The sequence below is a fragment of the Sesamum indicum genome, linkage group LG3 (genome assembly GCF_026168435.1).
Source record: "Sesamum indicum cultivar Baizhima isolate 11 linkage group LG3, ASM2616843v1, whole genome shotgun sequence".
NCBI classification, from domain to species: Eukaryota; Viridiplantae; Streptophyta; class Magnoliopsida; order Lamiales; family Pedaliaceae; genus Sesamum; species Sesamum indicum.
In genome coordinates this window covers 14,286,768-14,354,085 of record NC_142659.1, presented here as the reverse complement: position 1 = coordinate 14,354,085, position 67,318 = coordinate 14,286,768, and the positions used below count along the sequence as shown (strand labels likewise).

At 35.7% G+C, this 67,318-nt stretch overlaps 3 protein-coding genes across 9 annotated transcripts; 2 read left to right on the top strand and 1 right to left on the bottom strand.

The window, feature by feature from the left end:
• Positions 1 to 19,896: 19,896 nt before the first annotated feature.
• On the bottom strand, positions 19,897 to 28,010 carry LOC105157586 (26S proteasome regulatory subunit 6B homolog). Its single transcript, XM_011073999.3, has 11 exons — positions 27,630 to 28,010; positions 25,269 to 27,476; positions 24,490 to 24,622; positions 23,732 to 23,953; positions 23,373 to 23,598; positions 22,683 to 22,862; positions 21,976 to 22,185; positions 21,617 to 21,842; positions 20,951 to 21,115; positions 20,245 to 20,453; positions 19,897 to 20,111 (listed from the first exon to the last, which is right to left on the bottom strand). Exons 2-4 carry the CDS (start codon positions 25,419 to 25,421, stop codon positions 23,946 to 23,948), a joined length of 294 nt encoding a protein of 97 aa, XP_011072301.2. The 5' UTR covers positions 25,422 to 27,476; positions 27,630 to 28,010; the 3' UTR covers positions 19,897 to 20,111; positions 20,245 to 20,453; positions 20,951 to 21,115; positions 21,617 to 21,842; positions 21,976 to 22,185; positions 22,683 to 22,862; positions 23,373 to 23,598; positions 23,732 to 23,945.
• Positions 28,011 to 34,044: 6,034 nt separating this feature from the next.
• Positions 34,045 to 46,736, top strand: LOC105157515 (uncharacterized). 7 transcript variants are annotated; one of them, XR_016064366.1, is made up of 13 exons: positions 34,045 to 35,085; positions 35,315 to 35,417; positions 35,559 to 35,618; positions 35,855 to 35,949; positions 36,347 to 36,431; positions 37,567 to 40,205; positions 40,700 to 40,791; positions 41,003 to 41,074; positions 43,403 to 43,485; positions 43,592 to 43,735; positions 45,449 to 45,531; positions 45,700 to 45,818; positions 46,576 to 46,736. XR_016064366.1 is itself a non-coding variant. In XM_088878049.1 (6 exons), exons 2-5 carry the CDS (start codon positions 35,365 to 35,367, stop codon positions 36,381 to 36,383), a joined length of 306 nt encoding a protein of 101 aa, XP_088734175.1. In that variant the 5' UTR covers positions 34,730 to 35,085; positions 35,315 to 35,364; the 3' UTR covers positions 36,384 to 36,431; positions 37,567 to 37,998. The 7 variants fall into 7 exon arrangements, 2 of the variants coding, with proteins under 2 accessions (XP_088734175.1, XP_088734174.1); XR_016064365.1 differs by having other exon boundaries at positions 34,045 to 35,417; positions 35,701 to 35,949; XR_016064364.1 differs by having other exon boundaries at positions 34,046 to 35,417.
• Positions 46,737 to 55,064: 8,328 nt separating this feature from the next.
• Positions 55,065 to 57,524, top strand: LOC148788681 (uncharacterized). Its single transcript, XM_088878088.1, has one exon. It carries the CDS (start codon positions 55,065 to 55,067, stop codon positions 57,522 to 57,524), a length of 2,460 nt encoding a protein of 819 aa, XP_088734214.1.
• Positions 57,525 to 67,318: the final 9,794 nt, after the last annotated feature.

Sequence of the window (67,318 nt, the reverse complement as noted above, 5' to 3'; positions counted from 1 at the left end):
GGATGAACTACATGGTGCAAGGTACTTTAACAAGATAGATTTGAGGTCAAGGTACTTCTAGATCAGAATGAGGCAAGAAGACATTTCCAAGACCAGCTTCATCACTCATAGTGGCCACTATGAGTTCTTGGTCATGCCTTTTGGACTATGCAATGCTCCAGCCACATTCCAAGCATTGATGAATCAGGTATTTGAACCATTTCCCAGAAAATTTGTGTTGGTTTTCTTTGATGATATCTTGATTTATAGTAAAAATGAATGACCACTTATTCCACTTAAGGGAGGTTTTGGAATTACTGAGAACCAACAAATTGTATGCCAAGAAAAGTAAGTGGTCTTTTGCTCAATTACAAATAGAATACTTAGGCCACATTATTTCAGAAAAAGGAGTTGCCACTGATCCTCAGAAGGTGCAATGCATGAGGGAATGGCCTGCCCCAACCACTCTCAAAGCCTTGAGGGGATTCTTAGGATTGACAGGGTACTACAGGAAATTTATTAAAGGTTATGGCCTTATAAGTAAGGCATTAACCTCACTTTTGAAGAAGGATGGATTCCTATGGAATGAGGAAGCTGAGAAAGCATTCAAGCAACTCAAGGAGGTAATGTCTACTGCTCCTGTATTAGCTCTACCTGATTTCACTAAGCCCTTTGTGGTGGAAACAGATGCTAGTGGAAAAGGAATTGGTGCAGTGCTTATGCAAGAAGGGAAACCCATAGCCTACTTAAGTAACGCTTTAGCACCAAAAAATCTGGGATTATCCACCTATGAGAAGGAGTTTTTGGCCTTACTGTTGGTTGTCACTAAGTGGAAGCACTATCTTCAAGGGCATCATTTTATTATCAGAATTGATTAGAGGAGTCTCAAGCATATACTTGATCAAAGGGTAGACTTAGTACTCCAACAGAGATGGGTGTCCAAACTATTGGGGTTAAGCTATGAGGTATAATACAAAAAAGGAAATAAAAATAGAGTAGCTGATGCTCTTTCTAGAGTGGAATATGATTCAGTGGAAGTAGGGAACTATGCAATATCTACATAGCTACCCCTATAGATGCTAGAATTACAAGAAAGTTATGAAGGGGACATCTTATTCCAACCCATCATCCAGCTAAGGTCTTGGATACTCAAGCACATCCTGAGTACAGTTATCTCTCTGGGGTTCTGAAGAAAGGAAGCAAGTTATGTGTTGGCAGTCAAGGGAAGTTGAGGGAGAAGATTATCCAAACAATGCATGACTCTGCATTGGGAGGACATTTTGATATCACTGGCACTATACAGAGGCTACAAATGCTATTTTTCTGGCCAACAATTAAGGAAGAAGTTAGCACTTGGGTCAAGGAGTGTGAAGTTTGTCAACGGGAAAAAAGTGAGAACAAGGCTTATCCTGGCTTGCTTCAGCCACTTCCAATACCTGAGCAAGCCTGGTCCTGCATTACCATGGATTTCATAGAGGGGTTGCCTAAGTCTGATGGTAAGAAAATCATCTTTGTTATAGTTGATAGACTGACTAAATACTCGTACTTTATCGCCCTTAAACACCCTTACACAACAACTAGCATTGCAAGGATCTTCTTCAATCATATTTATAAGTTGCATGGTCTGCCAGTCAGTATTGTTACTGACAGGGATAAGGTTTTCACAAGTCAGTTTTGGAAGGAATTGTTTAGCTTAACTGGAGTTTCCTTGGATATGTCATCTACTTACCATCCTCAAACGGATGGTCAGACAGAGAGACTGAATCAATGCTTCGAAACTTATCTCAGGTGCATGTGTCATCAACACCCTAAAAGGTGGTCACAGTGGATTTCTCTTGTTGAGTTTTGGTTTAATACCGATTTTCATTCTGAGCTTAAGGCCACTCCTTTTGAAGCCTTATATGGATATCCTCTAAATCAGTTATCAATTAGCCCTTACTTGCAAAGCCACCACACAGATGTTGAAGAGTTGATGAGAAACAGGATTAAGGTTCTTCAATTACTAAAGGAGAACCTCCAGCAGGCTCAACAAAGGACGAAAATGTATGCTGACATAAAAAGAACAGAGAGGGAATTCAACGTTGGTGATGAGGTCTTTCTGAAACTACAACCTTACAGGTAAACTTCAGTAGCAATGAGGCAAAATCTGAAATTATCAGTGAGGTATTTTGGCCCTTATTCAGTGGTTGAGAGAGTTGGAAAGGTTTCCTACAGATTAGCCTTACCACCTGAATAAAATATACACCTTGTTTTCCATGTTTCACTTCTAAAGAAAAAAATAGGCTCCAAGTATATTCCATTTGTGAGTCTGCCTGAAATGGAGGACCAAGTCTACAAGGTTTATCCACTGGCCATTTTAGCAGGGAGGCTTATACCCAGGAATAATGTCGGAGTACCACAGGTTCTCATCCATCGAATTCTTCCCCTGAACAAGCAACCTGGGAAGATTACTACTCCAGGGCAGCTCGATTTCCTGAATTCGATCCTTGGGGACAAGGAGTAAAAAAAGGAGGAGGGAATGTCATGACTTTGGCTGGAAACGCGACTTCAACCGGTTTCATCATTTGCTTTTCATTTCCTCGTCCAATTTCTTTTTTTTTTCTCAATCTTTTTTCTTTCCTTTCTTTTTTTCTTCTTTTTCTTCTTCTCTTTATTCTTTCTGTGTCATCATTTGTTTTTCATTTCCTCGTCCCATTTCTTTTTCTTTTCTTTTCTTTGGGACTAGCAGTGCATCGCTTGTATACAACCTCATTTCATTCACTCATTTTTATGTCAATTTACAAACAACCAAGCCAACACCACCCCCTTGAATGGGTTCAAAAATTATTTCAGGAGATAATCAAGAAGGGGATGATTAAGCTTATAACGCGGTTGTTAGTTATGAGTTTTGCTATGGGTGAATTCAAGGTAGGCTCTTTTGAGGTCAATGGGGTATTCCTAAGTGCCCTTATCACTTTCATGCACCAATCTTACAAGAATGTGAACTCAAAATGTATTACTCAAGCAAGTTCTAGAATGGACACACTAAGTTTGATGCCCGCAATCAAAAGAAATGTAGGAGCACTATTTAGATGAAAGTGCTTTGGCCCAAAAGCTCACACAAAGGCTTTTGTGTTGATTCTTAAACATTGCTTATTTGATGCGGTCAATGGAACACACTTCACACAATTTCTTTTTTTAATACGCCACTAGTGCTAGTTTCTCCTACTTATCTCGACTTATACAAAAAATTCTTATTAATCTAAGGTATAAGACAAGACAACAATCAGAAAATTCAAGTGCTACCACAGCATAATTCGCATATTTTTCTAAAGACACTAACTTCCTTCACAAGTTTACGTGTTCATAAAAATTGTCAACCCCCAAAGAAAAATTTTCAATCTCCACACATCCACATTCCAACAAATTAATTCCACGACTAATCTAAGACTATTGTCACAATGAATATTGGGCTTCAATCTCTTGTTAAAGGTTGTCACGCTAATTTAAGAGATATCCCAATAATATAGCCTAAATTTCAGAGGATAAAGGTGGTTAATACTCATGCCCTTGACCAGCCAATATATCTGTATCTCATTGCTCTCAAAACAGATTCTTTGCGCTAAAGATATGTATAATGATTATCATTTCTTGTGCATTATCACATGTCCTTATATTACTTACAGTCCAGGGGTTATTAAAGTTCCAATTATTTCACAAATCCCTGGGAACAAGGTACTGTATGGTTGATCATAACTAACAGCAGCAATCAAGAAAAGCAAGTTTTATGCATAAACAGAACCTCTATGAAATACCTTATTTTTAAACATAGCTGTAAACCTCTCATATTTGAGAACTTCACCTCTCATCTTTGGGAACTTGACTGGTGAGACCTTTCTTTTTCTTTGATGTTTTCTGAACATCTGCATCATCAGCTCCCTTATTCTCATTCAGCTCTTCCTCCACCTCAAGAAGTCGGGCTGCCAGAGCCCGATTAACTTTCGGCAGCTTCCTCTTAATCTGCAAGATGAAAGATAAATGAAATTGAATTCTCAACACTTGATAGGACAAATGATATGAGTTCCAATATTTAAATATAAGTCATAAGGCAGTTGAAATTACATAAATGTATACATATATGTATGTACAAAAAATCTTTACTACGTCATAAACTTTATTCAAGTTAAAGTGCAGCGAACGATGGAGAGAGTGCTTATAGTAAGTTTATCGATTTTGATCAATAACTAAATCATCTAGCATTACCATCTTGTTTTTCACAAGTTAATCAATCCTAGCAAAGTAATTATCACAAAAAAAATTAGCAGTAGCACTAAACCAAGCAACCAACGATTCCCCCCTGAAGTTCCTTGTAACAGTCAATTTTTTTTCCTTTTTTCTTGCCCTTTCCTCCTCTCTACTGTCCGAGCTTTTCAAACCCTAAATAAAAGAAATAAAAAAAATCGAGAAGTGGAAACATGTGGGTATGGATGGGGTTTTATGGTGGGAGGCAAAAGTTAGTTTTGAGGGTTTTTACCAGTGGGTTTTCTTTCTTGGATTTTGTGTCGCATCCACCTCCAACGCCGCTTCTCATGGGTGTGCTGATTGATGAAAGAAACACATCTTCGCTTCCATCAACCAGTGTAATAAACCCTCCGCCGTTGGTACTAAACCCTAACCCCTCTGTTGGTTTTTCCTCTCTGTTTTTGAGGGGTTTTAGAAAACCCTTCTTTTGCCATTTATCCTTCACTTTGAAAAATCTGCAGATATGACATGATATTGAAGACTTGATTAGGTTAATGTGCATTCTCAACTTGTTTTTATGTGATGACTTCTGCATGCACAAAGAAGGAAATTTTGTTCCTGCTGTCCAAATGAAAATCACCTAGGAGCTTGTACTTTCTTCTTGGATTTGGCCTTTGTGTTTTCATGTTCATCTCCTCACAATTCACTTGCTGATGATGCATCAGAACCACCAATAGCCTTTTCATCCTCTTCTTCAATAGCTTCAAAATGCTCCTCGAGCAAAGATGGCTTTTCTCGTTGTCGATGGCATTGGGTGCAAAACCAGGTATTCGTTTAAGAATTCATCAACCTCAAAGTCCTGCAAGCGGTGTCACGAAGCGATACATAATTTGGCTACTGTTTGGACGTAACAAATTCCAATACATATGTTGTCAGTACGAGTCCAAAAGTGATGCCATCATCATTAATGAATTTTTCTACATTAATCATCAAACAAACTCCACCCAATACATTTGTGTACTATTCAAAAGGTCGTCACGCTAATTTGAGAGATATCCTAATCATGTAGCCTAAATTTCAGAGGATAAAGGTGGTTAATACTCAAGCCCGTGACGAGCCGATATATCTGTATGTCATTGCTCTCAAAATTGATTCTTTGCAAGATATGTATAACGATTATCATTTCTTTGCATTTTCACATGTCTCTATATTACTTACTGTCTAGGAGTTATAAAAGTTCCAACTATTTTTCACAAATCCCTAGGAACAAAGTACTACATGGTTGATCATATCTAACAACAACAATCAAGAAAAGCAATTTTTTTGCATAAACACAACCTCTATGAAATACCTTTATTTTCAAACATAGCTGTACACCTCTCATCTCTGAGAACTTCACTGGTGAGACCTTTCTTTTTCTTTGATGTTTTTTGAACATCTGCATCATCAGCTCCCTTATTCTCATTCAGCTCTTCCTCCTCCTCAAGAAGTCGGGCTGCCAGAGCCCGATTATTTTTTGGCAGCTTCCTGTTAATCTGCAGGATGAAAGATAAATGAAATTGAATTCTCAACACTAGATAGGAAGAATGATATGAGTTCCAATATTTAAGTATGAGTCATAAGGCAGTTGAAATTACACAAATATACACATATATGTATATACACAAAATCTTTACCACGTCATAATCTTTATTCAAGTTAAAGTGCATCGAACGATGGAGGGTGTGCTTACACGAAGTTTATTGATTTTGATCAATAACTAAATCATCTAGCATTACCATCTTGTTCTTCTCAAGTTAATCAATCCTACCAAAGTAATTATCACTAATAAAATTAGCAGTAACAGTAAACCAAGCAACCAACGATTCCCCCCTCAAGTTCCCTGTAACAGTCAATTTGTTTTCCTTTTTTCTTGCCCTTTCCTCTCCAGTGCCCTGGTTTTTCAAACCCTAAATAAAAGAAATAAAAAAAATCGAGAATGGAAACATGTGGGTATGGATGGGGTTTGATGGTGGGAGGCAAACAGTAGTTTTGAGGGTTTTTACTAGTGGGGTTTTCTTTCTTGATTTTTGTGTCGCTTCTTCTGGGTGTGCTGATTGATAAAAGAAACACATCTTCGCTTCCATCAACTGGAGTAATAAACCGTCCGCCGGTGGTACTAAACCCTAACCCCTCTGTTGGTTTTTCCTCTCTGTTTTTGAGGTGTTTTTAGAAAATCCTTCTTTTTTCATTTATCTGTCACTTCGAAAAATCTGCACATATGACATGATATTGAAGACTTTATTAGGTTAATGTGCATTCTCAACTTGTTTTTATGTGATGACTTCTGCATGCACAAAGAACGAAATTTTGTTCCTGCTGTCCAAATGAAAACATGTGTCTCACCTAGGAGCTTGTACTTTCTTCTTGGATTTGGCCTTTGTGTTTTCATGCCGATCTCCTGACAATTCACTCGCTGGTGATGCATCAGAACCACCAACAGCCTTTTCATCCTCTTCTTCAACAGCTTCAAAATGCTCCTCCAACAAAGATGGCTTTTTTTGTTGTTGATGGCATTGGGTGCAAAGCCAGGTATTCGTTTGAGAATTCATCAACCTCAAAGTCCTGCAAGCGGTGTCAAGAAACTATACGTAACTAGCCTGCTGTTTGGACGTAAACAAATTCCAATACATATGTTGTCACTACGAGTCCAAAAGTGATGCCATCATCATTAATGAATCTTTCTACATTAATCATCAAACAAAATCCACCCAATACATTCGTGTACTATTCAAAAGGTTGTCGCGCTAATTTGAGAGATATCCCAATCATGTAGCCTAAATTTCAGAGGATAAAGGTGGTTAATACTCAAGCCCGTGACCAACCGATATATCTATATCTCATTGCTCTCAAAATTGATTCTTTGTGCTAAAGATATGTATAACGATTATCATTTCTTGTGCGTTTTCATATGTCTCTATATTACTTACCGTCCAGGGGTTATTAAAGTTCCAACTATTTTTCACAAATCCTAGGCAACAAGGTACTACATGGTTGATCATAAGTAACAGTAGCAATCAAGAAAAGCAAGTATTTTGCATAAATAGAACCTCTATGAAATACCTTATTTTCAAATATAGCGCTACACCTCTCATCTTTGAGAACTTCACTGGTGAGACCTTTCTTTTTCTTTGATATTTTCTGAACATCTGCATCATCAGCTCCCTAATTCTAATTTAGCTCTTCCTCCTCCACAAGAAGTCGGGCTGCCAGAGCCCGATTACCTTTTGGCAGCTTCTTCTTAATCTGCAAGATGAAACATAAATGAAATTGAATTCTCAACATTTGATAGGAAGAATGACATGAGTTCGAATATTTAAGTAGGAGTCATAAGACAGTTGAAATTACATAAATATACTCATATATGTATGTTCACAAAATCTTTACTACGTCATAATCTTTATTCAAGTTAAAGTGCAGCGAATGATTGAGAGAGTGCTTACACTAAGTTTATCGATTTCGATCAAGAACTAAATCATCTAGCATTACCATCTTGTTCTTCTCAAGTTAATCAATCCTACCAAAGTAATTATCACAAAAAAATTAGTAGTAACAGTAAACCAAATAACCAACAATTCCCCCCTCAAGTTCCCTGTAACAGTCAATTTTTTTTCCTTTTTTCTTGTCCTTTCTTCTCCAGAGCCCTGACTTTTCAAACCCTAAATAAAAGAAATAAAAAAAATCGAGAAGTGGAAACATGTGGGTATGGATGGGGTTTGATGGTGGGAGGCGAACAGTAGTTTTGAGGTTTTTTACGAGTGGGGTTTTCTTTCTTGGATTTTTGTGTCGCATCCACCTCGAACGCCGCTTCTCCTGGGTGTGCTAATTGATGAAAGAAACACATGTTCGCTTCCATCAACCGGAGGAATAAAGCCTCCGCCAGTGGTACTAAACCCTAACCCCGCTGTTGGTTTTTTCTCTCTGTTTTCGAGGGGTTTTTAGAAAACTCTTCTTTTGCCATTTATCCTTCACTTTGAAAAATCTGCAGATATGATATAATATTGAAGGCTTGATTAGGTAAATGTACATTCTGAACTTGTTTTTATGTGATGACTTCTGCATGCACAAAGAACGAAATTTTGTTACTGCAGTCCAAATGAAAACATGTGTCTCACCTAGGAGCTTGTACTTTCTTCTTGGATTTGGCCTTTGTGTTTTCATGCTCATCTTTTGATAATTCACTCCCTGATGATGCATCAAAACAACCAATAGCCTTTTCATCCTCTTCTTCAACAGCTTCAAAATGCTCCTCCAGCAAAGATGGCTTTTCTCGTTGTCGATGGCATTGGGTGCAAAGCCAGGTATTCGTTTGAGAATTCATCAACCTCAAAGTCCTTCAAGCTGTGTCAAGACAATACATAATTTGGCTACTGCTAGGACGTAAACAAATTCCAATACATATGTTGTCAGTACGAGTCCAAAAGTGATGCCATCAACATTAATGAATCTTTCTACATTAATCATCAAACAAACTCCACCCAATACATTCGTGCACTATTCAGAAGGTGGTCAAGCTAATCCCTGGGAACAAGGTACTACATGGTTGATCATATCTAACAGCAGCAATCAAGAAAAGCAAGTTTTTGCATAAACAGAACCTCTATGAAATACCTTATTTTCAAACACAGCTGTACACCTCTCATCTCTAAGAACTTCACTGGTGAGGCCTTTCATTTTCTTTGATGTTTTCTGAACATCTGCATCATCAGCTCCCTTATTCTCATTCAGCTCTTCCTCCTCCTCAAGAAGTCGGGCTGTTAGAGCCCGATTATTTTTTGGCACCTTCCTCTTAATCTACAAGATGAAAGATGAATAAAATTGAATTCTCAACACTTGATAGGAAGAATGATATGTGTTCCAATATTTAAGTATGAGTCATAAGGCAGTTGAAATTACACAAATATACACATATATGTATATACACAAAATCTTTACCACGTCATAATCTTTATTCAAGTTAAAGTGCATCGAACGATGGAGGGTGTGCTTACACGAAGTTTATTGATTTTGATCAATAACTAAATCATCTAGCATTACCATCTTGTTCTCCTCAAGTTAATCAATCCTACCAAAGTAATTATCACTAATAAAATTAGCAGTAACAGTAAACCAAGCAACCAACGATTCCCCCCTCAAGTTCCCTGTAACAGTCAATTTGTTTTCCTTTTTTCTTGCCCTTTCCTCTCCAGTGCCCTGGTTTTTCAAACCCTAAATAAAAGAAATAAAAAAAATCGAGAAGTGGAAACATGTGGGTATGGATGGGGTTTGATGGTGGGAGGCAAACAGTAGTTTTGAGGGTTTTTACTAGTGGGGTTTTCTTTCTTGATTTTTGTGTCGCTTCTTCTGGGTGTGCTGATTGATAAAAGAAACACATCTTCGCTTCCATCAACTGGAGTAATAAACCGTCCGCCGGTGGTACTAAACCCTGACCCCTCTGTTGGTTTTTCCTCTCTGTTTTTGAGGGGTTTTTAGAAAATCCTTCTTTTTTCATTTATCTATCACTTCGAAAAATCTGCACATATGACATGATATTGAAGACTTTATTAGGTTAATGTGCATTCTCAACTGTTTTTATGTGATGACTTCTGCATGCACAAAGAACGAAATTTTGTTCCTGCTGTCCAAATGAAAACATGTGTCTCACCTAGGAGCTTGTACTTTCTTCTTGGATTTGGCCTTTGTGTTTTCATGCCGATCTCCTGACAATTCACTCGCTGGTGATGCATCAGAACCACCAACAGCCTTTTCATCCTCTTCTTCAACAGCTTCAAAATGCTCCTCCAGCAAAGATGGCTTTTTTTGTTGTTGATGGCATTGGGTGCAAAGCCAGGTATTCGTTTGAGAAATCATCAACCTCAAAGTCCTGCAAGCGGTGTCAAGAAACTATACGTAATTAGCCTGCTGTTTGGACGTAAACAAATTCCAATACATATGTTGTCACTACGAGTCCAAAAGTGATGCCATCATCATTAATGAATCTTTCTACATTAATCATCAAACAAAATCCACCCAATACATTCGTGTACTATTCAAAAGGTTGTCGCGCTAATTTGAGAGATATCCCAATCATGTAGCCTAAATTTCAGAGGATAAAGGTGGTTAATACTCAAGCCCGTGACCAACCGATATATCTATATCTCATTGCTCTCAAAATTGATTCTTTGTGCTAAAGATATGTATAACGATTATCATTTCTTGTGCGTTTTCATATGTCTCTATATTACTTACCGTCCAGGGGTTATTAAAGTTCCAACTATTTTTCACAAATCCTAGGCAACAAGGTACTACATGGTTGATCATAAGTAACAGTAGCAATCAAGAAAAGCAAGTATTTTGCATAAATAGAACCTCTATGAAATACCTTATTTTCAAATATAGCGCTACACCTCTCATCTTTGAGAACTTCACTGGTGAGACCTTTCTTTTTCTTTGATATTTTCTGAACATCTGCATCATCAGCTCCCTTATTCTAATTTAGCTCTTCCTCCTCCACAAGAAGTCGGGCTGCCAGAGCCCGATTACCTTTTGGCAGCTTCTTCTTAATCTGCAAGATGAAACATAAATGAAATTGAATTCTCAACATTTGATAGGAAGAATGACATGAGTTCGAATATTTAAGTAGGAGTCATAAGACAGTTGAAATTACATAAATATACTCATATATGTATGTACACAAAATCTTTACTACGTCATAATCTTTATTCAAGTTAAAGTGCAGCGAATGATTGAGAGAGTGCTTACACTAAGTTTATCGATTTCGATCAAGAACTAAATCATCTAGCATTACCATCTTGTTCTTCTCAAGTTAATCAATCCTACCAAAGTAATTATCACAAAAAAATTAGTAGTAACAGTAAACCAAGTAACCAACAATTCCCCCCTCAAGTTCCCTGTAACAGTCAATTTTTTTTCCTTTTTTCTTGTCCTTTCTTCTCCAGAGCCCTGACTTTTCAAACCCTAAATAAAAGAAATAAAAAAAATCGAGAAGTGGAAACATGTGGGTATGGATGGGGTTTGATGGTGGGAGGCGAACAGTAGTTTTGAGGTTTTTTACGAGTGGGGTTTTCTTTCTTGGATTTTTGTGTCGCATCCACCTCGAACGCCGCTTCTCCTGGGTGTGCTAATTGATGAAAGAAACACATGTTCGCTTCCATCAACCGGAGGAATAAAGCCTCCGCCAGTGGTACTAAACCCTAACCCCGCTGTTGGTTTTTTCTCTCTGTTTTCGAGGGGTTTTTAGAAAACTCTTCTTTTGCCATTTATCCTTCACTTTGAAAAATCTGCAGATATGATATAATATTGAAGACTTGATTAGGTAAATGTACATTCTGAACTTGTTTTTATGTGATGACTTCTGCATGCACAAAGAACGAAATTTTGTTACTGCAGTCCAAATGAAAACATGTGTCTCACCTAGGAGCTTGTACTTTCTTCTTGGATTTGGCCTTTGTGTTTTCATGCTCATCTTTTGATAATTCACTCCCTGATGATGCATCAAAACAACCAATAGCCTTTTCATCCTCTTCTTCAACAGCTTCAAAATGCTCCTCCAGCAAAGATGGCTTTTCTCGTTGTCGATGGCATTGGGTGCAAAGCCAGGTATTCGTTTGAGAATTCATCAACCTCAAAGTCCTTCAAGCTGTGTCAAGACAATACATAATTTGGCTACTGCTAGGACGTAAACAAATTCCAATACATATGTTGTCAGTACGAGTCCAAAAGTGATGCCATCAACATTAATGAATCTTTCTACATTAATCATCAAACAAACTCCACCCAATACATTCGTGCACTATTCAGAAGGTGGTCAAGCTAATCCCTGGGAACAAGGTACTACATGGTTGATCATATCTAACAGCAGCAATCAAGAAAAGCAAGTTTTTGCATAAACAGAACCTCTATGAAATACCTTATTTTCAAACACAGCTGTACACCTCTCATCTCTAAGAACTTCACTGGTGAGGCCTTTCATTTTCTTTGATGTTTTCTGAACATCTGCATCATCAGCTCCCTTATTCTCATTCAGCTCTTCCTCCTCCTCAAGAAGTCGGGCTGTTAGAGCCCGATTATTTTTTGGCACTTTCCTCTTAATCTACAAGATGAAAGATGAATAAAATTGAATTCTCAACACTTGATAGGAAGAATGCTATGTGTTCCAATATTTAAGTATGAGTCATAAGGCAGTTGAAATTACACAAATATACACATATATGTATATACACAAAATCTTTACCACGTCATAATCTTTATTCAAGTTAAAGTGCATCGAACGATGGAGGGTGTGCTTACACGAAGTTTATTGATTTTGATCAATAACTAAATCATCTAGCATTACCATCTTGTTCTTCTCAAGTTAATCAATCCTACCAAAGTAATTATCACTAATAAAATTAGCAGTAACAGTAAACCAAGCAACCAACGATTCCCCCCTCAAGTTCCCTGTAACAGTCAATTTGTTTTCCTTTTTTCTTGCCCTTTCCTCTCCAGTGCCCTGGTTTTTCAAACCCTAAATAAAAGAAATAAAAGAAATCGAGAAGTGGAAACATGTGGGTATGGATGGGGTTTGATGGTGGGAGGCAAACAGTAGTTTTGAGGGTTTTTACTAGTGGGGTTTTCTTTCTTGATTTTTGTGTCGCTTCTTCTGGGTGTGCTGATTGATAAAAGAAACACATCTTCGCTTCCATCAACTGGAGTAATAAACCGTCCGCCGGTGGTACTAAACCCTAACCCCTCTGTTGGTTTTTCCTCTCTGTTTTTGAGGGGTTTTTAGAAAATCCTTCTTTTTTCATTTATCTGTCACTTCGAAAAATCTGCACATATGACATGATATTGAAGACTTTATTAGGTTAATGTGCATTCTCAACTTGTTTTTATGTGATGACTTCTGCATGCACAAAGAACGAAATTTTGTTCCTGCTGTCCAAATGAAAACATGTGTCTCACCTAGGAGCTTGTACTTTCTTCTTGGATTTGGCCTTTGTGTTTTCATGCCGATCTCCTGACAATTCACTCGCTGGTGATGCATCAGAACCACCAACAGCCTTTTCATCCTCTTCTTCAACAGCTTCAAAATGCTCCTCCAGCAAAGATGGCTTTTTTTGTTGTTGATGGCATTGGGTGCAAAGCCAGGTATTCGTTTGAGAAATCATCAACCTCAAAGTCCTGCAAGCGGTGTCAAGAAACTATACGTAATTAGCCTGCTGTTTGGACGTAAACAAATTCCAATACATATGTTGTCACTACGAGTCCAAAAGTGATGCCATCATCATTAATGAATCTTTCTACATTAATCATCAAACAAAATCCACCCAATACATTCGTGTACTATTCAAAAGGTTGTCGCGCTAATTTGAGAGATATCCCAATCATGTAGCCTAAATTTCAGAGGATAAAGGTGGTTAATACTCAAGCCCGTGACCAACCGATATATCTGTATCTTATTGCTCTCAAAATTGATTCTTTGTGCTAAAGATATGTATAACGATTATCATTTCTTGTGCGTTTTCATATGTCTCTATATTACTTACCGTCCAGGGGTTATTAAAGTTCCAACTATTTTTCACAAATCCTAGGCAACAAGGTACTACATGGTTGATCATAAGTAACAGTAGCAATCAAGAAAAGCAAGTATTTTGCATAAATAGAACCTCTATGAAATACCTTATTTTCAAATATAGCGCTACACCTCTCATCTTTGAGAACTTCATTGGTGAGACCTTTCTTTTTCTTTGATATTTTCTGAACATCTGCATCATCAGCTCCCTTATTCTATTCAGCTCTTCCTCCTCCACAAGAAGTCGGGCTGCCAGAGCCCGATTACCTTTTGGCAGCTTCTTCTTAATCTGCAAGATGAAACATAAATGAAATTGAATTCTCAACATTTGATAGGAAGAATGACATGAGTTCGAATATTTAAGTAGGAGTCATAAGACAGTTGAAATTACATAAATATACTCATATATGTATGTACACAAAATCTTTACTACGTCATAATCTTTATTCAAGTTAAAGTGCAGCGAATGATTGAGAGAGTGCTTACACTAAGTTTATCGATTTCGATCAAGAACTAAATCATCTAGCATTACCATCTTGTTCTTCTCAAGTTAATCAATCCTACCAAAGTAATTATCACAAAAAAATTAGTAGTAACAGTAAACCAAGTAACCAACAATTCCCCCCTCAAGTTCCCTGTAACAGTCAATTTTTTTTCCTTTTTTCTTGTCCTTTCTTCTCCAGAGCCCTGACTTTTCAAACCCTAAATAAAAGAAATAAAAAAAATCGAGAAGTGGAAACATGTGGGTATGGATGGGGTTTGATGGTGGGAGGCGAACAGTAGTTTTGAGGGTTTTTACCAGTGGGGTTTTCCTTCTTGGATTTTTATGTCGCATCAACCTCCAACGCTGCTTCTCCTGGGTGTGCTAATTGATGAAAGAAACACATGTTCGCTTCCATCAACCGGAGTAATAAACCCTCCGCCAGTGGTACTAAACCCTAACCCCGCTGTTGGTTTTTCCTATCTGTTTTGGAGGGGTTTTTAGAAAACCCTTCTTTTGCCATTTATCCTTCGCTTTGAAAAATCTGCAGATATGATATGATATTGAAGACTTGATTAGGTAAATGTACATTCTGAACTTGTTTTTATGTGATGACTTCTGCATGCACAAAGAACGAAATTTTGTTCCTGCTGTCCAAATGAAAACATGTGTCTCACCTAGGAGCTTGAACTTTCATCTTGGATTTGACCTTTGTGTTTTCATGCTCATCTTCTGATAATTCACTCGCTGATGATGCATCAGAACAACCAATAGCCTTTTCATCCTCTTCTTCAACAGCTTCAAAATGCTCCCCGAGGAAAGATGGCTTTTTTTGTTGTCGATGGCATTGGGTGCAAAGCCAGGTATTCGTTTGAGAATTCATCAACCTCAAAGTCCTGCAAGCGGTGTCAAGACAATACATAATTCGGCTACTGCTTGGACGTAAACAAATTCCAATACATATGTTGTCAGTACGAGACCAAAAGTGATGGGATCATCATTAATGAATCTTTCTATATCAATCATCAAACAAAATCCACCCAATACATTCGTGTACTATTCAAAAGGTTGTCACGCTAATTTGAGAGATATCCCAGTTATGTAGTCTAAATTTCAAAGAACAAAGGTGGTTAATACTCAAGCCCGTGACCAGCCGATATATCTGTATCTCGTTGCTCTCAAAATTGATTCTTTGCGCTAAAGATATGTATAATGATTATCATTTCTTGTGGATTTTTCACATTTCTCTATATTACTTACTGTCCAGGGGTTATTAAAGTTCCAACTATTTTTCACAAATCCCTGGGAACAAGCTGCTACATGGTTGACAATATCTAACAGCAGCAATCAAGACAAGCAAGTTTTTTGCATAAACAGAACCTCTATGAAATACCTTATTTTCAAACATAGTTGTACACCTCTCATCTTTGAGAACTTCACTGGTGAAACCTTTCTTTTACTTTGATGTTTTCTGAACATCTGCATCATCAGCTCCCTTATTCTCATTCAGCTCCCTTATTCTCATTCAGCTCTTCCTCCTCCTCAAGAAATCGGGCTGCAAGAGCCCGATTAACTTTCGGCAACTTCCTCTTAATCTGCAAGATGAAAGATAAATAAAATTGAAGTCGCAACACTTGATAGGAAGAATGATACGAGTTCCAATATTTAAGTATGAGTCATAAGGCAGTTGAAATTACATAAAAATATGTATGTACACAAAATCTTTACTACGTCATAAACTTTATTCAAGTTAAAGTGCAGCGAACAATAGAGAGAGTGCTTATAGTAAGTTCATCGATTTTGATCGATAACTAAATCATCTAGCATTACCATCTTGTTTTTCTCAAGTTAATCAATCCTACCAAAGTACTTATCAGAAAAAAAAGAGCAGTAACACTGAACCAAGCAACCAACAATTCCCCTCTCAAATTCCCTGTAACAGTAAATTTCTTTTCCTTTTTTCTTTCCCTTTCCTTTCTAAACCCCTAGCCTTTTAAACTCTAAATAAAAGAAATAAAAAAAATTGAGAGGTGGAAACATGTGGGTATGGAAGGGGTTTGACGGTGGGAGGCGAACAGTAGTTTTGAGGGTTTTTACCAGTGGGGTTTTCTTTCTTGGATTTTTGTGTCACATCCACCTCCAACGCTGCTTCTACTGGGTGTGCTGATTGATTTAATAAACACATCTTCGCTTCCATCAACCGGAGTAATCAACCCTCCGCCAGTGGTACTAAACCCTAACACCGCTGTTGGTTTTTCCTCTCTATTTTTGAGGGGTTTTTAGAAAACCATTCTTTTGCCATTTATCCTTCACTTCGAAAAATCTGCAGATATGACATGATATTGAAGACTTGATTAGGTAAATGTGCATTGTAAACTTGTTTTTATGTGATGACTTCTGTATGCACAAAGAACGAAATTTTGTTCCTACGGTGCAAATGAAAACATGTGTCTCACCTACGAACTTGTACTTTCTTATTGGATTTGGACTTTGTGTTTTCATGCTCATCTTCTGAAAATTCACTCGCTGCTGATGATGCATCAGAATCACCAATAGCCTTTTCTTCCTCTTCTTCAACAGCATCAAAATGCTGCTCCAACAAAGCGAGGTATTGGCATTGGGTGCAAAGCGAGGTATTCGTTTGAGAATTCATGAACCTCATAATCCTGCAAGCGGTGTCAAGAAACGATACATAACTTGGCTTCTGTTTGGACATAAACAAATTCCAATACATATGTTGTCAGTACGAGTCCAAAAGTGATGCCATCATCATAAATGAATCTTTCTACATTAATCATCAACCAAAATCCACCCAATACATACGTGTACTATTCAAAAGGTTGTCACGCTAATTTGAGAGATATCCTAATCATGTAGCCTAAATTACAGAGGATAAAGGTGGTTATACAAAAGCCCGTGACCAGCCGATATATCTGTATCTCATTGCTCTCAAAATTGATTCTTTGCGCTAAAGATATGTATAATGATTATCATTTCTTTTGCATTTTCACATGTCTCCATATTACTTACTGTCCAGGGGTTATTAAAGTTCCAACTATTTTTCACAAATCCTTGGGAACAAGGTACTACATGGTTGATCATATCTAACAGCGGCAATCAGGAAAAGCAAGTGTTTTGCATAAACAGAACCTCTATGAAATACCTTATTTTCAAACATAGCTCTACACCTCTCATCTTTGAGTATTTCACTGGTGAGACCTTTCTGTTTCTTTGATGTTTTCTGAACATCTGCATCATCAGCTCCCTTATTCGCATTCAGCTCTTCCTCTTCAAGAAGTCGGGCTGCCAGAGGCCGATTAACTTTCGGCAGCTTCCTCTTAATCTGCAAGATGAAAGATAAATGAAATTGAATTCCCAACACTTTATAGGAAGAATGATATGAGTTCCAATATTTAAGTATGAGTCATAAGGTAGTTGAAATTACATAAATATATACATATACGTATGTACACAAAATCTTTACTACGTCATAAACTTTATTCAAGTTAAAGTGCAGCGAACGATGGAGAGAGTGCTCATAGTAAGTTTATCGATTTTGATCAATAACTAAATCATCTAGCGCTACCATCTTGTTCTTCTCAAGTTAATCAATCCTACCATAGTTGTTATCACAAAAAAATTAGTAGTAACAGTAAACCAAGCAACCAACAATTCCCCCCTCAAGTTCCCTCTAATAGCCAATTTCTTTTCCTTTTTTCTTGTCCTTTCCTCTCTACTGCCCCCACTTTTCAAATCCTAAATAAAAGAAATAAAAAAAATCAAGAAATGGAAACATGTGGGTATGGATGGGGTTTGATTGTGGGAGGCGAACAGTAGTTTTGAGGGTTTTTATTAGTAGGGTTTTATTTCTTGGATTTTTGTGTCGCATCCACGTCCAACGCCGCTTCTCCTGGGTGTGCTGATTGATTTAATAAATACATCTTCGCTTCCATCAACCGGAGTAATAAACCCTCCGCCAATGGTACTAAACCCTAACCCCGCTGTTGGTTTTTCCTCTCTGCTTTTGAGGGGTTTTTAGAAAATCCTTCTTTTGCCATTTACCCTTCACTTTGAAAAATTTGCAGATATGACATGATATTGAAGACTTGATTAGGTAAATGTGCATTTTGAACTTGTTTTTATGTGATGACTTCTGCATGCAGAAAGAACGAAATTTTGTTCATGCTGTGCAAATGAAAACATGTGTCTCACCTAGGACCTTGTACTTTCTTCTTGGATTTGGCCTTTGTGTTTTCATGCTCATCTTCTGACAATTCACTTGCTGCTGATGATGCATCAGAACCACCAATAGCGTTTTCTTCCTCTTCTTCAACAGCTTCAAAATGCTCGGCCCTCAAAGATGGCTTTTTTTGTTGTTGATGGCATTGGGTGCAAAGCCAGGTATTCGTTTGAGAATTCATCATTCTCAAAATCCTGAAAGTGGTGTCAAGAAATGATACATAATTTGGCTGCTATTTGGACGTAAACAAATTCCAATACATATTTTGTCAGTACGAGTCCAAAAGTGATGCCATCATCATAAATGAATCATTCTACATTAATCATCAAACAAAATCCACCCAATGCAATCGTGTACTATTCAAAAGGTTGTCACACTAATTTGAGAGATATCCTAATCATGTAGCCTAAATTATAGAGGATAAAACTCAAACCCGTGATCAACCGATATATCTGTATCTCATTGCTCTCAAAATTGATTCTTTGCACTAAAGATATGTATAATGATCATCATTTCTTGTGCATTTTTCACATGTCTCTATATTACTTACTGTCCAGGGGTTATTAAAGTTCCAACTATTTTTCACAAATCCTTGGGAACAAGGCACTACATGGTTGATCATAACTAACAGCAGCAATCAAGAAAAGCAAGTTTTTGGCATAAACAGAGCCTCAATGAAATATCTTATTTTCAAACATAGATGTACATCTCTCATCTATGAGAACTTCACTGGTGAGACCTTTCTTTTTCTTTGATGTTTTTTGAACATCTGCATCATCAGCTCCCTTATTCTCATTCAGCTCTTCCTCCTCAAGAAGTCGGGCTGCTAGAGCCCGATTTACTTTCGGCAGCATCTTCTTAATCTGCAAAATGAAACATAAATGAAATTGAATTCTCAACATTTGATAGGAAGAATGACATGAGTTCGAATATTTAAGTAGGAGTCATAAGACTGTTGAAATTACATAAATATACACATATATGTATGTACACAAAATCTTTACTACGTCATAATCTTTATTCAAGTTAAAGTGCAGCGAATGATTGAGAGAGTGCTTACACTAAGTTTATCGATTTCGATCAAGAACTAAATCATCTAGCATTACCATCTTGTTCTTCTCAAGTTAATCAATCCTACCAAAGTAATTATCACAAAAAAATTAGCAGTAACAGTAAACCAAGTAACCAACAATTCCCCCCTCAAGTTCCCTGTAACAGTAAATTTCTTTTCCTTTTTTCTTGCCCTTTCTTCTCTAGAGCCCTGACTTTTCAAACACTAAATAAAATAAATAAAAAAAATCGAGAAGTGGAAACATGTGGGTATGGATGGGGTTTGATGGTGGGAGGTGAACAGTAGTTTTGAGGGTTTTTACCAGTGGGGTTTTCCTTCTTGGATTTTTATGTCGCATCAACTTCCAACGCTGCTTCTCCTGGGTGTGCTAATTGATGAAAGAAACACATGTTTGCTTCCATCAACCGGAGTAATAACCCTCCGCCAGTGGTACTAAACCCTAACCCCGCTGTTGGTTTTTCCTATCTGTTTTGGAGGGGTTTTTAGAAAACCCTTCTTTTGCCATTTATCCTTCACTTTGAAAAATCTACAGATATGATATGATATTGAAGACTTGATTAGGTAAATGTACATTCTGAACTTGTTTTTATGTGATGACTTCTGCATGCACAAAGAACGAAATTTTGTTCCTGCTGGCCAAATGAAAACATGTGTCTCACCTAGGAGCTTGAACTTTCATCTTGGATTTGACCTTTGTGTTTTCATGCTCATCTTCTGATAATTCACTCGCTGATGATGCATCAGAACAACCAATAGCCTTTTCATCCTCTTCGTCAACAGCTTCAAAATGCTCCCCGAGGAAAGATGGCTTTTTTTGATGTCGATGGCATTGGGTGCAATCGTTTGAGAATTCATCAACCTCAAAGTCCTGCAAGCGGTGTCAAGACAATACATAATTCGGCTACTGCTTGGACGTAAACAAATTCCAATACATATGTTGTCAGTACGAGACCAAAAGTGATGGGATCATCATTAATGAATCTTTCTATATCAATCATCAAACAAAATCCACCCAATACATTCGTGTACTATTCAAAAGGTTGTCACGCTAATTTGAGAGATATCCCAGTTATGTAGCCTAAATTTGAAAGAATAAAGGTGGTTAATACTCAAGCCCGTGACCAGCCGATATATCTGTATCTCGTTGCTCTCAAAATTGATTCTTTGCGCTAAAGATATGTATAATGATTATCATTTCTTGTGGATTTTTCACATTTCTCTATATTACTTACTGTCCAAGGGTTATTAAAGTTCCAACTATTTTTCACAAATCCCTAGGAACAAGCTGCTACATGGTTGACAATATCTAACAGCAGCAATCAAGACAAGCAAGTTTTTTGCATAAACAGAACCTCTATGAAATACCTTATTTTCAAACATAGTTGTACACCTCTCATCTTTGAGAACTTCACTGGTGAAACCTTTCTTTTTGCTTTGATGTTTTCTTAACATCTGCATCATCAGCTCTTCCTCCTCCTCAAGAAGTCGGGCTGCAAGAGCCCGATTAACTTTCGGCAACTTCCTCTTAATCTGCAAGATGAAAGATAAATAAAATTGAAGTCGCAACACTTGATAGGAAGAATGATACGAGTTCCAATATTTAAGTATGAGTCATAAGGCAGTTGAAATTACATAAAAATATGTATGTACACAAAATCTTTACTACGTCATAAACTTTATTCAAGTTAAAGTGCAGCGAACAATGGAGAGAGTGCTTATAGTAAGTTCATCGATTTTGATCGATAACTAAATCATCTAGCATTACCATCTTGTTTTTCTCAAGTTAATCAATCCTACCCAAGTAATTATCAGAAAAAAATTAGCAGTAACACTGAACCAAGCAACCAACAATTCCCCTCCCAAATTTTCTGTAACAGTCAATTTCTTTTCCTTTTTTCTTTCCCTTTCCTTTCTAAACCCCTAGCCTTTTAAACTCTAAATAAAAGAAATAAAAAAATTGAGAAGTGGAAACATGTGGGTATGGAAGGGGTTTGACGGTGGGAGGCGAACAGTAGTTTTGAGGGTTTTTACCAGTGGGGTTTTCTTTCTTGGATTTTTGTGTCACATCCACCTCCAAGGCCGCTTCTACTGGGTGTGCTGATTGATTTAATAAACAAATCTTCGCTTCCATCAACCGGAGTAATAAACCCTCCGCCAGTGGTACTAAACCCTAACACCGCTGTTGGTTTTTCCTCTCTGTTTTTGAGGGGTCTTTAGAAAACCATTCTTTTGTCATTTATCCTTCACTTCGAAAAATCTGCAGATATGACATGATATTGAAGACTTGATTAGGTAAATGTGCATTCTAAACTTGTTTTTATGTGATGACTTCTGTATGCACAAAGAACGAAATTTTGTTCCTACGGTGCAAATGAAAACATGTGTCTCACCTACGAACTTGTACTTTCTTATTGGATTTGGCCTTTGTGTTTTCATGCTCATCTTTTGAAAATTCACTCGCTGCTGATGATGCATCAGAACCACCAATAGCCTTTTCTTCCTCTTCTTCAGCAGCATCAAAATGCTGCTCCAGCAAAGCGAGGTATTGGCATTGGGTGCAAAGCGAGGTATTCGTTTGAGAATTCATCAACCTCATAATCCTGCAAGCGGTGTCAAGAAACGATACATAACTTAGCTTCTGTTTGGATGTAAACAAATTCCAATACATATGTTGTCAGTACGAGTCCAAAAGTGATGCCATCATCATAAATGAATCTTTCTACATTAATCATCAACCAAAATCCACCCAATACATACGTGTACTATTCAAAAGGTTGTCACGCTAATTTGAGAGATATCCTAATCATGTAGCCTAAATTACAGAGGATAAAGGTGGTTATACAAAAGCCCGTGACCAGCCGATATATCTGTATCTCATTGCTCTCAAAATTAATTCTTTGCGCTAAAGATATGTATAATGATTATCATTTCTTTTGCATTTTCACATGTCTCCATATTACTTACTGTCCAGGGGTTATTAAAGTTCCAACTATTTTTCAAAAATCCTTGGGAACAAGGTACTACATGGTTGATCATATCTAATAGCAGCAATCAGGAAAAGCAAGTGTTTTGCATAAACAGAACCTCTATGAAATACCTTATTTTCAAACATAGCTCTACACCTCTCATCTTTGAGAATTTCACTGGTGAGACCTTTCTGTTTCTTTGATGTTTTCTGAACATCTGCATCATCAGCTCCCTTATTCGCATTCAGCTCTTCCTCTTCAAGAAGTCGGGTTGCCAGAGCCCGATTAACTTTCGGCAGCTTCCTCTTAATCTGCAAGATGAAAGATAAATGAAATTGCATTCCCAACACTTTATAGGAAGAATGATATGAGTTTCAATATTTAAGTATGAGTCATAAGGCAGTTGAAATTACATAAATATATACATATATGTATGTACACAAAATCTTTACTACGTCATAAACTTTATTCAAGTTAAAGTGCAGCAAACGATGGAGAGAGTGCTCATAGTAAGTTTATCGATTTTGATCAAGAACTAAATCATCTAGCATTACCATCTTGTTCTTCTCAAGTTAATCAATCCTACCATAGTAATTATCACAAAAAAATTAGCAGTAACAGTAAACCAAGCAACCAACAATTCCCCCCTCAAGTTCCCTCTAATAGCCAATTTCTTTTCCTTTTTTCTTGCCCTTTCCTCTCTACTGCCCCCGCTTTTCAAATCCTAAATAAAAGAAATAAAAAAAATCAAGAAATAGAAACATGTGGGTATGGATGGGGTTTGATTGTGGGAGGCGAACAGTAGTTTTGAGGGTTTTTACTAGTGGGGTTTTATTTCTTGGATTTTTGTGTCGCATCCACCTCCAACGACGCTTCTCCTGGGTGTGCTGATTGATTTAATAAACACATCTTCGCTTCCATCAACCGGAGTAATAAACCCTCCGCCAATGGTACTAAACCCTAACCCCGCTGTTGGTTTTTCCTCTCTGTTTTTGAGGGGTTTTTAGAAAATCCTTCTTTTGCCATTTATCCTTCACTTTGAAAAATCTGCAGATATGACATGATATTGAAGACTTGATTAGGTAAATGTGCATTCTGAACTTGTTTTTATGTGATGACTTCTGCATGCAGAAAGAACGAAATTTTGTTCATGCTGTGCAAATGAAAACATGTGTCTCACCTAGGACCTTGTACTTTCTTCTTGGATTTGGCCTTTGTGTTTTCATGCTCATCTTCTGACAATTCACTTGCTGCTGATGATGCATCAGAACCACCAATAGCGTTTTCTTCCTCTTCTTCAACAGCTTCAAAATGCTCGGCCCTCAAAGATGGCTTTTTTTGTTGTTGATGGCATTGGGTGCAAAGCCAGGTATTCGTTTGAGAATTCATCATTCTCAAAATCCTGAAAGTGGTGTCAAGAAATGATACATAATTTGGCTGCTATTTGGACGTAAACAAATTCCAATACATATTTTGTCAGTATGAGTCCAAATGTGATGCCATCATCATAAATGAATCATTCTACATTAATCATAAAACAAAATCCATCCAATGCAATCGTGTACTATTCAAAAGGTTGTCACACTAATTTGAGAGATATCCTAATCATGTAGGCTAAATTATAGAGGATAAAACTCAAACCCGTGACCAACCGATATATCTGTATCTCATTGCTCTCAAAATTGATTCTTTGCGCTAAAGATATGTATAATGATCATCATTTCTTGTGCATTTTTCACATGTCTCTATATTACTTACTGTCCAGGGGTTATTAAAGTTCCAACTATTTGTCACAAATTCCTGGGAACAAGGCACTACATGGTTGATCATAACTAACAGCAGCAATCAAGAAAAGCAAGTTTTTTGCATAAATAGAACCTCTATGAAATATCTTATTTTCAAACATAGATGTACATCTCTCATCTTTGAGAACTTAACTGGTGAGACCTTTCTTTTTCTTTGATGTTTTTTGAACATCTGCATCATCAGCTCCCTTATTCTCATTCAGCTCTTCCTCCTCAAGAAGTCGGGCTGCCAGAGCCCGATTAACTTTCGGCAGCTTCCTCTTAATCTGCAAGATGAAAGATAAATGAAATTGAATTCCCAACACTTGATAGGAAGAATGATATGAGTTCTAATATTTAAGTATGAGTCATAAGGCAGTTGAAATTACATAATATATACATATATTTATATACACAAAATCTTTACTACATCATAAACTTTATTCAAGTTAAAGTGCAGCGTACAAAGGAGATAGTGCTTTTAGTAAGTTTATGGATTTTGATCAATAACTAAACATCTAGCATTTGGAGGTGTATCAAATACCATGTTGTTCTTCTCAAGGTAATCAATCCTACCAAAGTAATTATCAGAAAAAAATTAGCTCCAAATAAGATTGCTTCAAATATGAGGGATCGTGGCAGATATGAGAGGAGAGGTCTCTAGCGTATAAAATTGTAAATAAGTAACTATATTTCTCGCTGTATGAATGTGGAAAGAGTGAGCAAAATCACTGACCTCAGCTGCACGGATTTTATATGGTCGAGACACATAATCCTCCAAATCTAACTCATCACTTAAATTCATTTTAGCAGTGCAAACGTGCAAACAATACCATTGGGTTGAGACTTCTTTTTATGAGTGAGATGTGAGAACAGTTTTGTTTACTTTAAGAACCAGCAAACGTCAAATATTAAATGATCTTCGAGATTCACCTCAGAGACGAGCCTCTTGTGACATCTATGTGGCAAAGGGAACTCAATATTACGATCAAGTCTTCCCAGACATAGGAGGGCAGGGTCCAAAGTGTGAGCTCGGTTAGTTGCCATGATAACCTTCATATTAACTGTCTGGTCAAATCCATCCATTTGTAAAGTCAAAGTACATTATAACTTAGAATGTTAATTGTATAGGATGAGACATGGATACTTTGAATAACCACTCTTTCAGACACGCAGGCAATACTCAACATGTTGGCCTGAAGGTATACACATGACTGAGCGCACAGGCATATGTTTCCACCTGTAGTTGTCCTGATACAATAAAAAATGCTTGCCTTGCCTGCTGAAAGAATCTTCAGCACAGTCAATTTGTCCATCCTTCTTAGGAATGCCACCACCAAACATTTCTTAGCCAAACTTGTATATTTCATCCTAAAGGTATACACATGACTGAGCGCACAGGCATATGTTTCCACCTGCAGTTGTCCTGATACAATTAAAAATGCTTGCCTTGCCTGCTGAAACAATCTTCAGCACAGTCAATTTTTCCATCCTTCTTAGGAATGCCACCACCAAACATCTCTTAGCAAAACTTGTATATTTCATGTAGCTTTGAGAGGTTATATTTACCCTGTGCTGATATGGTCATCTAAGAGGAATAATCCATAAAATAAAAGACAACCATAATAATATAGCATTTAAACATTTTTAGAATAATTATTGTGAGTTATATTGGCAAAATAATATCATGGTCGGAATCTATCACCTACCAACCAAAAATAGTAGTCATATAAAATCTAAATAAAGGCTTCTACACGGGATTTTTAGATAGCCATAAAAAAATACGACACTTTTTGGATATAAACCAAAAATAGAAGGGAATGACAATTGCAATTTTTTTGAAGTTATTGCCTTCCACACAACAAAATACTATTTTCCGCTATTATAAATATGTAAAACTAACCTTATCAAACTCCCCAAACTTAAACAATTATTGTCCTGAAGCAAAGTCCGACACTGCAAAAAATATGATCTCAACATTGTGCTAATATTTCGTAACAACAAAGGTAACCTATAACCCATATGCAGATAATCCCAAAACACAAATGCCGCAATACGTTATGCAAACGCTAACTTATCATAATGAGGGTAAGAGGCCAATCACATCACAACACTTTGTCTCGCCAAGTAGAGAGTAGAACAATCAAGCTTCCACAAAATCATAGGTTTCTAAATGTCACCATACACGTCGCTTCAACACAATACCTTTTATCTCCTTATTTCTGCCTAAGTTGGGACGACTTTTGTTCTTTCTTTACTTTGGCCATTTTTTTTTCCCTTTTTTCTTCCCCTTTGGTTGTCATTGCTTTTATTTTCTTTCTTTTTTCTTTGTTTTTCCCGTGACTTACGTTCTTTAGGCCGTATTTCGGTCTTTTGACACGAATGACAACACTTGTGGTGAAGGCACCCGGTTACTCAACCAAAAAACATTTTACCTAAAGTGGTTTGCATACTCATGGCTCTAGTCACCGTGTTACATGAATAACAACATTTGTGATGAAGTTACCCAGTTACTAAGTGACCTAAACCAGCGGAGTAGATGTAGTCTTCCTTTTTCTTGCTATTCTTTCTTCATTTTTTTTTCATGGTAAAAGAAATTTCTAAGGGGAAGGGCCTTTGAATTTTTCAAAATGATGCACTGTCCCACGTTAAACTTATAAGGATCAATTGGGTGGCGTTTTGGCAAACAAATATGATTTCACAATAACTCCTATGATTGAGTGGAAGCAAAGACATTCCAACTCTATTCAAAGCAATTCAAAATGCATGAAATTAGGCCTCAACTACTCCACATTTACTCAAAGCAACAATCACATAACGCAAGTGCACATTCATGTCTGAATCTTATGCATTGTGGCAGGTTTCTAAAAGTTCTAATGATGACGCCATCAAATTCTGTTATGTTGACTGGTATGAATGGTTATTGATACAGATCAGTAAAAGGGGAGGAACTGTAATTTTCAAACCAAAAGTGAAGGTTTCCATCCATATTGGAGTTCAGAACTTAATGATAGAATCTTTACAGACCTGCAGACCACCCTTAGTGAAGATACGAAGAAAAATAAGGCTGGTAACAGCTGCAACCCAAGCACTTCCAAGTGCTATTGCTCTAACTTCTTCCCCTTCAAGTCGCATAGACCCCTAAATATGCATAAGGAAATCCAGTTAACCTATAGTTAATTAAAGATCGTTTTTTAGCAGAAGGGCAAATGCAAACTTAGAATGCTAACCCATCCACTATGGCACTTGCAAGAAGATATTAATCCATACAAGTAAAAGATGAAGAGGGCTGACCTCACTGTTATTTGCCCAGCTACTGAACGGCCGATGCATAAGTGTGCCCATATTCTTCTCGCCTTTACATGGATTGGCAAATACACTCCCACTCTCATTTAGAGAAGTCATTGTGAAGCCAAAATAGTCAGTCATTGCAGGAACACGTGGACCACTGCTGGTATCATCGGAATCTATCTGCATTTAAGTCATGTAAACTAAATTGTCAGATGGTAAACGTTGATTATTTTTCTATAGTAACGCATGTTGAGAGTATGAATTTCTTAAGCCTTGATCTGTAGCAATATATGTAATAGAAATATGCTTTCAATTCTAGGAATATTAAGCCTTTTCATAGAAGAAGGTGAAGATAAAGAAACAAAAAGGACAATCAAAGAAAGAAGTTGATATGTCAGGGTCAGAAACCCTGAGCAAGTCGGAAAAACAAATGAATTAAAATAAATAATAGCATTTTAAATGAACTCCTACAAAAGCAACTGGAGAAAGATCTAGAGATATTGTTTGCTTGAAAGAGCAACTAGAAATGAATAGCGGAGAGAACACTAATTGCTGATGTCAAGGGGCCACATAGAAACGTGCCTAGATGATATGTTGCTATTAGCAAACCATAAGTTTTTTATTTGAAAAAATATTTTCTAAACTATAAATTGCCATTAAGCAAATTTTTATTGTGCTATCTTTACAGTTGGGTATCTTTATTGATGGCAAGGCGTGTATTAGCCAGTAACTAGGACCATTAAAAAACTCTATATGAGTCGTAATGGTCAATCTTTTTATTAAGTACAGTAGTTTCTTACAGTTATGAGATAATCTTTATAGGAATAGAGAGATAACTGTAACATTTAACACATCACCAAAATATGTGAAAGCATTGTGGCAGGTTTCTAAAAGTTCTAATGATGACGCCATCAAATTCTGTTATGTTGACTGGTATAAATGGTTATTGATACAGATCAGTAAAAGGGGAGGAACTGTATTTTCAAACCAAAAGTGAAGGTTTCTGTCCATATTGGAGTTCAGCTTAATGATAGAATCTCTAGAGATCTGCAGACCACCCTCAGTGAAGATACGAAGAAAATGAAGGCTGGTAACAGCTGCAACCCAAGCACTTCCAAGTGCTATTGCTCTAACTTCTTCCCCTTCAAGTCGCATAGACCACTAAATATGCATAAGCAAAAATTCGGTTAACCTAAAGTTAATTAAAGATTGTTTTTTAGCAGAAGGGCAAATACAAACTTAGAATGCTAACCCATCCACTATGGCACTTGCAAGAAGATATTAATCCATCCAAGGAAAAGATGAAGAGGGCTAACCTCACTGTTATTTGCCCAGCTAGTACAGGGCCAATACATAAGTGCGCTCATATTCTTCTCGCCTTTACATGGATTGGCAAATACACTCCCACTCTCATTTAGAGAAGCCATTGTGAAGCCAAAATAGTCAGTCATTGCAGGAACACGTGGACCACAGCTGGTATCATGGAAATCTATCTGTATTTAAGTCATGTAAACTAAATTGTCAGATGGTAAACGTTGATTATTTTTCTAGCAGTAATGCAAGTTGAGAGTATGAATTTCTTAAGCCTTGATCTGTAGCAATATAATAAGTTCAATAGACAAACCAATAGTTGGATCAAGGTGCTCAATGTTCTTAACGTAAAATGTGTTTACCCTAACAGACATGAGGTTTTTCAATCAGGAAAGTAATTCCTCTTTGAGTTTTTATTCTTACAGTCATTACAACTGAATCTGCAAAATACACTGTCTGATGCAGCAAAGTTCAATCATGGTTTTACCACTTTGATTCTTCCAGTTCCATTCCACTCAATAGCAAACAAGTCATATGGTTTTCAGGAAATTTGCAACTACTAAACATCAGAGGAAAGAAAATAAAGATAACAGGATACCTCTATATGCGAATATCCATCATGTTCCATTGTGGTTATACTTCCAAGCATATTGTAGCACAGAAAGTGCCTCTTTCCATGCTGTGCAGGAGTAGCTCCAGGCTGAAAAGATTCTTGCATTCTTGGCCCGGCAGTTAATATCATATGCTTGGACCCACTCTTCCCATTAAGGTTATCTTTGTGGCCATAAAAAGCCTTCTTACGAGATCTAGCTTTGGGAATAGATTCCAGCCCGTCATTACAATCTTCTTCCCAGTCATCGTCATAATTAGAGTGCTTACGTAATCTTTTTCTGCTAGGTGGCTCAAACTCACCATGGCTATCCTCACGTTCGCGGCCATCCTGCGGGCACTCCACCGTGCTGAAGTTCGTGTTCTAGAAAGAATTCAAGCTTCATAACAGCATGAAGCTGCAGCAGGTTGCAGAAAAGAAGAACAGAGGAAGAAATAACAGGCGCAGGGAAAAGTTGCTTTCACTTATAAAAACGTGTTCTAGAAATTGCGTTTTCTCCTATCCGTTTTTCTTGACCCTTTCTTCCTGTTAGTTGGAAAGTTAGTTGCTGTTCTTTCTGCTTATAAAAGGACTGTACACCCTCTGTTCTAAACACAAGAGTTTTATCCGATTTAGTGAAAGTTTCGTTCTCTTACTTTCTTGATGCTCAGCTTTGCTTGCCAAAATTACTTACGTGCAAATGGGTCACTTTCAATGTTAGTTTTCAGCATGGTATCAAGAGCAGAAAAGATCCACAACTTTCTTTAAATCAAGAAGCAAAAGAAAAGAAACAAGACTATGGCTGACAAAAGGCCAATGGAAGGAAGGAAGCAAGATGATACAAAACCACAACTTGTTCCGGATATTATGAAGCTGCAGGCAAATGACAATCTAGGCGTTAGCCTAGTATCAGCTCCATTTAATGGAAGCAACTATCTTACTTGGGCGAGATCTATCAGATTTGCGCTTGGTGCCAGAGGAAAAGAAGGCTTCATAGACGGGACATGCCCCAAACCTATACAAGAACCCACTGAGATGGAACAATGGAGAAAAGCAGATTGCATGGTGATATCCTGGATACTCAACTCCATTACAAGAGACATAGCTGAAGCGTTTCTTTACACCTCCTCTGCAAGAAATCTTTGGCTTGATCTTGAATCAAGATTCGGCCAAAGTAATGGACCGCTCCTATTTCAAGTACAAAGAGAGATCTGTTCTACTTCCCAAGGTAATAAAAGAATAGCTGCTTATGATATCAAGCTCAAGAAACTGTGGGATGAACAATTGAGTCTGGACCCATTGCCGGTGTGCTCCTATGGAGCAGGAAGAAAATTTGCAGAAAAGGCAGAATTCACTCAATTAATCCAATTCTTGATGCGTTTAAACGATGCTTATGATCATGTTCGTAATTAGATTTTACTAATGGATCCATTGCCATCAATGGGAAAAGCCTTTTCTATGATTTTGCAGGTTGAAAAGCAAAGAGAGGTGAATGCAAGAAGCATTGAACTTGACAAAGAAGAAGCTATGACTGTTCAATCTGTAGATGCAAGAAGACAGTTTGTACCCAAGAATCCTGTCAAGAAAAGAAATACCATCGACAAGAAACAGATGTATTGTGTACACTGTAAGAAAACTGGGCATTTGAGGGAAAATTGCTTCGAGTTAAATGGCTATCCTAACTGGTACTAGGATTTGATGAAACAGAGGAAAGAAATGAATAAACCAGTCACCAACAGATCCTTCAATGCCTGTGTTGAAGACAGAAGAAGAACCATCCAAGGCACTTCCCACAATGATAGTGACCTATCGGAACTGATTAAAGTAGAGATCAGAAAAGCACTGCAAAACTCAGACATTTCACAGAACTACTCCAATAGCACATATGCAGACAACTCGGTAAACTTTGCAGGTACACTTTTTCATAAAGAATGTTTTGTTTCCAATGAAAATTGGATCATGGACAGTGGTGCTTCAGCACACATGTCCATGAATGCAAGCTTATTTCATAACTTGAGAAATCTTGATGTTGTAAGTTCTGTCAAACTACCTGATGGGAATGTCTATAAGGTTAGACAGATAGGAGACATACGTATTTCTGATAAACTTACTCTCAGGAATGTGCTTTATACCCCTGATTTTAAGTATAATCTCCTATCCATCAATGCATTATGTGAAGTAGGCAACATTACTGTTCTTTTTACAGATTCTCAGTACTTTGTACAGGAGCTTGTGACTGAAAAGGTCATTGCCATAGGATATAAAAGGGGAAGGCTGTACCTACTAAAACATTCCAATGTTCCAAGGAACAAGAACTTCCAAAGCATGTGGCTCACTTTCAAAACTATGCTGAGGATCAGAATTTTGTCAAAATCAAGCATGCTAGCTTGTGGCATAATAGGCTAGGACACCCTAGCAAAGATGTGATTTCACATTTACCCTTTAAAGGTTATATTGCAGATTCTGTAAAAACCTGTGAAACATGTCCACTTGCAAAACAAAATATACTCCCCTTTCAACTCAATGAAAATCATTCTGAAAATGTTTTTGATATCATACATATTAATGTTTGGGGGCCTTAAAATCAGTTTTCTATCACACATTGTATCTATATGTTAACCATTGTTGATGATTGCAGTAGAGCTACATGGATCTATATGATGATGCACAAATCACAAGTTCAACAAAAATTGGAATGTTTCTTAAATATGATTGAAACTCAGTTTAATAAAAGAGTTAAAAGGATTAGGAGTGACAATGGTACTGAGTTTACTAATAAACAATGTCAAATCCTTTTTAAAGATAAAGGCATTATTCATGAAACTACTTTTGTTTATAGCCCCCAGCAACATGGCATTGTAGAGAGAAAGCACCAACATTTATTGCAAGTTGCTAGATCCCTCATGTTCTTTGCTAAAATGCCTCAAAAGTTTTGGGTAGAATCATTATTAACAGCTACATACTTGATCAATAGAATGCCTACAGCCGTTTTAAAGTGGAAAAGTCCCTATGAGATTCTTTATAATAAAACCCCTGAATACAGTCACCTCAAGACCTTTGGCTGTTTATGTTTTGCAACCAATGTCATACCCCATAAAAGGAAATTCGAACCAAGGGCCATGAGATGTGTCTTCTTGGGATATGCCCAAGGTAAGAAAGGGTATAAAGTCATGGACTTAAGCACCAACTTACTACACATTTCTAGAGATGTGGTATTTCATGAAAATACCTTGCCTTTCAGTGATATTGAACCTATTGACAACTCTTGTCCCTTGCCCACCATTACTGAGGAAGATGATAGCCAAGACTTCCAAGAGGAAAGACATCAAGAAAATGCCACAGGTCCTAGAAGATCAACTAGAATATCTCATAAACCTGTATGGATGAAAGATTATTCATGTTGTTGCTACTCTGATTGCTTTTCTGATAATTATACTAACATAGTTCAGGGCTACTTTGTAGAGAAAACTTGTCCACTGCAGGAACCTAGATGTTTTTCAGAGGCTCAACAATACATGGAATGGGAGGAAGCCATGAAGCAAGAAATTGATGCTTTAGAGAAGAACAATACCTGGGAATTATCAGCCTTGCCAAAGGAAAAGAAACCTATAGGATGTAAGTGGGTTTTCAAGACCAAACTTAAGGCTGATGGAAGTATAGAAAGACATAAAGCAAGGTTAGTGGCAAAGGGGTTCAACCAAGTTGAAGGTGAGGACGATAGTGATTGTTTTGCTCCAGTTGCCAAAACAGTCACTGTGAGGACCTTACTTGGGGCTGCTGCTGCAAAGGGATGGCATTTGCACCATTTGGATGTGAATAATGCCTTCCTTCATGGTAAACTAGAAGAAACAATATACATGACACCCCCAGAAGGATATGAAGTGGAGAAAGGAATGGTGTGCAAACTGAAGAAGTCCTTGTATGGCTTGAAACAAGCCTCAAGGCAGTGGAACAGTGAGTTTACAGAAAGGATAAAGGGATTGGGTTTCACTCAATCGAAATATGATTACTATTTGTTTACAAAAGGCAACAACAATAATTTCATTGCTTTACTCATTTATGTTGATGATGTTCTTATTGCTGCAGCTACAAAGTCATTGATAGAGGAAGTGAAGAGGTATTTAGATAACCTCTTTACTATAAAGGACCATGGGGAAGCACAGTACTTCCTTGGACTTGAGCTCTTCAGGTCACAAAGGGGACTGGTCGTATCACAAAATAAGTATACTCAAGACATTGTGAGAGATGTTGGCTTAAGTGGGGGAAGGCCTGCATTAACACCTCTACCTCCAGGTTTGAAGTTTTCCTCACAACCTACAAAGCCTTTGAAAGATATCAGCAGGTACAGGAGACTTATAGGGAGATTGTTGTACCTTGGTTTCACAAGGCCGGACATTTGCTTTGCTACACTGAGTCAGTTTGTGCAAGAACCCTGTGAAGAACACTGGCTTGCTGCTGTCCATCTGATCAGATACTTAAAGGGGAATGCTACACCAGGTTTGTTTTTCCCAGCTAATAATGAAACTAATCTCACTGCTTTTTCTGATGCAGACTAGGCAACCTGCAGCAAGACTAGGAGGTCAACTACTGGCTACTGCATCTTTATGGGAGCATGCCCAATCTCATGGAAATCCAAGAAGCAGACCACGGTTTCTAGATCCTCAGCTGAGGCAGAATATAGGAGCATGGCAGCCACTGTGTGTGAAGTAGTATGGGTGAACAATTTGCTTAAGGATTTACACATACAATTTCAAACTCCCATACCTTTCTATTGTGACAACAAGGCTGCGCTGCATATAACAGAAAATCCAGTCTTCCATGAACTCACAAAGCATGTAGAGATAGACTGCCATGTTGTGCGTGATAAGTACAAAGAAGGACTCATTTCACCTGCCTATTTAGCTTCAAAGGAACAGATAGCGGATCTGTTCACTAAGGTTCTACGGGAAAGTCCTTCTCACATTTATACTCCAAGCTTGGTTTGATCACTAAGGATGCAATTCCAACTTGCAAGGGGGCTGCTGAAGTTCGTGTTCTAGAAAGAATTCAAGCTTCATAACAGCATGAAGCTGCAGCAGGTTGCAGAAAAGAAGAACAGAGGAAGAAATAACAGGCGTAGGGAAAAGTTGCTTTCACTTATAAAAACGTGTTCTAGAAGTTGCGTTTTCTCCTATCCGTTTGTCTTGACCCTTTCTTCCTGTTAGTTGGAAAGTTAGTTGCTGTTCTTTCTGCTTATAAAAGGACTGTACACCCTCTGTTCTAAACACAAGAGTTTTATCCGATTTAGTGAAAGTTTCGTTCTCTTACTTTCTTGATGCTCAGCTTTGCTTGCCAAAATTACTTACGTGCAAATGGGTCACTTTCAACGTCTCTCCTTCATCGTGGCTACAAAAACCCTTAGATTGGTCCCCTTCTCCTTCACTCCCTCTCCGCAGATCTACGATGGTTTTGAGGGTTTTCTCTGTAATTTTTGGGCAAGAAGAGAATAGAAAATGAAGTGGAGAAGCAGAAAATGGGAATAGGAAGAGGAAGAGGAGGTGATTTCGAGGGTTTTCACTGGTGGGAACGACATCTGTATGTCTTTCTCTTTACAGTTGGGAGTGGGAGAAGGGGGGTTTATACGGGTGGAGAAGGGGGGTTTTTACCGATAAAGAATTTTGCATTTTCATTAATTCTTTTTCCTTTCATAAAATTTTTAAGTTTATCTTCAAAATGTAGAGAAATATTTTACAGTTACTAAAATATTAAAAAAATAATAATATTTACTGGATCTGTTGATGAGACATAGGAATGGTCTAAACTCTTGGGCAGTAAGTGGTGTTATTAGGAGAGCAGCTGATGCAATCACTAAGCTTTGCTCAAGAAAATAGCAGCATTAAATTCCGTGTTAGGTTGGTTTTCTTTTATACTTATCCTATGTGATTGGATATGTTAGTTCTGCATGTCATTAAATCCCGAATTATGTGCTTAGGATTGAAGGTTGTATCCCTCCACTTGTTGAGTTGCTTGAATTTGTTGAACCAATGGTGCAGAGAGCAACGGCTGGAGCCTTTCAAACCCTTGCTTTTGAAAATGACGAGAACAAAAATCAGGTTTTTGTTTACTTCAGTTACTGATAAAGTATGTGTTTGTTTTCTCCTCTACCTCTTATAATTTTTTTTTGACTAATTTTAGATTGTGGAATGCAATGCTTTACCTACTCATATACTAATGCTGCAGTCTGAAGATGCTGCAATACACTATGAAGCGTTGGCCTACTGTTATATCTTTTTGTTCTTTAATTATGTCCTCATACTTATTTGAGTTTCCACCCCTTAATGATGATCAGGTTGGTATTATTGGAAATCTTGTCCACTCATCTCCTAACATTAAGAAAGAGTTCCTAGCTGCTGGAGCTTTGCAAACTGTCATTGGGTTACTTAGGTATGATTTGTATATTAATGAATGTTATTTCAGAATGAAGTTTAAAGTTGGACTTGCACTAGCAAATTTAATATTTTATCAATTAGTAAAAAATCCATCACTGTTAATTTCGGTTGAGTATATATTGCTGATTATTTGGTGCAATTATGATAATGTTGGATTTTTTTTCTTAAATTTTAAAATGTTAGTTTATTGTAGATTGAACTTTTAGTACTTTTTTGGTTAGTGAATATACACACTTGACAAATTCATGTTAGATACACTGCAAAGAGAGGCACACAATACAGATCTAATGTTTGTGGTGTGGTGAAATATGTTTATTAGCTTACCTAGACTATTAATTCGTAGTTACACGGTTATGCTTCTAAATTGTTTATGTGATGTGCGAAATTTGTAGGGTCATGGAAGTAGTGAAGAGGAAGATGTTCCTCTGATGATGTGCCTGATGATAATGAGTATGCTTCATTGCTGATACTGAGTTGGTGGGTCTTGCTTCTTCGTTGCTTAGCTGCATTCTGTTGTGCAATCTGTTTATTATTCTCATCATATCTGGTATTTACATCATTAGTTAGTAAATAAATTTTCTTTATGGGCGGGGCTACTATTTCCAGGTGATGACTCGGCTATAAAACATGATGAGTTTTTTTGTTAATCGTGGGAAGTTGGAGCGCATGTGAGTTTTGTTTTGATTTAGCTTTGATACTTTGATAGATAACATTATTGTTAACATTATATACTACTATACACTCTTTTACTTGATTATAGAAACCTAGTGAGATGAATCCATTATATTTCTTGGCAATTGGCATCTATTTTTGCATGGATGTAGCGTCCAGTCCAACTCCATTCTAAGACCAACCTGAAGATTCTTTCATGTGCGTAACTTTGAAATGGAGATAGGAAAAGAAGCAATTAGTACATCAAATTAGTTTAAATCCAATTATCATATTCTTTCATGATTTTCTCATTTTTTTTAGAGAATAGCATATGTTTGTCTATATTAGTAAAATTAATAATTTATATAATTCACTTGAAACTAAAATTTTTGTTTAGGGAAATCAATATGACGTGCTGTAGTTGTTGTTAATGTCTTTTCATGATTTATTACTAAGTCCTTATGGGGTATGAATGTCTATTCACACTTTTATTTCTGTAGTTTAAAGATATTAGGATTATTAAATAGTTTATTTTTTTGTTAAAAACTTTGTTTCTCAACAATTTTTTATTTATTATTGAAAAGAGTATTAAGTTATCATTCACGATTTTTATATGTAATATAGACATAGATTACTTGAGCTTAATTGATCAAAATATTGCTCATTACTCAGTGTTGGATCTAGTATGAGAATGAATGTAATCCTTTTATGAATTTGATACCTCTTTTATCCATTATGTTATTATTTGGGTCACTACATATTTCTTCTTCCCTCTACACAACTCTCTTGCTTACAGTTTCTAAATTGTTGATTTTGGTTTGTGAGTGTTATCTCAAACATAATTTAACATTTTTACAAGTATGTGAATACGTGCGCCTTCAACATGATATGAAATATGACATTACCTTTGATCATTTTGCTTCCTAGAGTTAGTGAATAAATATTTTTCACATATACACAGCAAATCACCCATCGGGCATCTCCTCACCATGGTTCAACTAAGGACAGCGGGGCCCAAATGGAAGGCTTCTTCCAGCACAACCCCCATTCATCATTGCCTCCACCTCCGCCACCCTCTGTCTAAGAGACCTCGACACCATTCCAAATTTTAGGGACGTGCTCTCTTTCTATTTACTTTTCGTTTCCTTATTTTAGGGGTCTGTGCACATACATTGAGGACAATGTATGTGCTTGGTGTAGGGGAGGTATGTTATGCTTTGTGCTTGTACTTGATTTTTGGGGAGACAGTTGGATAGTCTTGTAGCACAATTCTCATGAAATTGGTTGTGTTGTTGAAATCTGAATGCTTGAATTAATGTCAGAAATGTGGATGTGTGGAAATTTTTATTTGGGGATTGGCAATTTTTATTGAACACCGAAACATGGGAAAGGAGTTAGTGTGTCTTGAGAAAAATATGTGAATTATCCTGTGGTAGCACTTGAATTTTCAGATGTTATATTGTGATCCCTAAGATTAATAGGAATTTTTTGTATAAGTCGAGATAAGTAGGAGGAACTAGCACTAGTGGCATATAAAAAATAAAATAAAATTGTGTGAACTATGTCCCATTGACTGCATCAAGTGAACAATGTTCAAGGATCAACACAAAAGCCCATTGTGTGAGCTTTTACGTCAAAGCACTTCCATTTAAATAGTGCTACATTTCTTCTGATTGAAGGCATCGAACTTCGTGTGATCGTTCTAGAACTTCCTTCTGTAATACATTTTGAGACCACATTCTTATAAGATTGATGTATGAAAGTGATAAGGGCACTTAGGAATAACCCATTGACTTGAAACGAGCCTACCTTGAATTCTCCCGTAGAAAAACCCATTTGAGCCTTTGTTATTCTTTTCTTGGTTAAAACCACGTTATATGCTAAATTATCCCATTCTTGGTTATTTTTTAAAGTGATTTTTGAACCCATTTAAGGGTATGGTCTTGGCTTGGTTGCTTGTAAGCTAACATGGAGTGAATAAATTATTCAAGTTGCAGACATGGGGTGCTAGCCCCAAGAGAAAGAAAAAAGAGAAAAGGAGAAAATGAAAAATGATGAAACAGCGGGGAAAAAAAAAGAAAAGAAAGAGGAACAAAAGCAGGAAAAAGAAAAGAAAAGAAAAGAAAAGCGATGAAACAGAGAAAAAAAAGAAGGGGAAAAAAAGAAAAGAAAAGAAAGTGATGAAACAGATAGGAAAAAAGAAGGGGAAAAAAAGAAAAGAAAGAGAAACAGATGAAGAAAAAAGAAAAAGAAAAAGTTTCATGAGTTTGAATGTTCAAAGCACTTGAATAGAGTTGAACGAAAATGAGCTTGGAAGAACATGCAACTAGGTTGGCATCATGTCTTTGAATCATAAGCCACAATTCGACTTTTCTTTTACCACACCTTTGATTCATGCATTAATTCACACTACGTACGTGGTGGAGATTTGATTCACAAACAAGCCTATGGTAATGACATTCTATGTATTGATTTGAGTGGAACCAAAAAACCCAAACACCTTATTAAACGTATTATGTTCTGAGTGATTACAGTGACACCCTCGTGAGAGTGTTCAGACTTGTTTCATTTGGTTTTGATGAAGTCAATGGGATACTTGCATGTTGAATGTTGTGCTACAAGTGCTTGTTCTCAATATTGCTATCTCTTGTTATATTATCAAGTCATATTAGTATAAGGGATACACTTGACTAATATGAAAGGAAATTTGAGAACTCTACTTGGATAATTCATGTATTTGGATTGAGACATGCTTGAGGGCAAGCATGGTTTCAGTGTGGGGGAGTGTGGGGGAGTCTGATAACATACATTTTAATGCTCCTGTGCATGCTTATTTCAAGTGATTGGTAAGGATTTCACTGCGTGGGTTACTAATGTTGAGTTACCTAATTTTGTTGAAGATGGGAGGGAGTGTAAGGTAGGTGATAGTCTTTTACACATCACAGTTGAAAAGTTATACGAGTCAAATTCAGCTCTTGTGTTATTGTGTTGGGTGGACTTTTGTCTAAAGTTCAAACATAGCATGATTTATAGTTTATGTTGTATGTTTCCTAATAATGATTCCACTAATGGGATCAAGAGAATCCTTTTCGTATCAAATACTACTTTATTCTTTTTCTTGTCAATGTGGGGGGTCATTTTATCAACATTTTTTCCATCCAAAACTCTGAGGCAGAGATTATCTTAGCTGCTTAAATTTGCTGCAAAAGAATTGTATTAGATTACACCAAATTGTTGAATCTATTATAGTCATCTTTATCAGCATAACTGGGATGGACGTGCTTGGATGATATGTTAAAGAATGATACGCTAATATTGATTGTGCTATTTCTGAGAATGAATGTGCTAAAATCTTTCAATTGTCAGCCTAGAGAGTTCATGGTTCATGGCCTTTGCCTACCTTTCTGTGCAGTCTACATTCGCTTCGCCAAAAACAGGCTTTTATAACTCATAAATCGGACCCCAAGAATTGGTTCAATTCACCATTCATGGCTAAGAGGTCATCGATTGTGCCAAGCATCAACAAGCCGATTATTGTTAGGCTTAGACGAAATGTTAGGGTCAAACGAAAAGCTTTCCAATCCGCGATAGATACTTTTTGTAAGTACTAATGTTTTTTACTTTCAGTTTTCAATGTCTTCTTATAAAGTTTGGAGACTTAAACTTTTGGATCTTTTTGGGTATATCAGGGTTGGAAATTCATGAGTGGCCATTTAAAGAAGTAGTTGCTAAACCTTGAAAAGCTATCATTACTTGATGCTTCTTCGAGTAGATGTATGTTAACACTCGGTTTTGGGTGAATAAGAATTTTTGTCAATAGTTATCTTTGATTTTCTTTTCCATTTGGTTGATTAGTTCTGAAGTTACTACCACTTGTACGCGCTTATCGAGTTAAATATTTATCAATTGGGCTATAAAGTAAATTGCTGATGGTTTGCATTGTGAATCCTAAATTTCTCTTTTCTTGGCCATGCATTTTCAATATTATATACATTTTACTGTTGAGCAGTCAAGGATTTATCTTTTTTTAAACCACCAAAAGATATGATTAATTTCTGTTAATGACACCTCTTATTGTCTTGTTATTGTTGTAGTGGAGGAACTAAAGACCGAGAAGATTCTTGTACGACATGTGGAGAAAGTTACACGCTCAGAGGATACATTTGATGTGCTGTGATCTTTTGCGGTAAGTTCTTCGGGTATCCTGTTATGAAGACATGACCTCTTTGTGCTTGGTGTGTGAGGGTGGACATAAAAATTAGTCTCCTGATCTTGTGTGCTTATCATTTCTCTTTTGGCAGCCCATACTAGGACTCCTTTGTAATTGTCTTGCTATTTGCAAAAATGATAGAATTATCTTCTTGACTTGCGGTCTGCTTACCTTTGTTTGGTGACAGCCTAATCCATTTGATAAGTTGAAGTCTAAAGAGAAGAATGAAGAGGGAAGATGCGACATTAAGGCTGGGAAAGTATGTTCTCGCTTACTCTTTTGCCCCCCCCCCCCCTCTGTGTGGCATACTGCACGATCTCATATATGTCCATATCTATCATCATCAACAATCCCTGGTAGTCTATGCGAACTTCTAGTTTTACTTATTTGCTTGTGGCAGAATATATCCATACTGTTGTAGCTATTCTTTTCCCATCACCCAAGATGAATTAAATGTGGCCTCAGAGTTAATACCTGTTTGATGAAAAGGAAGATGTTGTACAGAAAAAAATTTATTTCTTTGTTTGCACCAATGACGAGAAGATGAAAGGGGAAGGGTAGTTTGCTTTCCAAGGGGACATATGATACTTATTCCTTGGTCTTGTCTAGTACAACCAAAATGAAGTAGTTCTATGATAAAAGGCGTGTCGTGGCGCATGGCGCTAGCGGCGCAGCCCTTCGCGCCATACGACACCCATGGTGTGCGCCTTCGTCATGGCGTCGCCATAACGCGCGCCTGGGCGCCATGACGAAGAGGGCTTGGGCGGCTCGGGTTCTGGCTGGGCTGCCCAAGCCTGTGAATAAAAAAAAAAAAAGGAAACCCTAAATATAAAAGGAATTTCAGCAAATGAAGTACTTTGCATGCATGGGTAACTTTCATTCTTGACTCTTCTTTATTTATTCTTCTCAGTTCTTCTCTTCTTCTTCTCTTCCATAGTAGTTTGTTGTTGTTGTCCACTGTTTATTTACGATATGACTTTTTTTTCTAAATTATAAAGTGTAAATTTTTTACGTGTACAACAGTACAAGATCTAATTGTGCTGATTGAATCATTGAAATTGATGTGATTTTATTAATCTTTGAGCACTTAGTTGTTCTGTTAGTATAATATTTTATTATATGTTTATGTCGGTATTTATTGTAGACTGATAGACTTCCACATTCACATTATCATAGCTAAGAGCATACATTGCCACTCCTTATACATTAATCTAGTCAAAATAATACTAATTATCTAAATATATAGATTTTTTCTTATATTTGTGCTATCCTTCGATAAGGTGCGCGCCGCGCCGTGCGCGCTGGCTCCAGGAGCCCTTGGCGCCATTGTGCGCCGTGCGCCACTGACTACTATGTCTAATACTTCTCCTCATTTGATACTATAAGATAAGGCAGGGAGGAAAGATTGATTTTATGTTTACACATTCATAATCTTCTTTATTTTCATGAAAATTGCAAATTAAGAGAGTGACTCTATTTTTGCAACTGGATAGGATGGGAAAAAAATGGCTTTGGTGGGTTTTCCTATACTTCAATTTTGCATTCGTCCCTATTTTTCTCTCTAAGGAAACAAGCATTTGTATTCTATACTCTTATTCTGCTATTGCAAGTTTTTATTATACTCTAACTTTTACCTGCACAAAATTAGTGTCAGAATGTTTATTCCAGAGGTTTTCTAGACATTGACGTTATGGAAAAGAATTCATAGAGGAAACTGGTGTGTGAATAAAGTGCTTAGGTGATTTGTACATTTGGAAATTGTTATAGTCTTTACGATTTGGGTGAGATTCAAAGGGAGCAACAAATGAAAGGGTGGTGGGTGGCAGCAAGTCGTGGTGGATTTTTTTTTTTGTTGCGAAACAAAGGCTGTCAAGCTGTTGTGCCATATATTTTTCCATATACTCCAGTTAGAGTAACTTTGGTACCATAAAATCGTTGTCTCATAGTGAATATTTCATTTTTGGCATGATATTGTATTTTTATTCAGAGTTCTGTTTTGTGCTATAACATTTTGTGTTTGTGCTATAACATTTTGTATGTGAAGTAAGCAACTCAAACTTAAACCAAATTGATGTTTGGTTTTTCTTGAAACCTATCCTCCATTGTTCAACAGTGACACTTATCTCGTGCTAGAATATTCATTGCTGGATTTAGATATATCAAATGTCTGGAAAAGGATGATTATACGAGAGAGGAGTATCTCTCGACTCCTTTGAGTTATTTGGATTAACTTTTTATAAAATTTTCCATTGATCATTAGAATATAGAAACAAGCTGGCACTCCTAGTCAAAGTCCATAAGAAATTCTAGGTATCTGGTTGCTGGACAATACCATGTAATGCTAAACTGTGGTATAATATTTGATATAAAAAGTTCCAGAAAAGCATGGTGCATAGATGCATAGATACATATTGGACGTAAATCTTCTTAACATCTATTTGTGATTGAATGCGATCATTAATAATTCTTTGTTTTAGTTTCCAAGTTGACTTATTCATGTCTACTGATATTCTTTCATGATGTATAAGTCTATTCCAGTGTAATCTAAGAATATTTACTTGACAGCTTCCCTTTTCCTTTGACGCAGGGTCTTAACAGAGCTTTGCATTTGTGCCCATCGATGAATCTCATGACGTAATAGAGGTCCAGACACCTTTATTATTTCAGTTGGTAGGAATTTTGGTCCCCATAAACTTCTTTGGAGATTAAATTTTGTTTTCCATATGATGTACGATCTACGATATCTTACAGTAGAGGATTGGGTTTTAATGTTCAGGTTCATTCAAGAATTTCAATATTGGAGTTCAAGCCTTAATGTTTCTCCACCAAAACCTCATCCAAGAATCAAATTGTCAGTGGTTGTATTTGTCGGGCCTATTATTCAAACTCCTGCTCCCAGCTGCGATGGATTTTTCCAAGGGTAGTAATATTATCTACCTTCGTATTCTTAGATCATGCACTTTACGCAATTTTGTTTGGTTCCTATAAATACTGCCCTGATGCAAGCAAATAGTAAACTTTTACATTTTTCCCTCGAATTATTCTGAGTGAAAGGGATAGTGCATAATCAATAACTTAGATGTAGAGATACTTGTGTTACCTGAATGTGGCTACCTGATTATTTGTTGTTCTAGCCAATGTAATCATAGCTCATTTTTTTCATGCATGATGGAAAGTATTTGATTGATGAGCTGTGTTAAACGAACTGATTTTTTTTTTTTGACTTTATTGTGTAGGCTTTTTATTGCTGAACTTTTTTTATTTTTTTCTCTTGTATTAAGACTTTCTCTTTTACCCCAAGATCAGTTTCCAGTGTTCAGTTGATAGTGAAGTATTTTGCTGGAATGTAGAAGGAAATAATAAAATTAAAAGAATGACATCTAAATGATGGACACCATCTTTCATCTTATTTTGAATGATCAAATCTTTCATGGGATTTTGCAAATATCTCCAGAGCCTCGAAGGTATTTATGACTGACATGGGATTAAAACTTTAACCCTTTTTCCAATCATCATATGTTCTTCAAAAGATATTATGCATGTATGTCCAGTTCGTGTATTTTAGTTCACCTTCCAACAGGTGTTCTCCAATGCGGCGATGAAAGCCTATTTACCATGCCTGCGTATACATATGCTAATCTGAATAATCTTTTTTCAATTCTTTTTAATTTGCGCCTTAGTGTTTTTTGCATTCCTTATGTTATATTTGAGTGTGTCAAGGGTTGACTACCACTGTTCATAAACTTTTGAGATCAATTAAAGAGCACGCTTTTATTGCATGTGAGTTTCCTATTGTAATAACACTTAAGTATTCTATTGTAATAACACTAGAAAATTATCTACCTCCTTTAGGCTAAAGTCGCTGATGTACTTCTACGAGTGTTTAGGAGTCATACAAGGAGGATGCTGCACACCCTCTTTGTAAGTTGATGTTGAAGTTGTGACTGAAATCACATGTAAAGAGACTAGCATAAAACAATCATTGTGGAGTGCGAATTTTAGTGTTTGGAAAAGGAGAAAAATTAAAGATTTGTTATTAGTTGGCCCACTCAATGAGTCTAATGTTTCTCAAATTCCCAATAGGTCTAGTTTGATGAGTTTAGTAACAACTACTGATCCGATGTTTAGAACTGAGAAGATGAATCATTTAGAAAAAGGGTGCTGCAGTCTTAAATCCTTCCAATCATTGACGCCTAGTTGTTCTGATCAAAGCCTTTGTGCCTTCTGGTCTTCATATGGAAGAGAGAATCCATTGCGTCTTCCTGAAAATGAGTTTTTTGGTCATTTCAACATCTAAAGTCCATTCAAAGTCTTTGAAAAAGAAGACTTTAGAAACTTTAGATTTAAGTACATGAATGGTGGTCGTTTTGGAATCTGATATATCCTATCTCGACAAACGTCTTGCAACAACTCGTGAAGGTGCTTCCGGACAGGTAATTTGGTGCAAGGAAAATGGGTGTGTATTCAACTCCATTTTCTGCCACTTCTGTTTTTACCCTGAATCTTGGTGTTCAGGCTGTGGCCACTAATGCTTTGGATGTCAAGTTCCAAAAACAAGGGGAGAGCCCTTGGAATAATTGCTAGCTTTGGTTGCAACTTTCACACACTCAGATTTGTTTGGTTGTATGTGCAGACATTATTCTATATGGATCAATTGGAGTTTAAGAAATTTCAACCAGAGTAAACAGTTCAAATCTCAAAAGAGAGAAAGAAGAGGTATTTTTTGCATGTCATTTGTGCACATACTATAGATTTATTTCCTAGATATGATATTATATTTTTGTGGACCATGAATTACTTTCCTTCTCTTGATTAGATTCCTTCCTCTCAGCAGAAGTATATAAAATATTTTTCTATAGATACTCATGTTATGGCTAATTACAGGCTTTATCTTCACATAGTGACTCAAGCATAGTAAAAAAGTGGTTGTCTTTCCCTTCATCAAATTTGAATATGGATCACCAGTTCAAGATTCAGGAGCCTAGCCGCACACATAGTCACAAGTAAGAAAGTAACTTGTGCTCCTCATGCTACCGCGTTACTCTTCCAGGAGTTTGAATTTAATATGATAATCTTGCAAATGATACTGCGAAATATGGCCTAGATTGCTTATTTGCAAACCGTACATTAACCATTTTGGGTTAAGAAAATGTATATTGATATAAGTATCTTTTAACGTAATTATTTTCATACGAAATTACCATCTCTATAAAATTGTCTATCTTTTCAATGCACATGCAAGATTAATGAAAAATGTTGAAAAATAAGAGTGATGATAAATTATTTAGTTTATTTATCTTCTCTTTCATTTAATTAAATAAAAATAATAAAATATTAAATTATGCAATAACATTGAGAAAGAAATTTGTTTGAATTAAACTTTTTTGTATAAATGTAATGGGGTCAAATTAATGTTTGATTCAGGATTCTTCTATGTATTTTTGTATAAGTGATGGACTTGAAAATTTAAATCATCATAGTTTAAATTAAACCTTTGTGTATGCTTTAGGTTCACAATGTGGGGTTAAAATGGAGTGCACACCCTAAATCTTCTTCTGAATTTTATTAGAGAATATTTTTATTTATGTCATGCAGGCTTTTACCAGCTGCTCAACCACAACAATGACTCATGTCTTCAGTTCCATAGTTGTTTTGTTAGAAGTTTCTAAGCATCTGGTCATATAGGGGTTTCTTACCTTAAAGAACTGTTTGCAGCTTCTTGTTTACACTGTCTTATTTAAATCCTGTGTTCAACTGCAGTTGCCACTCCCAAAATGGAAATCACATCTGAAGAATAAAATGTGAAGCAGAACACAATCATCCTGGAGTGTGAATTCTGGCGTTTGGAAAAGGAGAAAAATTGAAGATTTGTTATTAGCTAGTCCCCTCACTGAATCTAATGCTTCTCAAATTTCTTTATTCGTTAATCCTAATAAAAAAACTGAAAAAAAGAGAAAAATGATAATATTTTAAATTATTTAATATAATATAAATAATAAAATAAGTTTTAAAATTATATAAATTATTTTTAAAATATAAATTCTCAATAAATCTTTACCAAAAATTATTATAAATAAATTTAAATACGTATTTAGAGGATTTTATTATTAAATTAAATTATTGTAGTTGAGCTCTGAGTTCTTCATGTTGTTTTTTAAATTTAGTTTGAAAATAATTTAATAAACTCAAATCAAAATTATAATAAATAAATATAATCAAATTTAAAATTTAAAATAAACTTTCGTAAGTACCATCTAGAATATTATGATTGCTGGGACCATAAATTCAAAAAATATTATGTTCATGATTTCGTCATAGCATAGAGACAGAGAGGAAAGTAAATATAGAATTGGTGAATCATTTTCTAATTAGTAAATATATTACCGTGCAAACCTAAGAAATAATTAATAGAGAAAAAATATTAATAAAAAAATAGAGAAAATAACATCCACGATGCTCAATTTAAATTAAAATAATACAATAAATACAATTCGTAAAATACATAAGGCAACAAAATTCCCATCTCCCTTTATCGTCTCTGTTTTTTATTCATTTCACAAAGTAAATTATTTATGATAAAAAATACATATAAATATAATTAAAATATGCCATATAATTACTATATTCGGTGTAATATTTTAAAAAATTACAAAGAAGTATAAATAATTTACCACACAAATTCTAGGGTCAAGTTTTGTTAAATTCTGAGAACGTTTAAGATTTAGCTGTTTTGCATGATTTTAATTAAAGCAAATTTTTTCCCTTTTATACAAACTTGTAGTTATTATTACACTTAGCAAATTTACCACACAAATTCTAGGGTGTATATCAACATTTGGGTCAAGTTTCGTCGGTTTCTGAGAACGTCAAGATTTAGCTGTTTTTCATTATTTTATTAAAGCAAGTTTGTTTCCTTTTTATACAAACTTTTAGTTATTATTACGCTTAGCAAATTTACTACACAAATTCTTGGATCTAGACCAATGTTTGGGTCAAGTTTCGTCGAATTTTGAGAATGTTCACGATTTAGCTGTTTTGCACGGTTTTATTAAAATAAGTTTATTTCCCTTTTATACAAACTTGTAGTTATTATTACACTTAGCAAATTTACCACACAAATACTTGGATTTAGACCAACGTTTGGGTCAATTTAAGTCAATTTTTGAGAACGTTCAAGATTTATCGATTTTCCACGATTTATTAAATCAGGTTTGTTTCCCTTTTATACAAACTTTTAGTTATTATTACGCTTAGCAAATTTACCACACAAATTCTAAGGTCTAGACCAATGTTTGGATCAAGTTTTGTCGAATTCTGAGAATGTTCAAAACTTAGCTGTTTTGCACGATTTTATTAAAACAAGTTTGTTTCCCTTTTATACAAACTTGTAGTCATTACTACCTTAACAAATTTACCACACAAATTCATGGGTCTACACCAATGTTTGGGTCAAGTTTCGTTGAATTCTGAGAACGTTCAAGATTTAGCTGTTTTGCACGGTTTTATTAAAGCAAGTTTCTTTCCCTTTTATACAAACTTGTAGTTAATATTACGCTTAGCAAATTTATCACAAGAATTCTTGGGTCTAGGCAACGTTCGGGTCAAGTTTTGTCAAATTCTGAGATCGTTCAAAATTTAGCTGCTTTGCACGGTTTTATTAAAGCAGGAATGTTTCCCTTATATACAAACTTGTAGTTTTTATTACACTTAACAAATTTACCACACAAATACTTGGGTCTAGACCAACGTTTAGGTCTAGTTTTGTCGAATCCTGAAAAAGTTCATGATTTAGTTGTTCTGCAAGGTTTTATTAAAACAAGTTTGTTTCCCATTTATACAAACTTGTAGTTAGTATTGCGCTTAGCAAATTTACCATACAAATTCTTGGATCTAGACAACCGTTTGGGTCAAGTTTCATCGGATTTTGAGAACTTTAAAAATTTAGCTATTTTGCACTGTTTTTATTAAAGTAAGTTTGTTTCCCTTTTATACAAACTTGTAGTTATTATTACGCTTAGCAAATTTACCACATAAATTCTTGGGTCTAGACCAACGTTTGGGTCAAGTTATATCGAATTTTGAAAACATTCAAGATTTAGCTGTTTTTACGATTTTATTAAAGCAAGTTTGTTTTTCTTTTATAAAAACTTGTAGTTATTATTAAACTTAGCAAATTTACCACACAAATTCTTGGGTCTAGACCAACGTTTGGATCCAGTTTTGTCGATATCTGAGAATGTTCAAGATTTATCTATTTTGTGTTGTTTTATTAAACCAAGTTTGTTTTCCTTTTATACAAAGTTGTAGTTATTATTACGCCTAGCAAATTTACCACACAAATTCTTGGGTCTAGACCAACGATTGGGTCAAGTTTCATCGAATTCTGAAAACGTTCCAGATTTAGCTGTTCTGCATGGTTTTATTAAAACAAGTTTGTTTCCCTTTTATACAAACTTGTAGTTATTACTATGCTTAGCAAATTTACCATACAAATTCTTAGGTCTAGACCAATGTTTGGATCAAGTTTCATCGAATTCTGAGAACGTTCAAGATTTAACTGTTTTGCACTGTTTTATCAAAGCAAGTTTGTTTCTATTTTATACAAACTTGTAGTTATTATTAAGCTTAGAACATTTACCAAACAAATTCTTGGGTCTAGACCAACGTTTGGGTCAAGTTTCATCGAATTATGAGAACGTTCAAGATTTAGCTATTTTCGAAGGTTTTATTAAAACAAGTTTGTTTCACTTTTATTCAAACTTATAGTTATTGTTACGCTTAGCAAATTTACCACACAAATTCTTGTGTCTAGACCAATGTTAGGTTCAAGTTTCGTCGAATTCTGAGAACGTTCAAGATTTAGTTGTTTTACACGGTTTTATTAAAGCTAGTTTGTTTTCATTTTATACAAACTTGTAGTTATTATTACACTTAGCAAATTTACCAAACAAATTCTTGGGTTTAGACCAATGTTTGGGTCAAGTTTCGTCGAATTCTGAGAACGTTCAAGATTTAGCTGTTTTACACGATTTTATTAAAGCAAGTTTGTTTTCCTTTTATACAAACTTGTAGTTATTACTACGCTTTGCATATTTACCACAAATTCTTGAGTCTAGACCAACGTTTGGGTCAAGTTTTGAACATTCAAGATTTAGTTGTTTTGCACGGTTTTATTGAAGCAGGCTTGTTTTACTTTTATACAAACTTGTAGTTATTATTATGCTTAGCAAAATTTCCACACAAATTCTTCGGTAGACCAACGTTTGGGTCAAGTTTCGTCGAATTCTGAGAACGTCCAAGATTTAGCTGTTTTGCACGGTTTTAGTAAAGCAATTTTATTTCCCTTTTAAACAAACTTGTAGTTATTACTACGTTTACCAAATTTACCACACAAATTCTTGGGTCTAAATGATAACTCTGCAATTATAATGATTTTATAGCAATTTAATCCTCCTTTTTAAGCCAAAATATTCCTAATTATGTGATTTTATTGCATATTCAGCAAAAAGGAAGATTACGAGGACGTTTCTGCAAAATTGACAAAGTGTGCCCACGCTTAATGGAGTAGTCAACTCGTGATAAGGATAAGCACGAGCGATTTCCCCAAGAGATAAAGGAATCAAGTGTTTAGATTTAGAAAGGATTCTTTTAAGCTTATCTTTTGTAATCTATTTACCTTTTTAGAGTTTATCACGTATCTATCCCCCCACTACGTCTAGATTCGTAGGGGACTTTTATTATAAATAGGGGGGATCTCTTCATTAGAAGACGTTCAGTTTTTATGTTAGAACTTTATAGAATTCTCTGTTCATCTCTTCTCTTTAATTTTATTCTACTATCGGAATTAATGGAATTCCACTTTCTAGTGTGTTCTTCTATTAATATGTCCGGCTAAATTCCTTATTTTTCTGGTTAAGGTATGGTGATTGCTTGATTCCCATTATGTTGTGAGATCTAATCTGCGTTCTACACTTGTCAAACAAATATTCATGCTATTCTCTGTGCTTTAATTACAAACGTCTGATTTATGAATGATTCGGCCGGTTGTTCATTATCAAAAAGGTTTGCTTAGCTAATTGGACTTTATAAATCCGTGTAATTGTTTATTTAGTTCAATGCTTAGTAGCAACGTAGCATAATTGGTTATGTCACAGTATTTAGTTATGTTATGGGGAATGCATGATTTAGTTATTTATTACGCTTAGCAAATTTACCACATAAATTCTTGGGTCTAGACCAACGTTTGCGTCAAGTTATATCGAATTTTGAAAACATTCAAGATTTAGCTGTTTTTACGATTTTATTAAAGCAAGTTTGTTTTTCTTTTATAAAAACTTGTAGTTATTATTAAACTTAGCAAATTTACCACACAAATTCTTGGGTCTAGACCAACGTTTGGATCCAGTTTTGTCGATATCTGAGAATGTTCAAGATTTATCTATTTTGTGTTGTTTTATTAAACCAAGTTTGTTTTCCTTTTATACAAAGTTGTATTTATTATTACGCCTAGCAAATTTACCACACAAATTCTTGGGTCTAGACCAACGATTGGGTCAAGTTTCATCGAATTCTGAGAACGTTCCAGATTTAGCTGTTCTGCATGGTTTTATTAAAACAAGTTTGTTTCCCTTTTATACAAACTTGTAGTTATTACTATGCTTAGCAAATTTACCATACAAATTCTTAGGTCTAGACCAATGTTTGGATCAAGTTTCATCGAATTCTGAGAACGTTCAAGATTTAACTGTTTTGCACTGTTTTATCAAAGCAAGTTTGTTTCTATTTTATACAAACTTGTAGTTATTATTAAGCTTAGAACATTTACCAAACAAATTCTTGGGTCTAGACCAACGTTTGGGTCAAGTTTCATCGAATTATGAGAACGTTCAAGATTTAGCTATTTTCGAAGGTTTTATTAAAACAAGTTTGTTTCACTTTTATTCAAACTTATAGTTATTGTTACGCTTAGCAAATTTACCACACAAATTCTTGTGTCTAGACCAACGTTAGGTTCAAGTTTCGTCGAATTCTGAGAACGTTCAAGATTTAGTTGTTTTACACGGTTTTATTAAAGCAAGTTTGTTTTCATTTTATACAAACTTATAGTTATTATTACACTTAGCAAATTACCAAACAAATTCTTGGGTTTAGACCAACGTTTGGGTCAAGTTTCGTCGAATTCTGAGAACGTTCAAGATTTAGCTGTTTTGCGCGGTTTATTATCCCATGTTTGTTTCCCTATCATACAAACTTGTAGTGATTATTACAATTAACAAATTTACCACACAAATTCTTGGGTCTAGACCAATGTTGGGTCAAGTTACGTCGAATTCTAAGAACGTTCAAAATTTAGTTGTTTTGCGCGGTTTTATTAAAGCAAGTTTATTTTCGTTTTACACAAATTTGTAGTTGTTATTACGCTTAGCAGATTTACCACATAAATTCTTGGGTCTAGACCAACGTTTGGGTCAAGTTTCGTCGAATTCTGAGAACGTTGAAAATTTAGCTGTTTTGCACGGTTTAATTAAAGCAAGTTTATTTTTTTTGTTTTTGTATAAACTTGTAGTTATTATTATGTTTAGCAAATTTCCCACACAAATTATTGGGTCTAGACCATCATTTGGCTCAAGTTTCGTCGAATTCTGAGAACGTTCAAGATTTAACTGTTTTGCAAGGTTTTATTAAAACAAGTTTGTTTCTCTTTGATACAAACTTATAGTTATTGTTACGGTTAGCAAATTTACCACACAAATTCTTGTGTCTAGACCAACGTTTGGGTCAAGTTTTCTCGAATTTTGATAACGTTCAAGATTTAGCTGTTTTGCTCGATTTTGTCAAAGCAATTTTTTTTCCTTTTATACAAACTTGTAGTGATTATTATAATTAGCAAATTTACAACACAAATAGTTGAGTCTAGACCAACGTTTGGGTCAAGTTTCGTCGAATTTTGAGAACGTTGAAGATTTTGCTGTGTTGCACGGTTTTATTAAACCATGTTTGTTTCCCTTTTTTACAAACTTGTAGTTGTTATTACGCTTAGCAAATCTACCACACAAATTCTTGAGTTTAGACCAACGTTTGGGTCAAGTTTCGTTGAATTCTGAGAACATTCAAGATTTAGCTGTTTTACACGGTTTTAGTAAAGCAATTTTATTTCCCTTTTAAACAAACTTGTAGTTATTACTACGTTTACCAAATTTACCACACAAATTCTTGGGTCTAAATGATAACTCTGCAATTATAATGATTTTATAGCAATTTAATCCTCCTTTTTAAGCCAAAATATTCTTAATTATGTGATTTTATTGCATATTCAGCAAAAAGGAAGATTACGAGGACGTTTCTGCAAAATTGACAAAGTGTGCCCACGCTTAATGGAGTAGTCAGCTCGGGATAAGGATAAGCACGAGCGATTTCCCCAAGAGATAAAGGAATCAAGTGTTTAGATTTAGAAAGGATTCTTTTAAGCTTATCTTTTGTAATCTATTTACTTTTTTAGAGTTTATCACGTATCTATCCCCCCACTACGTCTAGATTCGTAGGAGACTTTTATTATAAATAGGGGGGATCTCTTCATTAGAAGACGTTCAGTTTTTATGTTAGAACTCTATAAAATTCTCTGTTCATCTCTTCTCTTTAATTTTATTCTACTACCGGAATTAATGGAATTTCACTTTCTAGTGTGTTCTTCTATTAATATGTCCGGCTAAATTCCTTATTTTTCTGGTTAAGGTATGGTGATTGCTTGATTCCCATTATGTTGTGAGATCTAATCTGCGTTCTACACTTGTCAAACAAATATTCATGCTATTCTCTGTGCTTTAATTACAAACGTCTGATTTATGAATGATTCGGCCGGTTGTTCATTATCAAAAAGGTTTGCTTAGCTAATTGGACTTTATAAATCCGTGTAATTGTTTATTTAGTTCAATGCTTAGTAGCAACGTAGCATAATTGGTTATGTCACAGTATTTAGTTATGTTATGGGGAATGCATGATCTAGTTATTTATTACGCTTAGCAAATTTACCACATAAATTCTTGGGTCTAGACCAACGTTTGGGTCAAGTTATATCGAATTTTGAAAACATTCAAGATTTAGCTGTTTTTACGATTTTATTAAAGCAAGTTTATTTTTCTTTTATAAAAACTTGTAGTTATTATTAAACTTAGCAAATTTACCACACAAATTCTTGGGTCTAGACCAACGTTTGGATCCAGTTTTGTCGATATCTGAGAATGTTCAAGATTTATCTATTTTGTGTTGTTTTATTAAACCAAGTTTGTTTTCCTTTTATACAAAGTTGTAGTTATTATTACGCCTAGCAAATTTACCACACAAATTCTTGGGTCTAGACCAACGATTGGGTCAAGTTTCATCGAATTCTGAGAACGTTCCAGATTTAGCTGTTCTGCATGGTTTTATTAAAACAAGTTTGTTTCCCTTTTATACAAACTTGTGAGATCTAATCTGCGTTCTACACTTGTTAAACAAATATTCATGCTATTCTCTGTGCTTTAATTACAAACGTCTGATTTATGAATGATTCGGCCGGTTGTTCATTATCAAGAAGGTTTGCTTAGCTAATTGGACTTTATAAATCCGTGTAATTGTTTATTTAGTTAAATGCTTAGTAGCAACGTAGCATAATTGGTTATGTCACAGTATTTAGTTATGTTATGGGGAATGCATGATCTAGTTTAAACGAATTGTCCTCGTAGGAGTTTGTTGATTAGAATCAGGCCTTTCTAATTCTTAATGCTGTTAATAGATTAAATCTTGTGGACGTTCCCAAAGTTGTCTGTTAATTAGAGATCTAGCCAACGGTCGTACCTTGGCTGACGAAAAGGTAAGGAAAGGTGAGGTTGTTAGGTCGTACCAACGATCATAACTGGTTTATTTGTCCATACATGTGTTATTCTTGCATCAATGATCAACTCACAAGAATCAAGCATAATCCTAGCCTTAACCGGGAAATCTCTCTCTCATATCTTTATCAGGTATTTTTAATTATTTAGTTTTTGATCACTTCTATTTATCACAACCTTCCCCCCATTATTTTCTATTTTCTCAAAGAAATCAACTTAAAGCCAATCTCTGTGGATCGACCCTACTCCCACTTTCACAAGTGTAGTAGGAATTATTTTTGGTGACTTCGACACTCATCAAATTTTGGCGCCGTTGCCGGGGATTGGCGTTTTTAAGTATATTTCTTTATTTTCTTTTATTACTTGATTTTATCACCATTGATGCCAAGGTCTTCTCGTACAGGTAAATTGGTATACGATCCGAAAATCGAAAAGACCGCACGAAGACTTCGTCGAGAGACTAAACAACAATTGGAAGGAACATCCGCTCCATACGAAGACAAAGAAGATATAACCTTGGAATTTGAGAAATCCCTAAGCGAATCCGAAGAAGAGATAATGGCTTTGATTCCTGAAAGATCGATCAATGACATGACGTCGCCCGATCTGAACCAGCAGCCACTGTGCATTGAATACCCCGATTTAGAGGTAGATTTTGAACTGAAATCTGGATTAATTCATTTACTTCCTACCTTCCGTGGTCTCGCAGGTGAAGATCCACATAAGCATCTGAAGGAATTCCATGTGGTATGCTCCGGAATGCGACCACAAGGCATAAGCGAGGAACAAGTCAAATTGAGAGCGTTCCCCTTCTCTCTCGCCGATCAAGCGAAAGATTGGTTGTATCTCCTTCCTTCAGGATCCATTACAAGATGGAACGATCTCAAAAAGCAGTTTCTTGAGAAATATTTCCCTGCCTCAAGAGCCACAACAATCCGGAAGGAGATCAGCGGGATTCGACAATTCGCGAGAGAAAGTCTTTTCGAATATTGGGAAAGATTAAATCGACTAGTGGAAAGTTTCCCCCATCATCAAATCCCGAACCACTTGTTGATCCAGTATTTCTATGAAGGTCTATCAAATATGGATAGGAAACTAATAGATGCGGCAAGTGGCGGACCATTGTTCGACAAAACCCCCACCGAAGCGCGTAAACTAATCTCAATTATGGCGTCCAACACGCAAAAATTTGGGGTTAGACACGATGATCCACTTAGAAAAAGCAATGAGGTAAGTAATCTTGAAGAACGTTTAAATCAACTCACAACTGTTGTTGAAAAAGTTGTTGCAGATACTTATCAACAAGTCAAAGCATGTGGTATCTGCACCTTAACGGGACACGCCACCGACATGTGCCCAACTCTTCAAGAATCAACTACCGAACATGCCAACGCCGTAGGAGGATTCGCCGGACAACAACAGAGAAGATATGATCCTTTCTCCAACACATACAACCCCGGATGGAGGGACCACCCGAATCTGAATTGCGGCAACCAACACTTTCAAACACCCCAATACCGACCACCTCCACAGCCTAACCCCACGCCAAACACATCTCTCGAAGACATGATGAAAGCACTAGTGACCAACACACAACAATTCCAACAACAGACCCAGGCGAACTTCCAACAATTCCAACAACAGACTCAGGTGAGCATTCAAAATCTAGAATCTCAAATCAGTCAGCTGGCGTCGTCTGTTGGTAAGCTAGAGTCTCAAGGTAAGCTACCTTCTCAATCTGTCATTAACCCTAGACAAAATGTTAGTGCTATTACGCTTTGTAGTGGAAAAGAATTGCAGGAATATGTGAACGAAGATGACACCAAACGTGGGCTCGGTGTGAAAAGAAAGCCGGAAAAAGAAATTGAGGTCCAACAAGAACAAACCAAACACGAAGTGGACCATCCGCAGCCTTTGGTAACTAGACCACCATTCCCAGAAAGATTCACCAAAGCGAAGAAGGAAGAGGAGGAAAAAGAGATCCTTGAAACGTTCCGCAAAGTGGAGGTAAACATCCCGCTGCTCGATGCCATCAAGCAAATACCCCGATACGCGAAATTTCTCAAAGAATTGTTCACTAGCAAGGGTAAACTCAAGGGAAACGAACGGGTAAGTATGGGGGAGAACGTCTCTGCAATTCTCCAACGAAAATTACCCCCAAAATGCAATGATCCAGGTACGTTTTCTATCCCTTGCAAAATTGGAAAAATTAGAATAGAAAAAGCGATGTGTGATTTAGGTGCCTCTATCAATATTATGCCTCTTACTATATATGAATCTTTGAATGTTGGCCCATTGAAAGAAACGGGGGTCATTCTTCAACTTGCCGATCGTTCTGTTGTTTACCCCGAAGGAGTTCTTGAGGATGTACTTGTGCAAGTTAATGAATTGGTTTTTCCTGCTGATTTTTATGTGCTTGATATGAGGGGGGATATTTCTCCCAATTCTACATCCATCTTACTAGGAAGACCATTCCTTAAAACCTCAAAAACCAAAATTGATGTTGATGCCGGAATCCTTTCTATGGAATTTGATAATGAGGTTATGAGTTTTAAAATTGATGGTGCCATGAAATATTCTAATGATGTGCATTCTATTTTTCTCATTGATTCTATTGATCCTTTATTGCCAAAAAATGCTATGTTCAATGGTAGAGGAGCATTCAAGACAACAATTGCCAAAAGATCGAGTCGAATAACTTACAAGAAAAAAGTCTTTCATGACAAAATAAGTTCAAGGAAGAAGTCATCCATGGACTGCCAAATTCCCCTAAATCCACACCATCATCGGGTGCATTACATAGAAGAAGTGGATTTAGAGTGTCCAACTTATTCAAGTTGAGGCACAGCAATGTCTAGCCAAAGACATTAAAGAAAAGCGCTGCATGGGAGGCAACCCATGAATTTCTATCCCTTCTCTTTTTCGTTTCATTTTATTTTAGTTTTAGTGTTTTTTGCGATGCGTGCCACGCTTAATGAAACATCCAAATCTGTTTGGATGCTCAAATTGGACAGATTTGAAGTTTTCACTAAGCGTGCCCACGCTTAGTCGATCTTTCAAAACTGTTTAACTCACCTCACAAAAACAGATTTGGAGATCCCACTAAGCGTGCCCACGCTTAGTCGATCTTTTAAAACTGTTTCACCTCACCTCACAAAAACAGATTTGGAAATGCGACTAACCGTGCCCACGCTTAGTCGCACTTCGTAGGCTGTTATTTACGTTCATCTATCTTCATCTATTTATTTATTTTTATTTCTTCATTTTCTTTAAAAAAAAAATTAGAAAATCGGAAAAAAATCAAAAGAAAATCTTTCCACTTTTATTCATATATTTTACCAAGATTTTCTTTGACTTCATCTTTATCATCATTAACTCTCTCTCTCACTTTCTCTCATAGCAACTTCACCTACCACCAAGATCTCTCTCCCTCATATCCACCGAAAGTTGCCGCCATCATCTGCCACCAGCCCAACCACGCCATGAACTCTTCGCGGCATGCACTCAGGGACACTTCCTTAAACTCTCTCTCATTTTAATTTTTAATCCTTGAGTTGCATGTCAATGTCCACATTGAGGACAATGTGAATTTTAAGTGTGGGGGTGTGGTTGTTGAGCTTGTACATGATAATTCTTGGCATGATAAAACCCTTTCAATTTTGGACTAATCTTGACTTGATGATGTTATGTGTAAAAAGAATACATGTTTTATGTTTGAGGATAATTCACTAGTTGAAAGCTTATTTTTACCAAAATGACTTGAGTTAAAATCTTCTGATATAGGATTAGTGGACTAAAACATACCTCGTGAGATTTTGAGCTTGATATGTTCATAAAAAAATCTTCATTCTTTCTTGAGAGAATAATACTTTTATGGCTTTGTCTTCCTAGAACTTGCCTTGAACCACATCGAGGCCACACAAATGTGCATTTATTTGGATATGATAAAGGCATTAGAAACCACTTCCGGCCTTCCTTAACCACCCAACACGTTTTAACTTTAGAGAACCCCTTTGAGCTTTTCGACCTATTTTGTTGAATAACCCGTCATATGCAAACCTATCTCGTCATTTGTTTAAAACTTTAATTTTGATCCCTCTAAGAACTATTAGAGCATCAAGGGAAATGGGTTTATGTTCAAAAGAACAAATTCTCAAAATGGGAAATTTTCAAAACCTTTGTGATTTACATGCTTAAAAGATGTACCTCAAAATGAGTGTGGGGGTTCCAAAATTATGTTCTTTACTTTGTGGGAACCGACATCAATTTTCTTGGTCTATGCCTATCACAAAAAAATAGAGAGGAGAAAAAAAAACCAAAAAAAAAAAAAGAAGAAAAGAAAAAAAAAGAGAAAAAAATATATATATGAACTCTCCAAAAGGAATAAGAAAGGCATAGTTCAAGGAATTTTCGAAAATCTTGAAGGTAGATGAGTAAATTTTGAGAGCTTCGAATTATTGCTCACTCAAAATTTTTGGTGCTCTAATTAGTTTCTTGAAATTTAACCTCATTATCCTTTTATCCTACCCCAAACCAAAGCCCCATTACAACCAAAATTAAAGACCTTTTGATCCATATATGTGCATATTTCAAAAGTGGTGGAGATATGGTGTATAGGCAAGCCTATGGTGAAGCATTGTCGTGGTAAGTGTCGAGAGATACACTTGAACCATATACACACTTGAGAGAATGGAAAGTGGAGAGAAAATAGTCCACTAGTTTTATGCGATTGATTTTGATAATGGTCATCACGTGAAAACTTGTTTGATACATGTTGAATTATCTCCTTCATAAAATATGTCATTTACTTTGCACATGATAACAAATTGCCTTGAGTAGTTTAAAATTTGGAGGGATTTTTGAATGCATCTTGATTTTGCTTGAGGACAAGCAAATGGCTAAGTGTGGGGGTGTTTGATAACTCTGCAATTATAATGATTTTATAGCAATTTAATCTTCCTTTTTAAGCCAAAATATTCCTAATTATGTGATTTTATTGCATATTCAGCAAAAAGGAAGATTACGAGGACGTTTCTGCAAAATTGACAAAGTGTGCCCACGCTTAATGGAGTAGTCAACTCGGGATAAGGATAAGCACGAGCGATTTCCCCAAGAGATAAAGGAATCAAGTGTTTAGATTTAGAAAGGATTCTTTTAAGCTTATCTTTTGTAATCTATTTACCTTTTTAGAGTTTATCACGTATCTATCCCCCCACTACGTCTAGATTCGTAGGGGACTTTTATTATAAATAGGGGGGATCTCTTCATTAGAAGACGTTCAGTTTTTATGTTAGAACTCTATAGAATTCTCTGTTCATCTCTTCTCTTTAATTTTATTCTACTATCGGAATTAATGGAATTCCACTTTCTAGTGTGTTCTTCTATTAATATGTCCGGCTAAATTCCTTATTTTTCTGGTTAAGGTATGGTGATTGCTTGATTCCCATTATGTTGTGAGATCTAATCTGCGTTCTACACTTGTCAAACAAATATTCATGCTATTCTCTGTGCTTTACTTACAAACGTCTGATTTATGAATGATTCGGCCGGTTGTTCATTATCAAGAAGGTTTGCTTAGCTAATTGGACTTTATAAATTCGTGTAATTGTTTATTTAGTTCAATGCTTAGTAGCAACGCAGCATAATTGTTATGTCACAGTATTTAGTTATATTATGGGGAATGCATGATCTAGTTATTTATTACGCTTAGCAAATTTACCACATAAATTCTTGGGTCTAGACCAACGTTTGGGTCAAGTTATATCGAATTTTGAAAACATTCAAGATTTAGCTGTTTTTACGATTTTATTAAAGCAAGTTTGTTTTTCTTTTATAAAAACTTGTAGTTATTATTAAACTTAGCAAATTTACCACACAAATTCTTGGGTCTAGACCAACGTTTGGATCCAGTTTTGTCGATATCTGAGAATGTTCAAGATTTACCTATTTTGTGTTGTTTTATTAAACCAAGTTTGTTTTCCTTTTATACAAAGTTGTAGTTATTATTACGCCTAGCAAATTTACCACACAAATTCTTGGGTCTAGACCAACGATTGGGTCAAGTTTCATCGAATTCTGAGAACGTTCCAGATTTAGCTGTTCTGCATGGTTTTATTAAAACAAGTTTGTTTCCCTTTTATACAAACTTGTAGTTATTACTATGCTTAGCGAATTTACCACACAAATTCTTAGGTCTAGACCAATGTTTGGATCAAGTTTCATCGAATTCTGAGAACGTTCAAGATTTAACTGTTTTGCACTGTTTTATCAAAGCAAGTTTGTTTCTATTTTATACAAACTTGTAGTTATTATTAAGCTTAGAACATTTACCAAACAAATTCTTGGGTCTAGACCAACGTTTGGGTCAAGTTTCATCGAATTATGAGAACGTTCAAGATTTAGCTATTTTCGAAGGTTTTATTAAAACAAGTTTGTTTCACTTTTATTCAAACTTATAGTTATTGTTACGCTTAGCAAATTTACCACACAAATTCTAGTGTCTAGACCAACGTTAGGTTCAAGTTTCGTCGAATTCTGAGAACGTTCAAGATTTAGTTGTTTTACACGGTTTTATTAAAGCAAGTTTGTTTTCATTTTATACAAACTTGTAGTTATTATTACACTTAGCAAATTTACCAAACAAATTCTTGGGTTTAGACCAATGTTTGGGTCAAGTTTCGTCGAATTCTGAGAACGTTCAAGATTTAGCTGTTTTACACGATTTTATTAAAGCAAGTTTGTTTTCCGTTTATACAAACTTGTAGTTATTACTGTGCTTTGCATATTTACCACAAATTCTTGAGTCTAGACCAACGTTTGGGTCAAGTTTTGAACATTCAAGATTTAGTTGTTTTGCACGGTTTTATTGAAGCATGCTTGTTTTACTTTTATACAAACTTGTAGTTATTATTATGCTTAGCAAAATTTCCACACAAATTCTTCGGTAGACCAACGTTTGGGTCAAGTTTCGTCGAATTCTGAGAACGTTCAAGATTTAGCTGTTTTGCGCGGTTTATTAACCCATGTTTGTTTCCCTATCATACAAACTTGTAGTGATTATTACAATTAACAAATTTACCACACAAATTCTTGGGTCTAGACCAATGTTTGGGTCAAGTTACGTCGAATTCTAAGAACGTTCAAAATTTAGTTGTTTTGCGCGGTTTTATTAAAGCAAGTTTATTTTCGTTTTACACAAATTTGTAGTTGTTATTACGCTTAGCAGATTTACCACATAAATTCTTGGGTCTAGACCAACGTTTGGGTCAAGTTTCGTCGAATTCTGAGAACGTTCAAAATTTAGCTGTTTTGCACGGTTTAATTAAAGCAAGTTTATTTTTTTTGTTTTTGTATAAACTTGTAGTTATTATTATGTTTAGCAAATTTGCCACACAAATTATTGGGTCTAGACCATCATTTGGCTCAAGTTTCGTCGAATTCTGAAAACGTTCAAGATTTAATTGTTTTGCAAGGTTTTATTAAAACAAGTTTGTTTCTCTTTGATACAAACTTATAGTTATTGTTACGGTTAGCAAATTTACCACACAAATTCTTGTGTCTAGACCAACGTTTGGGTCAAGTTTTCTCGAATTTTGATAACGTTCAAGATTTAGCTGTTTTGCTCGTTTTTGTCAAAGCAATTTTTTTTCCTTTTATACAAACTTGTAGTGATTATTATAATTAGCAAATTTACAACACAAATAGTTGAGTCTAGACCAACGTTTGGGTCAAGTTTCGTCGAATTTTGAGAACGTTGAAGATTTTGCTGTGTTGCACGGTTTTATTAAACCATGTTTGTTTTCCTTTTTTACAAACTTGTAGTTGTTATTACGCTTAGCAAATCTACCACACAAATTCTTGAGTTTAGACCAACGTTTGGGTCAAGTTTCGTTGAATTCTGTGAACATTCAAGATTTAGCTGTTTTGCACGGTTTATTAAAGCAAGTTTGTTTCCCTTTTATACAAACTTATAGTTATTGTTACGCTTTGCTAATTTACCACACAAATTCTTGAGTCCAGACTAACGTTTGGATCAAGTTTCGTCGAATTATGAAAATCCTCATGATTTAGTTGTTTTGCGCGATTTTCCTAAAGCAAGCTTGTGTCCCTTTTATATAGACTAGTAGTTATTATTATTCTTAGCAAATTTACCACACTAATTCTTGGGTCTATACCAACGTATGAGTCAAGTTTCGTCGAATTTTGAGAACGTTCAAGATGTCGCTGTTTTGCACACTTTACTTAAAGCAAGTTTGGTTCCCTTTTATACAAACATGTAGTGATTATTACGCTTAGCAAATTTTACCACAAAAATTCTTGAGTCTAGACCAACTTTTGGGTCAAGTTTCGTCGAATTCTGAGAACGTTCAAGATTTAGCTGTTTTGCACGGTTTTATTAAAGCAAGTTTGTTTTCCTTTTATACAAAGTTGAAGTTATTAGTACGCTTAGCAAATTTACCACACAAATTCTTGAGTCTAGACCAACGTTTGGGTCAAGTTTCGCCGAATTCTGAAAACATTCAAGATTTAGTTGTTTTGCACGATTTTATTAAAGCAGGCTTGTTTTCCTTTTATACAAACTTGTAGTTATTATTATGTGTAGCAAATTTTCCACACAAATTCTTGGGTCTAGACCAACATTTGGGTCAAGTTTCATCGAATTCTGAGAACGTTCAAGATTTAGCTGTTTTCCACGGTTTTAGTAAAGCAATTTTGTTTCCTTGTTAAACAAACTTGTAGTTATTACTACGCTTACGAAATTTACCACACAAATTCTTATGTCTAGACCATTGTTTGGGTCATGTTTGGTCGAATTTTGGGAACGTTCAAGATTTAGCTGTTTTGCACGGTTTTATTAAAGCAGGTTTGTTTTCCTTTTATACAAACTTGTAGTTATTATTGTGCTTAGCAAATTTACCACACAAATTCTTGGGTCTAGACAAATGTTTGGGTCAAGTTTAATCGAATTCTGAGAGCGTTTAAGATTTAGCTGTTTTGCACGGTTTCTTTAAATCACGTTTGTATCCCTTTTATACAAACTTATAGTTATTATTACGTTAAGCAAATTTACCACACAAATTCTTGGGTCTAGAGCAACGTTTGGGTCAAGTTTCGTCGAATTCTGAGAACATTCAAAATTTAGTTGTTTTGCACGGTTTAATTAAAGCAAGTTTGTTTTTCTTTTATATAAACTTGTAGTTATTATTATACTTAGCAAATTTACCTCACAAATTCGTGGGTCTAGACTAACGTTTGGGTCAACTTTCGTCGAATTCTAAGAACGTTCAAGATTAGACTGTTTTCTACGGTTTTATTAAAACAAGTTTGTTTCCCTTTTATACAAAGTTGTTATTATTACGCTTAGAAAATTCACCACACAAATTCTTGGGTTTAGACCAACATTTTGGTCAAGTTTCATCAATTTCTCAAAACGTTCAAGATTTCGCTGTTTTGCACGGTTTATCAAAGAAAGTTTATTTCCCTTTTATACAAACTTTTAGTTATTATTACTTTTAACAAATCTACCACACAAATTCTTGGATCTAAACCAACGTTTGGCTCATGTTTCGTCGATTTCTGATAACGTTCAAGATTTAGTTGTTTTTTGGGGTTTTATCAAAACAAGTTTGTTTCCCTTTAATAAAAACTTGTAGTTATTATTATGCTTAACAATTTTACCACACAAATTCTTGAGTCTAGACCAACATTTGGTTCAAGTTTCGTCGAATTTTGAGAACGTTTGAGATTTAGCTGTTTTGCAAGGTTTTTTTAAAATAAGTTTGTTTCTCTTTAATACAAACTTATAGTTATTGTTACACTTAGCAAATTTACCACACAAATTCTTGTGTCTAGACTAACGGTTGGGTCAAGTTTCATCGAATTTTGAGAACGTTCAAGATTTAGCTGTTTTGCTCGATTTTCTCAAAGCAATTTTTTTCCCTTTTATACAAACTTGTAGTGATTATTATAATTAGCAAATTTACCACACAAATACTTGAGTTTAGACCAATAATTGGGTCAAATTTTTTCGAATTCTGAGAACGTTCAAGATTTAGCTGTTTTGCACGGTTTTATTAAAGCAAGTTTGTTTTCCTTTTTTACAAACTTGTAGTTATTATTACGCTTAGCAAATCTACCACACAAATTCTTGAGTTTAGACCAACGTTTGGGTCAAGTTTCGTCGAATTCTGAGAACGTTCAAGATTTAGCTGTTTTGCACGGTTTATTAAAGGCAAGTTTGTTTCCCTTTTATACAAACATGTCGTTATTACTACGCCTAACAAATTTATAACAACATTTTTGGGTCTAGACCAACGTTTGGGTCAAGTTTCGTCGAATTCTGAGAACGTTCAAAATTTAGCTATTTTCCACGATTTTATCAATGATAGTTTGTATCCCTTTTATATAAACTTATTGTGATTATTACGCTTAACAAATTTACCATACAAATTCTTGAGTCTAGACCAACGTTTGGGTCAACAATCGTCGAATTTTGAGAACGTTCAAGATTTAACTATTTTGGACGGTTTTATTATAGCAAGTTTGTTTCCCTTTTATACAAACTTGTAGTTATTGTTACGCTTAGCTAATGTACCACACAAATTCTTGAGTCTAGACCAACGTTTGGATCAAGTTTCGTCGAATTCTGAAAATCTTCAAGATTTAGCTATTTTGCGCGATTTTATTAAAGCAAGCTTGTTTCCCTTTTATATAAACTTGTAGTTATCATTATTCTTAGCACATTTACATCACTAATTCTTGGGTCTATAGCGATGTATGAGTCAAGATTTCGCTGTTTTGCACTGTTTACTTGAGTCAAGTTTGGTTCCCTTTTATACAAACATGTAGTGATTAATACGCTTAGCAAATTTACCACACAAATTCTTGAGTCTAGACCAACGTTTCTAAGAAAGTTCAAAATTTAGCTGTTTTGCACGGTATTCTTAAAGCAAGTTTGTTTCCCTTTTATACAAACTTGTAGTTATTAGTACGCTTAGCTAATTTACCACATAAATTCTTGAATCTAGACCAACTTTTGGGTCAAGTTTCGTCGAATTCTGAGAACGTTCAAGATTTAGCTGCTTTGCCCGGTTTTATTAAAGTAAGTTTGTTTTCCTTTTATACAAACTTGTATTTATTATTACGCTAAGAAAACTTACCACACAAATTCTAGGGTCTAGACCACCGTTTGGGTCAAGTTTCGTCAAATTCTGAGTACGTACAAGATTTAGCTATTTTGCACGGTTTTATTAAAGCAAGTTTGTTTCCCTTTTATACAAACTTGTAGTTATTAGTACGCTTAGCTAATTTACCACACAAATTCTTGAATCTAGACCAACGTTTGGGTCAAGTTTCGTCGAATTCTGAGAACGTTCAAGATTTAGCTGCTTTGCCCGGTTTTATTAAAGTAAGTTTGTTTTCCTTTTATACAAACTTGTATTTATTATTACGCTAAGAAAACTTACCACACAAATTTCTGCGTCTAGACCAACGTTTGGGTCAAGTTTCGTCGAATTCGGAGAATGTTCAAGATTTAGCTGTTTTGCACGGTTTTATTAAAGCAAGTTTGTTTTCCACTTATACAAACTTATAGTTATTACTACGCTTAGCAAATTTACCACAAAATTCTTGAGTCTAGACCAACGTTTGGGTTAGGTTTCGTCGAATTCTGAGAACGTTTAAGATTTAGTTGTTTTGCACGGTTTTATTAAAGCAAGTTTCTTTTCATTTTATACTAATTTGTAGTTATTATTACACTTAGCAAATTTTACCACACAAATTCTTGGGTCTAGACCAACGTTTGGGTCAAGTTTCGTTGAATTCTGAGAACGTTCAAGATTTAGCTGTTCTATATAGTTTTATTAAAGCAAGTTTGTTTCTCTTTTATACAAACTTGTAGTTATTACTATGCTTAGCAAATTTACCACAAATTCTTGAGTCTAGACCAATGTTTGGGTCAAGTTTCGCCGAATTCTGAGAACGTTCAAGATTTAACTGTTTTGCATGGTTTTATCAAAGCAAGTTTGTTTCCATTTTATACAAATTTGTAGTTATTATTTTACTTAGCAAATTTACCACATAAATTCTTGGGTCTAGACCAACGTTTGGGTCAAGTTTCGTCGAATTCTGAGAACGTTCAAGATTTATCAATTTTGCAAGGGTTTATACAAACTTGTAGTTATTGTTACACTTAGCAAATTTACCACACAAATTCTTGGGTCGATACCAACGTATGGGTCAAGTTTCCTCAAATTTTGAGAACGTTCAAGATTTAGTTGTTTTGCTCGATTTTCATAACGCAAGTTCGTTCCCCTTTTATACAAACATGTTGTGATTATTACGCTTAACAAATTTTCCACACAAATTCTAGAGTCTAGACCAACGTCTGGGTCAAGTTTCGTCGAATTCTGAGAAGATACAAGATTTTATACAAACTTGTTGTGATTATTACGCTTAACAAAACTTGTTTTGCACGATTTTCTTAAAGCAAGTTTGTTTTTCCCTTTTATACAGACTTGTAGAGATTGTTACGCTTAGCAAATTTTCTATATAAATTCTTGAGTCTAGGCCAATGTTTGGGTCAAGTTTCGTCGAATTCTAAGAACATTCAAGATTTAGCTGTTTTACACGGTTTT

Excerpts from the sequence above, each read along its gene's own strand:
- LOC148788681 (XM_088878088.1), top strand. The coding sequence starts at position 55,065 with ATGCCAAGGTCTTCTCGTACAGGTAAATTGGTATACGATCCGAAAATC.
- LOC105157586 (XM_011073999.3), bottom strand. The coding sequence starts at position 25,421 with ATGGATGGATTTGACCAGACAGTTAATATGAAGGTTATCATGGCAACT. Across the intron at positions 24,623-25,268 it reads ACAAGAGGCTCGTCTCTGAG|ATTAAGAGGAAGCTGCCGAA; the intron begins GTGAATCTCGAA and ends TTCATCTTGCAG.
- LOC105157515 (XM_088878049.1), top strand. The coding sequence starts at position 35,365 with ATGCAATCACTAAGCTTTGCTCAAGAAAATAGCAGCATTAAATTCCGT. Across the intron at positions 35,619-35,854 it reads ATGACGAGAACAAAAATCAG|GTTGGTATTATTGGAAATCT; the intron begins GTTTTTGTTTAC and ends AATGATGATCAG. Across the intron at positions 35,950-36,346 it reads ACTGTCATTGGGTTACTTAG|GGTCATGGAAGTAGTGAAGA; the intron begins GTATGATTTGTA and ends CGAAATTTGTAG.